The 72,089-nt window shown below is 45.8% G+C and overlaps 1 protein-coding gene across 1 annotated transcript; it reads left to right on the top strand.

The window, feature by feature from the left end:
• The first annotated feature begins 36,319 nt into the window (after positions 1-36,319).
• On the top strand, positions 36,320-55,942 carry LOC138796939 (major centromere autoantigen B-like). The gene is made up of 16 exons (XM_069976686.1): positions 36,320-36,334; positions 36,432-36,549; positions 49,614-49,635; positions 49,808-49,826; positions 50,004-50,042; positions 50,475-50,513; positions 51,260-51,289; positions 52,090-52,125; positions 52,847-52,885; positions 53,727-53,777; positions 53,985-54,032; positions 54,393-54,434; positions 54,597-54,647; positions 54,981-55,013; positions 55,303-55,350; positions 55,541-55,942. Exons 2-15 carry the CDS (start codon positions 36,475-36,477, stop codon positions 55,346-55,348), a joined length of 570 nt encoding a protein of 189 aa, XP_069832787.1. The 5' UTR covers positions 36,320-36,334; positions 36,432-36,474; the 3' UTR covers positions 55,349-55,350; positions 55,541-55,942.
• Positions 55,943-72,089: the final 16,147 nt, after the last annotated feature.

Raw genomic sequence — 72,089 nt, 5'->3', positions numbered from 1 at the left:
GAACGAGAGATTCGCATCATGGATGTGCAGCCGACAAATCTGCGGCAACTGTGTGATGCCATCATGTCAATATGGACCAAAATCTCTGAGGAATGCATCCAGCACCTTGTTGTATCTATGCCACGAAGAATTGAGGCAGTTCTGAAGGCAAAAGGGGGTCCAACCCGTTACTAGCATGGTGTACCTAATAAAGTGGCCGGTGAGTGTATATATATATATATATATATATATATATATATATATATATATATATAGCACTTTTGGCTACTGCTGATCCTGCCTGCCCTCCATGTTGGCTACTGCTGCTCCTGCCTGGCCTCCATGTTGGCTACTGCTGATCCTGCCTAGCCTCCATGTTGGCTACTGCTGCTCCTGCCTGGCCTCCCTGTTGATTACTGCTGCTCAAATGACTATTGCTGGACCTCCACTGGCCTCCAATGACTACTGCTGCTCCTTCACTACATTTGTGACCTTTTTCCTGCATAGACCCTGTAATGGTGAATTTCCTGCATAGACCCTGTAATGGTGAATATTAGTCTAAATAGATATCGAAAAGATAATGATGTTACTGACATGTAGAGCCCTAAATTCAACCAAATACACTACCCCCGTATCATATAGATGCTCTAAACTATGAAATCCGAAGAAATCCGAAATTCGGTCGGACCGAACTTTTGAAAAGTTCGCTCATCTCTAGTGGTGATGTATGGCACAGCATGGAAGCATTGTATATAAAACTGATGAGGACCCTTCTTGTAAAGACAAAATGTATAATGTTAATTGGTGACTCTTTTGAAACACTGAATGTAGCAGCTTAGACCTCAATGAGTCTGAAATCCTGTAGTGTCAATTAAACCAGATACAGGTTATAATTATTACTATTGAGTTTGTGTTTGTAGTAATTTATTATAACACATAACTTTATGTGAATTCCTTTGTGTGGGTGTGCTTTTTTTTATTTATATTATTTGTGTAATAGATTTTAAGGTTAAACAAAGTATCATCAATGACTTATGAAATAAACAAGGAAGTGTCAAAAGCACCATCTTGTGGTCACATCACTAAACAGAGAGCATGCATGGTATAGAGTGGGTACAATATTATTGTAAGCAATTCTCACTGAACTCTGTTACATCCAGTGTTTCATTCTGTACATGTTAGGGCCGATTACTCTAAACGATTATCGTCCGTACTTGGCCGATTACCGTCTGTATCGGCCAATAATCGTTTGGTGTAATGGGTCATGTTAAAAGGGAATGCACAATGTCGGCTGATCGTTGTCTATCAACATGTTGAATAAGAATGATCACAACAGAGATGGCTCTTCTGTCTGCTGATTGGTTGGAGTCCAAGGGGTTAAACACTCACTAATCAAACACTGATTCTAAGGAAAAGCAACCAATGGTTTGTTCATGTCCTCTACTGGTATAAAAACACTGTCTCCATAGGTCTTTATTAAACTAGTACAAGCAAAAGAAGCAGCACACAGCAATGTCTGGTGCCAGCAGGCAAGATCAATGCTCGATTATTATATAGCAGCAAATCCCACGGCACTCCGAAGATTCAGGTGAATAAACGTGAATTTATTGTGGTTACATATCACAGCATTCCATGTGTGCGACGTTTCGACAGCTTCTCACCGCTTGAGAATGACGGCGAGAAGCTGTCGAAACGTCGCCCACATGGAATGCTGTGATATGTAACCACAATAAATTCATCTTTATTAAACTAGAGATGAGCCAAACCCAGATTCATATTGAACTTTGCAAAAAATTAGCTTCGCTACCAAACCGAACTTTCTGCAAAGTTCAAAGTGGTTCGGCAAGATAGCGCCACTCATGTAAAAAAATTAATAAACATATTTTTATCTGTCAACGGTCCCCTGGTGTTTCGGGGTGGCTCTCTGGTCCCGTCCCAGCATCTTCTGTGGTGAAGGCCTGCTCAGCCAATCTCAGGCTGACTAGGATGGGACAGCATCACTACCTGAAATTGACTGAGTGGGCTGTCACTCTTGTCTCTGGGGTGACAGCCCGCTCGCCAATCGCAGGCCATGGTGCTCTTCCATCCTAATCAGCCTGTGATTGGTTGAGCGGGGTGTCACTGCTGAGACAAGAGTGAAAGCCCACTCAACCAAACACAGGCTGATTAGGAGGGAACAACACTGCAGCCGTGATTGGCTAAGGGAGCTGTCACTATTGAGAGAACAGTGACAGCCTGCTCAGCCAATCACAGGCTGATTAGCACAGGATAGCACTGCAGCTTGTGAGTGGCTAAGCAGGCTGTCACTCTTGTCTCAGAAGTAACAGCCTGCTCAGCCAATTACAGGCTGTGCTGCTGCCTCATCCTACTCAGCCTGTGACTGGCTGAGCGGACCTTCATTGTAGAAAAAGGACCCTGAGGGAGCGCGGACATGTTAGTATAAGGAGGGGCATTCAGAAACCGCATTAAGGCTATGTTCACACTACGTATATGTCCGGCCGTAGTTCGTACGCGGCCGGACATGTGCAGCTGAAACTATGGCCGTGTGAAAAATAGACATGCGGGCGAATTGCGAACATACGCCCGTAGTACAATTATGCTTCCCTAGCTTGTTTCGAAGCGGTCTGAAGCAGGTCATTTACTTGAGAATCTTCGCCCAGCCGAGTAAACCACACAGAACCTTTTTAATATAAAAATCAAGTTTGATTTTGCTGAAAAAAGTATTCCGTACGAGGCTGCATTGAAATCCACGGCCGTGAGTTGGAACAGTTCCGGCCGCAAACAATGGTCTTGTTCCTTTTTCACGGCGCCGTATACGATCCGGCCATAGACTCATACGTAGTGTGCGTTGTGCGGCCGGACAGCGTATACTTTCAAGCGTACGCATCAACCTCAAAACTACGGGCGTATATTTGCGGTTCGCACTACGGCCGGACATATACGTAGTGTGAACATAGCCTTAAAAAGCTAAAAACCTAAAAACCTGCGGTCTTTTAGCTGCAATAATGTAGTTCATTAGTCCAGTTCATCCCGAACTTGCTGATCCAAACTTTTAAATAGTTCGCTCTTCTCTAATTAAAACGTTTGCCTTATTTCCCTTCTGCAACCTTCTTGTTTTCACATACTGTGCTAAGAGAAGCTATGCTCATGGGTCTTTTTCCAGGCCTAAACTCTCCTATCCTAAAGAAAACTAATTTATGACCAGATCAAAGATCAACTTTGCTGTGATCAAAAATCAGCCTAGGGCTATGCTCCTACTCAGAAACATATCGAACAAAGGGGACTGTCTTGTTATGTATAGATGACCTCTAATAATGATCATGATCTTTATTAATGGCCGTCCAACAAAATAGCTGTCTTTGCCTGATATGTTCCCAAGTGGGAACAGAGCCTTGAAGCTCCTTCAGGAAAGATAAGGGCAACATGTAAATCTGTTAAGACAACTTTTCTGAAAGACTTCATTCTGATTAAAAGAAAGCTAGAACTATGGGGGGGAATTATCAACGTAAAAAGTTCAAATTTTGGGTGTAAAACGGGCAAATGCAAATTAATTTATTTGCAAAAGCCTGTTTTGCAAATAAAATTTTCGCATCAGCCCAGTTTACACCACTTGCGCCAGGGGGGCGGGTAAGGGGTGGGGAGGGGGCAGAGCAAGGGGCACAGACCTCTAGGTCCGCTGAATTTATGATTCGTGCGCCTGTGTGCAGTGTGCCTCTACATAAATCTGCATACTGTCGGAGCTGCGGGAAAACTTTTAAGCCCGGCGCAAAAACACCAGACTTAATAAATGTCCCCCTATGTGTGGCTTATAGGCTTATAGAAACTATGGGAGAGATTTATCAAACTGGTGTAAAGTAGAATTGCCTTAGTTGCCCCTAGCAACCAATGAGATTTCAGTTTTCATTCCTCACAGATTCTTTAAAAAATGAAAGGAGCAATCTGATTGGTTGCCGGGGGCAACTAAGACAATTATACTTTACACACTTTACACCAGTTCGATAAATCTCCCCCTATGTCATGTTTGCAGAGACCCTGATAAGTCACACCTCTCAAGGCAAGTATGAAGGGGTGTAGAGAGCATTTTTATCCCATAAATATTTTTAGAAAATTAAAAACCCAATTTTATTTTTACAGATATTCCAATGCAGAATGCAATATGCTGTGCCTAGCTTCTGCTATTGAATATTGAAGTCGCACTCATAAAAATAAATTGATGTATAAAAGTAGTATTACATTGTAAAAATTTATATATATATATATATATATATATATATATATATATTTATTTGTATTACTATAATGGCATTGAACTGCAGCATGTTTTCCCCACCTCCACCAGGATTGTATAGCAAAAAAGAGGGTTTTTATATACTGTATATAATTTGCATTCTTTTATACTTTTTTTAATTGGCCCCTTTAGGAATTTAAACATACATTATTGATCACTGGTATAATTCAGTATGTTGCAATAATTCTGTACTGCAGTATATTTTTCCTAATGGGCTTCCATATGTAGTATACTTTGAGACCTTTGTTAGGTCAAGGGGGAAGGGGGTGAAAAGGTTTAGCGACAGCAATATAGTAGATCAAATAGTCTGCTCTGAATATGTTATTATCAGGTCTGTATTTGGAGTTCATGCTGACCTATAGTAGGTACTTTGAAATCTGATACTGCAGCCCTTAGGGGAGGTCACATGATCACTAGAGGTTGCAGTGCAGAGGAAGAGGCCATACATACAGGAGAAAAGGTATGTGTTAGTGTTCCCACATTATCTTAAAAATGCAATGTGGGAGCCTTTCAGCACTTCTCTGCGGTGTTAGCTAGCGTATGTGCTTGCGGACTGTAGGTGGGACCTAGATTTACAAGCAGTAGTTACACTACACCGATGACTATTTTTTTTTTTGTTTGCTTGCTTTTTATAAAATGGTCAATGAGGGTTGTGGGGGTGTTTCCATTTTGCTAAAAATAAAAATAGTGGCAAATACTGCCCTAGTGGTTATACAGTAGGCAACTGTGCATGAACCACTAGATCAAGAGTGACCCTATCGACTGGTTATAGTTTGAACGCTACAAGACACAAGTGCAAACATAACAGAATAAGACAGCAGTACTGGATAGTTAAGAACCAATGTAGGGTGCATTCCCCACCAGGCAATAGTTTGGATGATTGCACATGTGGCAATACGAAATTTTTCTTGTTTGCATATTTGTATTTGAAAAATGGGAAAGGGGGTGATTAGAATTTTTTTATTATGGGGGATGTGTATGCAGCAGGCCAGAGTGTAGCAACCCATGTTGGGGAGCACCACACTGGTCGTTGTCATGGTAAGCCAGGAGTGGGGCCACTGGCTAGACACCACCACACCATTCAGAGTTATAGTTGCTGCCGTAGTATAGAGAAGGCAGTCTTGCACAGCTGCAGGGGTGGGTGAGAGAGACAACAAAGGCCGAGATAAAGTCAACCAAAAATAGTTTACTGTAATGCTTTAAATGACAAAGCCTCGTGTTCAAGGCGGCAATCACTCCTTTGAGAGGTAGTACACTGGCAGTGTTCTCACATGCTTTAGGCAGGGATACAGAGTCCACAAACACTGATAACTTGACAATTTTCAGGAAACAATTACTGCTTGTAATACTGGAGTACACTTGTAAAAGAGTAACTGCTTGAAATATACTTGAGACAATACTGCAGTTGAGTTGAGATACACTTGAGAATATAGCACTTGAGTTGAATATACGCAAAATAATTCTGTACTGCAGTATTTTTTTCCTAATGGGCTTCCGTATGTGGTATACCTTGAGACCTTTGTTAGGTCAAGGAGGGAAGGGGGTGAAAAGGTTTAGCGACAGCAATATAGTAGATCAAATAGAGAGAATATAGCAGTTGAGTTGAATGTACGGAGAAATACATAGGTAGTATAGGTCGAGATAGATTTAGCTTTAGTTTAAATAGACATAAGTTGTATAGCAGCTGGGACACTGACGGCTATGGATAAGGGGCCTTTTTAAGGCACAGTGGTTCAGCTGGGGCTGTTAGAAAAAAGTCCTGAATCCACCTATGCTACCATGTAGGCGCTGAACGACACACGATTAGGGAGTTCAGGTCCACCTAGTGGCAGAGCTAGTTATCCGGGAGATCCTCAAGGGACAAGTTAGAAACTTGTAGTAGATGACTCGGCCTTTGCCTTTAGTTTAGCTACTGACACGTTTGGTATCTCAGTTACTTGTAGAATCCTTCAGAGGTAGCAGAAGTACAGAATACAGCCCCCCAGCGTGAACAGGTTAGTCCCGTCCCTTATCGCAGTTCCTCACACGGTGCTCTAGCCAGACAAGGCAAGGATCTAGTAATCAGAAGAAATAACAGAAGTGATCCAATCGCTAATCTTGCCATATCAAAATGTCCCATCTACACAAATATGATAATAAAGAAATCTAGAGATCATGGCGCAAAAATTGCATCCAATACAGCCCCATAGGTGAAAAAGAAAAACTGTTATGAGTCACAATAGACCAATTTTATTTATAACTAGATGTGCATCTCCAGGGGAAAATACATAGTGCTTCAAAAAATCACCTTTTGGTGCCATCTTTGGTGCTGTACATTTCCTTTTAAGAGCAACATATCTACTGTCCCTTTAAGAGCAACTTTGATACCATCCTTTTCAGAGTGATTTTGATGCCACACATTTAACTCCTTAAGGACCGGGCCAATTTTGATTTTTGTGTTTTCGTTTTTTCCTCCTTGTGCTTAAAAAGCCATAGCACTTGCATTTTTACACCTAGAAACCCACAAGCCCTTATGTTTTGCGCCACTAATTGTACTTTGCAATGACAGGCAGAATCTTTTCATAAAGTACACTGGAAAACCAGAAAAAAAATAAACGTATGGTGAAACTGAAAAAAAACCCACACATTTTGTTTATTTGGGGGGTATTTGTTTTTACGCCATTTGCCCTGGGGTAAAACTGACTTGTTATGTTGGATTCCTCAAGTCGTTACAATTACAACGATATATAACATGTATAACTTTAATATTATGTGATAGCCTGTAAAAAATTCAAACCATTGTTAACAAATATACGTTCCTTAAAATTGCTCCATTCTCAGGCTTATAGCACTTTTATCCATTGGTCTATGGGGCTGTGTCAGATGACATTTTTTGCGCCATGATGTGTTCTTTCTATCGGTACCTTGATTGCGCATATGCCCCTTTTTGATCGCTTTTTATTACAATTTTTCTGGATTTGATGCGACCAAAAATGCGATTTTGCACTTTGGGATTTTTTTTGCGCTGACGCCATTTACCGTGCGAGATCAGGAATGTGATTAATTAATAGTATGGGCGATTACGCACGCGGCGATATTAAATATGTTTATTTATTAATTTATTTGTTTACATTTATTTATTACATGGGAAAAGGGGGGTGATTCAGACTTTTATTAGGGGAGGGGGCTTTTGATTGAAAACATCACTTATTTTTTTTTACTTTTACACTTGTACTAGAAGCCCCCCTGGACTTCTAGTATAAGTGCACTGATCTCTCATTGAGATCTATGCTGAATAGATATGCAGCATAGATCAATGAGATTGGCACTCGTTTGCTTTCGGCTGCTGCAGCTGAAAGCATCTGAGTCCTGAGCCAGGATCAGCGCCATCTTGGCGGAGACCCCGGCCGGCACCAGTCACGTCCCGGGGGGAGCAATCTCCGCCACTGGACACCACAGGGAAGTGCTGCATCCGGTAATCAAATGCAGCTGTCAACTTTGACAGCTGCATCTGATTACTTAATCCGATTACTTGGTCCGATCGCCGTGCCCCCTAATAGCCGCGGCCCGCGGTCGTTAAGGGGTTAAGAGCAATTTTAGTGTTAGCCCTTTAAGAATGAATTTGGTGCCGTCAGTTTAAGAGCTACCTTGGGGCTGGCCCTTTAAGAACGAAATTGGTGCCATCCCTTTAGAAGTGACTTTGGTACTAGTCCTTTACGAGTGATTTTGGTACTGGCCCTTTAACAGTGACTTTGATACAGACTTCTTAACAGGGACATCCACAAACGCCTTATGCAGTGACATTTTTTTGAGCCGACCACTCTATTTTGCACAAAAATCGGTCTGGTTAAAGAACAAAGTATAGAAAATGCTGAATTAAGTGTCTAATGTAAAGGAACATATACAGAATACATTTACACATACATAATGATGAAAGAGCACACAGTCATGTCTTTTATCATGTGTTTAATGAGACAACATTCATACAGCAAACATTACTGTATTATGGACTTTTTTTTGTACCAGCTCTTTGTTTTTTTGGTATCAGCTCTATTCACCATTCTATTCCATCACTGGTATCAGAATACGTTCACCATTCTATTCCATCACTGGTAACAGGCTCCATACACCACTCTCTTACATCACTGGTATCAGCTCTATATACCATTCTATTCCATCACTGGTATCAGGATCTATACACCATTCTATTACATCAGCAGCCTGGACACTCCTCCCCTCTCTCCTCGTCCTCCCCTCTCTCTCTGTTTGCCTCCCTTTTCTCCCTTTCCTGCCCTTCTTTCTACACCCTCTACCCTTTCTCGTCCTGCTTGTGCACAACCTCCTCCTTCATCATGCCCCATCAGCTCTTCAGGTAGCAATTTTAAAATGTAAGTCCTGCACAAAAAAAACGGTCCTTGGTTGGGGGAAGTCTTCTAAAAGAGAGGCATTGTCCAAGTATAATAGAATAGTTAAAAAATCGGTCACAAAAAAAAATCGTTGGAAGGGGGGTGGTCTTCTCAAAGAAGTAGTCTGCTCGGGAGGTTTCACTGTAATTGTAAAGAAATCTGTATTTATGTCAGTGGGGAAAAATCAAAGAGCTGCCACCTTCTGTTGGCCAATAGGCGACATGTGACTGTGTGGATGTTGTCAGGAACCTGACAGTGAAGGACCTGCGAGTTTCTATTGGCTTCTACATTTCAGGTATTTGCATATGTGCTGTGATTGGCTGGTTAGTGCTGTGTGATATTTGAATTTCTAAACTTTCCACCATTCATTTCTATAGTGCATTTTGGTCTTTAAAATTTTTTTTTTTAAATTCATAAATAATATTTTTAGAGTTCCATCATAAGCCTTTACATGGCCCTATAGATGGAAAAATAAAAGTGCTGTGGCTCCTAGAAGACGAGGAGGAAAAAAGGGGTTAAAATCTCTTCTTTACTGAAAAGTTTTCTGTGTCTTTCAATAAAGTAATTTTATGCATTTTTTATTAGGAATGATTTTATTTTTAGGCGCTGCTAGTGAAGTCTAGATGGTCGGCGTGTGCATATGCTGGTCTCCCATTCAGGAGTTTAGCCATCCTTGCTTAGTAAAGTCATTACATACAGTAGTTTCTTGAGCCTCCACAAGTTTTGGATAATTATCCGTCATTTCTGCCACTTTAATCAGATCTATTTCGGCTTGGTCCTATTTTCCATATTGCTGCTGTATAGTTTGGAATGTACTGTATGCTTTAATAATTTATAGTTATAGAAGAGAGCTATAAAGAGTACATACCCTATGCTATCCCTGACTTCCTAATTATTTAGCAGTTCACTGGTAATCAGCAGAAGCTCCTTCATCCAAGAAGCGTTTTTCTAGTCCCTCGTCTTGCATTAAATAAAGTATCTGTAGTTTGAGCTGTTTTACCCTGAGGCTTCTGATACATTTTCTCTTTCATCCTTATAGTCGGCTGCTGCTATAAAGCTTCTCTTTCAATCATCCTGACAGATTTTGTATTTCATTTCTGGCATTCTAGAGGTTATCCAAGGGTCAGGTCCTCCCATAACCAAAGTGAATTAATGTTAGCAAATGTTTAATTAAAAGAAGTTAAAAACAGGATGCATGATTAAAGTTCTCTTGGCGATAAAGATGCACTTGCAAGCTGAGAACGTTCTTGTAATTACATTACTATGTTAATACCGATGAAGAATATATATCTAGTTTATAAACAGATACAGGAATACGTGGATCTTTTTTTCAAAAAACTATACATGTATGAGGTCTACAGATAAAGCTTAGAGAGACCATTAATATTTGATTGGTAGGGGGTCAAAATCCCAGGACCCCCCCACCAATCGGCAGTATAAGGACCCTGCTGCTATGTGTGAGTCAACAGTACAGCATGTTAACAGGTTTTCTACAACACCATAATCTGCGCTTCTGTGCTCAATAGTTTTCTCTCTTTGTTTCTCCATCTTCAACAGCACTTGACAGGGTTTTCTCTCCTTCCCCATTAAAAGGGTACTCCGGCAAAAAATTTTCTTTCCAATCAGCTAATGTCAGAAAGTTATAAAGAATTGTAATTTACTTCTATTTTAAAATCTCAAGTCTTCCTGTACTTATCAGCTGCTGTATGTCCTGCAGGAAGTGGTGTAATCTTTTTAGTCTGACACAATGCTCTCTGTCCATGTCAGGAACTGACCAGAGCAGTAGCAAATCCCCATACATAACCTCTCCTGCTCTGGACAGTTCCTGACATGGACAGAAGAGGCAGCAGCAGAGAGCACTGTGTCAGACTGGAAAAATACATGACTTCCTGCAGGGCATACAGAAGCTGATAAGTACTGGAACACATAAGAATTTAAAATAAAAGGAATTTACAGCTATATAAATTTTTGACACCAGTTGATCTGAAAGAAAAGAAAATTCATTGGAGTAACCCTTTAATCCTCGCCCTCACCCTAGAGTCCCTCTTTCACCAGATCAGACAGAACCCTGACATTACAAGAGCTTGCATGGGCAATCAAGTTGCCACCTACACTGCTGCTCCTCCTTACTAACTGTACTGTTTCCCTTCCCAACTCCTTAGCAGAGCTCTAAGTTTGCTGCCCTCACTAACTAAACATTTAAAGGTGAACTCCGGCCAAATTCCAGCCAAAAATCCTGTGTGGGAAAGGGGTGAGGGGAACATAATAAACAAATCTAATGCCTCTTCCTACGTTCTTCTTAGGCCCCCTTCACACGTCCGGAAAAACCGCCCGGATTTCCGATCAGGAAATCCGGACGGATTTCCGGACGCATAGACGTTCATTGGACACGGACACCCTTCCGGAATTTTCCGGAGGGCTGTCCGTTCCGGAAAATAGGACCGGATTTTTTAGAACCGGTCCTATTTTCGTCCGGAAATCCGGCCCGGACGCCTCCATAGGAGTCTATGGGAGCGCCCGGGCCCCGGACGCTTTCCTGATGCACATCAGGAAAGCGTCCGGAGTTCCACTCACCTTCCGCCTCTGCTCCTGCTGCCTCTTCGCTGCCTCTTCATCCGCAGGTACCCCCGGCAGCCACTCGCGGCACCCCCGCACCCCCCCGCGGCACCCCCCCGCGGCCACTCGCGGCACCCCCGCACCCCCCCGCGGCCACTCGCGGCACCCCCGCACCCCCCCGCAGCCACTCGCGGCACCCCCGCACCCCCCCCGCGGCCACTCGCGGCACCCCCGCACCCCCCAGCGGCCACTCGCGGCACCCCCCCGCGGCCACTCGCGGCACCCCCGCACCCCCCCCGCGGCCAGGAGACCAGGACAGGTGAGATTAAAACTCCCATCATGCCCTGCTGACAGGCCATGATGGGAGTTGTACTTCTGCAGCCTGTGGCCATCCAGGTTGCAGAAGTACAACTCCCACCATGCCCCTGCTGACAGGCCATGATGGGAGTTGTAGTTCTGCAGCCTGTGGCCATCCAGGTTGCAGAAGTACAACTCCCACCATGCCCCTGCTGACAGGCCATGATGGGAGTTGTACTTCTGCAGCCTGTGGCCATCCAGGTAGCAGAAGTACAACTCCCACCATGCCCCTGCTGACAGGCCATGATGGGAGTTGTACTTCTGCAGCCTGTGGCCATCCAGGTTGCAGAAGTACAACTCCCACCATGCCCCTGCTGACAGGCCATGATGGGAGTTGTAGTTCTGCAGCCTGTGGCCATCCAGGTAGCAGAAGTACAACTCCCACCATGCCTTGCTGACAGGTCATGATGGGAGTTGTACTTCTGCAACCTGGATGGCCACAGGCTGCAGAGGTACAACTCCCATCATGTACTGCAACCTGGGTGACCACAGACTGCAGAAGTACAACTTCCATCATGACCTGTCAGCCAAGCATGATGGGAGTTGTAATTCTGCAAGCTATGACCATCCAGTTTGCAGAAATACATGTCCTATTTTTTTCTCATCAGGAAATCCTGAAGGTTTTTCCTGATGGTTTCCTGATGGTAAAAACGGATTACTGTCAGGAAATCCTGATACTATCCTGATGACATTTAAGGCCTCCTGATCAGGATTTCCTGACAGTAAAAACTGACACGGACGTGTGAATGGGGCCTTATTCTTCCTCATTCTTGTCTCCCTTCGATTGTTCCTCCTCAGCCAGGGCCGGGACAAAAAATAGGCAGGGGTAGGCGATGGCCTAGGGCACCAAACGTCAGGGGGCGCCATCTGGATGGGTAATTAATTTATTTACCCCTCCATCCTACCCCCCGCTCGCCCCCCTGCCTGTCTGCCGGCCCGCCCTGCACTGTAACTATTACCACCCAGCAGCAGGAATAGAGTGTCCAGGAGGTGTAAAGGACCTTTGATGACATCATGCCCATGTGACCAGTGTGGGAGGAGCTATCTTCCTCTGCTAGGCTCTATGAGGCAGCTGGTTTCTTGGGCTGTTTATAAGCAGTGAGTGCAGTGTATAAGATCAGCAGGAGGTAAGCCACATTGAGGGCACTGGTCAGCAGGGTGAGGGGTGTGTGTGTGCATAGATATGAGATGTTCTGCAGGGGTGTGTGGGGGCATAGATATGAGATGTTCTGCAGGGGTGTGTGTGTGCATAGATATGAGATGTTCTGCAGGGGTGTGTGGGGGCATAGATATGAGATGTTCTGCAGGGGTGTGTGGGTGCATAGATATGAGATGTTCTGCAGGGGTGTGTGGGGGCATAGATATGAGGTGTTCTGCAGGGGTGTGTGTGGGGGCATAGATATGAGATGTTCTGCAGGGGTGTGTGGGGGCATAGATATGAGGTGTTCTGCAGGGGGGGGTGTGTGTGCATAGATATGAGATGTTCTGCAGGCGTGTGTGGGTGCATAAATATGAGATGCTCTGCAGGGGTGTGTGGGTGCATAGATATGAGATGTTTTGCAGGGGTGTGTGGGTGCATAGATATGAGATGTTCTGCAGGGGTGTGTGGGGGCATAGATATGAGGTGTTCTGCAGGGGTGTGTGGGGGCATAGATATGAGATGTTCTGCAGGGGTGTGTGGGGGCATAGATATGAGATGTTCTGCAGGGGTGTGTGGGTGCATAGATATGAGATGTTCTGCAGGGGTGTGTGGGTGCATAGATATGAGATGTTTTGCAGGGGTGTGTGGGTGCATAGATATGAGATGTTCTGCAGGGGTGTGTGGGGGCATAGATATGAGGTGTTCTGCAGGGGTGTGTGGGGGCATAGATATGAGATGTTCTGCAGGGGTGTGTGGGGGCATAGATATGAGATGTTCTGCAGGGGTGTGTGGGTGCATAGATATGAGATGTTCTGCAGGGGTGTGTGGGGGCATAGATATGAGGTGTTCTGCAGGGGTGTGTGTGGGGGCATAGATATGAGATGTTCTGCAGGGGTGTGTGGGGGCATAGATATGAGGTGTTCTGCAGGGGTGTGTGTGTGTGCATAGATATGAGATGTTCTGCAGGCGTGTGTGGGTGCATAAATATGAGATGCTCTGCAGGGGTGTGTGGGTGCATAGATATGAGATGTTTTGCAGGGGTGTGTGGGTGCATAGATATGAGATGTTCTGCAGGGGTGTGTGGGGGCATAGATATGAGGTGTTCTGCAGGGGTGTGTGTGTGTGGGTGCATAGATATGAGATGTTCTTCAGGGGTGTGTGGGTACATAAATATGAGATTTTCTGCAGGGGTGTGTGGGTGCATAAATATGAGATGGTCTGCAGGGGTGTGTGGGTGCATAGATATGAGATGTTCTTCAGGGGTGTGTGGGTGCATAAATATGAGATGTTCTGCAGGGGTGTGTGGGTGCATAGATATGAGATGTTCTGCAGGGGTGTGTGGGTGCATAGATATGAGATGTTCTGCAGGGGTGTGTGGGTGCATAAATATGAGATGTTCTGCAGGGGTGTGTGGGAGCATAGATATGAGATGTTCTGCAGGGGTGTGTGGGTGCATAGATATGAGATGTTCTGCAGGGGTGTGTGGGTGCATAAATATGAGATGTTCTGCAGGGGTGTGTGGGAGCATAGATATGAGATGTTCTTCAGGGGTGTGTGTGTGTGTGTGTGTGCATAGATATGAGATGTTCTTCAGGGGTGTGTGTGTGTGTGTGTGTGTGTGTGCATAGATATGAGATGTTCTGCAGAGGTGTGTGGGGGCATAGATATGAGATGTTCTGCAGGGGTGTGTGGGTGCATAGATATGAGATGTTCTGCAGGGGTGTGTGGGGGCATAGATATGAGGTGTTCTGCAGGGGTGTGTGTGGGGGCATAGATATGAGATGTTCTGCAGGGGTGTGTGGGGGCATAGATATGAGGTGTTCTGCAGGGGTGTGTGTGTGTGTGTGCATAGATATGAGATGTTCTGCAGGCATGTGTGAGTGCATAAATATGAGATGCTCTGCAGGGGTGTGTGGGTGCATAGATATGAGATGTTCTGCAGGGGTGTGTGGGTGCATAGATATGAGATGTTCTGCAGGGGTGTGTGCATAGATATGAGATGTTCTTCAGGGGTGTGTGTGTGTGTGCATAGATATGAGATGTTCTTCAGGGGTGTGTGGGTGCATAAATATGAGATGTTCTGCAGGGGTGTGTGGGAGCATAGATATGAGATGTTCTGCAGGAGTGTGTGGGTGCATAGATATGAGATGTTCTGCAGGGGTGTGTGGGTGCATAAATATGAGATGTTCTGCAGGGGTGTGTGGGAGCATAGATATGAGATGTTCTGCAGGGGTGTGTGCATAGATATGAGATATTCTTCAGGGGTGTGTGTGTGTGTGCATAGATATGAGATGTTCTTCAGGGGTGTGTGGGTGCATAAATATGAGATGTTCTGCAGGGGTGTGTGGGTGCATAGATATGAGATGATCTGCAGGGGTGTGTGTGTGTGCATAGATATGAGATGTTCTTCAGGGGTGTGTGGGTACATAAATATGAGATTTTCTGCAGGGGTGTGTGGGTGCATAAATATAAGATGTTCTGCAGGGGTGTGTGGGTGCATAGATATGAGATGTTCTGCAGGGGTGTGTGGGTGCATAGATATGAGATGTTCTGCAGGGGTGTAGGGGTGCATAGATATGAGATGTTCTGCAGGGGTGTGTGGGTGCATAGATATGAGATGTTCTGCAGGGGTGTGTGGGTGCATAGATATGAGATGTTCTGCAGGGGTGTGTGGGTGCATAAATATGAAATGTTCTGCAGGGGTGTGTGGGTGCATAGATATTAGATGTTCTGCAGGGGTGTGTGGGTGCATAGATATGAAATGTTCTGCAGGGGTGTGTGGGTATATAAATATGAGATGTTCTGCAGGGGTGTGTGGGTGCATAAATATGAGATGGTCTGCAGGGGTGTGTGGGTGCATAAATATGAGATGTTCTGCAGGGGTGTGTGGGTGCATAGATATGAGATGATCTGCAGGGGTGTGTGTGTGTGCATAGATATGAGATGTTCTTCAGGGGTGTGTGGGTACATAAATATGAGATTTTCTGCAGGGGTGTGTGGGTGCATAAATATGAGATGTTCTGCAGGGGTGTGTGGGTGCATAGATATGAGATGTTCTGCAGGGGTGTGTGGGTGCATAGATATGAGATGTTCTGCAGGGGTGTAGGGGTGCATAGATATGAGATGTTCTGCAGGGGTGTGTGGGTGCATAGATATGAGATGTTCTGCAGGGGTGTGTGGGTGCATAGATATGAGATGTTCTGCAGGGGTGTGTGGGTGCATAAATATGAAATGTTCTGCAGGGGTGTGTGGGTGCATAGATATTAGATGTTCTGCAGGGGTGTGTGGGTGCATAGATATGAAATGTTCTGCAGGGGTGTGTGGGTATATAAATATGAGATGTTCTGCAGGGGTGTGTGGGTGCATAAATATGAGATGGTCTGCAGGGGTGTGTGGGTGCATAAATATGAGATGTTCTGCAGGGGTGTGTGGGTGCATAGATATGAGATGATCTGCAGGGGTGTGTGGGTGCATAGATATGAGATGTTCTGCAGGGGTGTGTGGGTGCATAAATATGAAATGTTCTGCAGGGGTGTGTGGGTGCATAGATATGAGATGTTTTGCAGGGGTGTGTGGGTGCATAAATATAAGATGTTCTGCAGGGGTGTGTGGGTGCATAAATATGAGATTTTCTGCAGGGGTGTGTGGGTGCATAAATATGAGATGGTCTGCAGGGGTGTGTGGGTGCATAAATATGAGATGTTCTGCAGGGGTGTGTGGGTGCATAGATATGAGATGATCTGCAGGGGTGTGTGGGTGCATAGATATGAGATGTTCTGCAGGGCTGTGTGGGTGCGAGATAGGAGTTGTTCTGCAGGTCAGGGGTGTGTGGGTGCATAGATATGAGATGTTCTGCAGGTCAAGGGTGTGTAGTTGCATAGATATGAGATGTTCTGCAGGTCAGGGGTGTGTGTGTGCATAGATATGAGATGTTCTGCAGGGTAAGGGGTGTGTGTGCACTGTTATGCGATGCTCTGCAGGGTCAGGGGTGTGTGGGTGCACAGTTATGCGATGGTTTGCAGGGTCAGGGGTGTGTTGGTGCTCTGTTATGTGATAATCTGCAGGGTCAGGGTGTATGGGTGCATAGATATGAGATGTTCTGCATGGCAGGGGTGTGTAAGTGCATAGATATGCGATGTTCTGCAGTTCAGGGGTGTGTGGGTGCACTGTTATGCAATGTTCTGCAGGGTCAGGGGTGTGTGGGTGCGATGTTATGTGATGTTCTGCAGGGTCAGGGGTGTGTGAGTGCGATGTTATGTAATGTTCTGCAGGGTCAGGGGTGTGTGAGTGCACTGTTATGCGATGGGGAGAGCGGCCTCTTGTGACTGCAGGTAACTCTGCCACAAGAATGCTGTGAAGAGAAGACGCATGGCCCAGGTGAGTATAAGTGGTTTTTTTTGTTTGTTTGTTTTGGAGAATTACTGCTATATGGGAAGGGTTAGGGAGCACACAGGGGATCTATATACTAATGGGGGCAGCACACAGATGGGTCTATGTATAACTGGGGGCAGCACACAGGGGGTCTATTAATATATATATATATATATATATATATATATAACTGGGGGAGCACACAGGGGGTCTATATACTTCTTGGAGAGCACACAGGGGATCTATATACTACTGGGGGCAGCACACAGAGGGGTCTATGTATAACTGGGGGCAGCACACAGGGGGTCTATATATATATATATATAACTGGGGGAGCACACAGGGGGTCTATATACTTCTGGGAGAGCACACAGGGGATCTATATACTTCTGGGGAGCACACAGGGGATCTATATGCTTTTGGGGAGCACACAGGGGGTCTATATACTTCTGCGGGAGCATACAGGAGATCTTTATACTTATGGGGGAGCACTCGGGGGGTCTATATACTACTGGGGGCAGCACACAGCAGTTTATACTATATTGAGGCTGCACAGAGGGGCTTTACTACAATACTGGGGCACAGGGACACCTTAAAACTATAGGGGCACAGAGGAGTGTAACTACTATATAGGGGTACAGAGGGGGGTAACTACTGTATGTGTTGGAGCCTAAAATGTTTCTCTGACAGATACTAAAGAGAAGATTCACAGCTAGGAGACGACTTCAAGGTGGCCCAGGCTGGATGGAGAGAAAAAGAAAATGTGACAGATCAGAGAAGACGCCCCATGTGAGTCGCTGAATGTAACTGCACAGTTATAGGGTTGTAGTGATAGGGGTCATGGTGCGGCGGTATTATGTAATGGTATCATTTGTGATATCTTCCTGTTTTGTTCAGTGCAGTTTTCATGCAATATGTAATCACTGTTAGTGATGTCACGATACCAGAATTTTGAGTTCGATACCGATACTAACTTTTTTATTTCGATACTCAATACCAGTTCGATACTTAGTAAAGTATAAAAAAACAAAACAAAATACAGTGGTAGAAATATAATACCCCTTCATTATTACAGTGATACCAATTTTTGGACTATTTTTATTTTATTGTGTTAAAAATAAAGTTAGTGATATCTGTCTAAGACAGCTCTGCAGCATCAGCTATCACTAAGACAGCTCTGCTACATCAGCTATCACTAAGACAGCTCTGCTGCATCAGCTATCACTAAGACAGCTCTGCTACATCAGCTATCACTAAGACAGCTCTGCTACATCAGCTATCACTAAGACAGCTCTGCTACATCAGCTATCACTAAGACAGCTCTGCTACATCAGCTATCACTAAGACAGCTCTGCTGCATCAGCTATCACTAAGACAGCTCTGCTGCATCAGCTATCAGTAAGACACCTCTGCTACATCAGCTATCACTAAGACAGCTCTGCTGCATCAGCTATCACTAAGACAGCTCTGCTGCATCAGCTATCACTAAGACAGCTCTGCTGCATCAGCTATCACTAAGACAGCTCTGCTGCATCAGATATCACTAAGACAGCTCTGCTGAATCAGATATCACTAAGACAGCTCTGCTGCATCAGCTATCACTAAGACAGCTCTGCTGCATCAGCTATCACTAAGACAGCTCTGCTGCATCAGCTATCAGTAAGACAGCTCTGCTGCATCAGCTATCACTAAGACACCTCTGCTGCATCAGCTATCAGTAAGACAGCTCTGCTGCATCAGCTATCACTAAGACAGCTCTGCTGCATCAGCTATCACTAAGACAGCTCTGCTGCATCAGCTATCACTAAGACAGCTCTGCTGCATCAGCTATCACTAAGACAGCTCTGCTGAATCAGATATCACTAAGACAGCTCTGCTGAATCAGATATCACTAAGACAGCTCTGCTGCATCAGATATCACTAAGACAGCTCTGCTGCATCAGATACCTTGACTGCCCACACAGCTGCTATCTGCACCAATCACCAAGATTGCAGAGGAAGAGGAGGTTACACAGGATCCCACACACACTATAGCCAGAGCAAGGCTGACCCCCCCCCCCCCCCTCCCCCCAGTCACCCCCTACATCACTGATGTCTGCTCCTCACAGCCCCGTCCTCTCCCCCACCTGCCAGCCGGCTGGATCCTCACATGTGCTGCACATCCACCCGCCTCCTCCGTCCTCCTCTCCGGGACCTCCCGCTCTCAGTCTTCTCTCCCCAGCCGCCCAGACCTCTGTGCAGCTCCGGCTCCGCTGCATAAATCATTTCCCTGATAACAGAGTCTGGCCGAACCGGACTCTATCAGAGAGACACCGGCATCGGGGGTCTGCTACACACAGTAGCCGACCCCTGCTGCATACGGAGTGGTTAGATGCCGCTGTCAGTGTGACAGCCGCATCTACACAGTAAGTGCCAGCTATTTGAAAAAGGCGCCGCCCGGAGCGGAGGGAGAGCCGCGCAGCGGAGGTGACCGCAGGGGACAGGGGGAGGCATACAGAGAACACTCTACACTGTACTTTATGTTAAGCTGCACTATTATGCAGCGTAACATGAAGTATCAATACCAGGGAATCCTGGTATTGAATCGTTTTTTTGCCCGAAATATCGATAGTAGTATCGATATTTCGGTGCATCGTGCATTCCTAATCACTGTACGGTGGACAGTGGACTGTAATAGTGTTATAAGATATTTACTGTATGTATTGGGGCTCTTAATACAGTGTGGGGGCACATTCAGGGCATTATACTGTGCGGGGAGCACCAATTCTAATGGGGGGGGGGGGGCGCCAGTTGCCTTCTCTGCCTAGGGCACCAAAACTCCTTGTCCCGGCCCTGTGCTTCACATTGCTTCTTTTTAGCCTATAAAAACACATGTGGCCAGATGTTAGCTTAGAACCAATGGAAGTTCATGATTTCCCTTGCACTTATGGCGTTATCTTGTGTCGTTCTTCTCTCCTCTCTGGCGTTTTTGTGGCTCTGTGGCTGTTTTACTATAATGCAGCAGGCTGACGGTTTGGAGTTTTTCCAGCAAACTGCTGCGTTTTTCTCCCATAGATTTTAATAGAAGTCTTCAGCTCCACTAAAAAGCCATAGCTTATGCGTATGGGGGAGATTTATTAAACATGGTATAAAGTGAAACTGGCTCAGTTGCCCCTAGCAACCAATCAGATTCCACCTTTCATTCCTCACAGACTCTGGAAAATAAAAGGTGGAATCTGATTGGTTGCCAGGGGCAACTGAGCCAGTTTCTCTTCACACCATGTTTGATAATTCTCCTCCAAGGTGTTTTTTAGTTGCGCTTTTCAGGAAGAAACGCGCCACTGTCTGCTCCCCAGGGGGTAAACCTAACCCCATGTGGACCAGATTGTGGTCATGGGGGGTGACATTTTGGTCCACAGGGGGTTAAATTATCCTCTGGTCTTTTTCTGATCAGCGGCTGCAGCAGGAGCAGTACATTGGCTGATGCTGGGGCGCCATTTATGAAGAGGCAAAGTCTGGCACAATTGGATCTCAGTGTGCCAGGCTCTGTTGAAGATCGAAGACGTTAGTGATGAGTATCAATAGGGCCCCCTTTTTCCCCCAGCACCGTACTCATCCCAGCAAGGAAGGAGGGCAACTACTCTTGTGACCCCCATGGGGTTAATGGAGATGCCATGCATTCTCACTTTACCCCCTTGGGGCCACATTGTTCAGTCTGGCACACAAGAGATTAAAGGACAAGTGCCATGAAAAACTTTTTCCCAGTAATTGAAGCACATTACAAAGTTATATAACTGTGTAATATGCTTCAATCACCTATCTGCCTCCCTTCCCTGTCTTTTCCCCCTCCACCCCCCACCAGGAAGTGTCCTGACTCACACAGACCTGATTACTGTTGTCACCTCACCAGGCAGCTCCTTCTTGTGAGGATGAGTCATCAGCAGGAGGGCTGCTCTAGGTCCTGTTACACCAGCCTCCCCCTCCCCCTCCTTGTCAGGTGACTCTGCTTGCTCAGCTTATCTTCTCTAGTGACATGACTCCTTCACTGAGTCCACGGCAGCAGGAGAGAGGGTATGAGGGGAGGGGGAGCTGCCTATGTGCTGGAGTCAATCGGAGGGAAGATAAGCAAGTGAGATGTGACAAGTGATGGCTTGCAGTTGTTCAGCCAATGGGAGCTGAACAAGCCTGTCACCTGACAGTGACGACAGTAATCAGGTCTGTGTGAGTCAGGACACTTCCTGGTGGGGGGTGGAGGGGGGAAAAGACAGGGAAGGGAGGCAGATAGGTAATTGAAGCACATTACAAAGTTATATAACTTTGTAATGTGCTTCAATTACTGGGAAAAAGTTTTTCATGGCACTTGTCCTTTAACCCCTTAACCCCTTAAGGACAGAGCCTGAAATGGCCTTAAGGACCGGAGCAAATTTTATGAATTTGACCAGTGTCACTTTATTCATTAATAACTTCGGGATGCTTTTACCTATCCGGCTGATTCTGAGATTGTTTTCTCGTGACATATTGTACTTCACATTTCTTGTAAATTGGAGTCGATACTTATAACGAATCTTTATGAAAAAACCCAAAATAGCGTGAAAAATTGTGAAAAAATGCATTTTTCCAACTTTAAAACTTTTCTGCTTATACAGAAAATGGTTATACCACATAAATTATATATTAAATAGCATTAGCAACATGTCTACTTTATGTTGGCGGCATTTATTAAACTATATTTCATTTTTTTTAGACAATAGGAAGCTTAAAACATTAGCAGCAAATTTCCAAATTTTCAGTAAAATTTCAAAATCAGATATTTTTAGGGAACTGTTCAGGTTTAAAGTGTATTTGAGGGGACTGTGTGTTAGAAAGCCTCACGAAGCACCCCATTTCAGAAACTGCACCCCCTAAACTCTGCAAAAGCACATCCAGAAAGTTTTTTAAACCCTTTAGGGGAGTCACAGAAATAAAAGCTAAGTGTGTAAGAAATTTGAAAATTTTAATTTTCTGTGCAGAGATTTTATTGTAATCCAATATTTTTCATAATTATAAACCTATTACCAGAGAAATGCACCCCAATATTGATTGCCCCATTTCTGCAGTTTATAGAAATACCCCATATGTGGCCCTATTGCGCTATTTGACGCAACCACAAGCCTCAGATATAAGGGAGCGCCTAGTGAATTTCAATGGCTCCGTTATTTTTGGTCATTTTTGACTGTACCACTTCAGGTTGGCAGAGGCTCTGGGGTGCCAAAACCTAAAAAAACACCCCTAAAGGGACACCATTTAGAAAACTACACCCCTCAAGGAATGTAACAAGGGGTGCGGTGAGCATCTGGACCCCACAGGTGCTTCACAGATTTTCCAAACAATATGGCTTGAAAAAAGACTAAAGTATTTTTTACACTAAAATGTTGTTCTAGCCTTCAATTTTTCATTTTCACAAAGGGATAAAAGGAAAAAAAAAACACAAAACATGTAGCGCAGTTTCTCCCGAGTACGGAAATACCCCATATGTGGACATAAAGTGCCAAGCGGGCGCAGGACGAGCCTCCAAAGGGAAGGAGCGCCAATTGGCTTTTGGAAGCTGGATTTCACTGGAATGGATTTCAAGGGCCATGTCGCATTTACAGAGCCCTCGTGCTGCCAAGACACTGGAAACCCCCCACAAGTGACCCCATTCTGGAAACTACACCCCTCAAGGAATCTAACAAGGGGTGCAGTGAGCATATGGACCCCACTGGTGACGGGCACAAATGTGGAAAAATGTGACGTGAAAGTGAAAATTTTCATTTTTTCACTTTCATGGCACAAATGTGCCCGTCATCCAGGGGTCCATATCCTCACTGCACCCCTTGTTAGATTCCTTGAGGGGTGTAGTTTCCAGAATGGGGTCACTTGTGGGGGGTTTACAGTGTTTTGGCAGCACAAGGGCTCTGTAAATGCGACATGGCGTTCATCATCCATTCTAGCCAAATCCAACCTCTAAAATCCAAATGGCGCTCCTTCCCTTCGGAGGCTTGCCCTGCACCCACATGGCGCTTTATGTCCACATGTGGGGTATTTACGGACTCGGGGGAAATTGCTCTACACATTTTGTGTGTTTTTTTCTCTTTTAACCCCTTGTGAAAATGATAAATTCAAGGCTAGACCAACATTATAGTGTAAAAAATTTAATATTTCATTTTCACGCCACATTGTTCCACATTTGTGCCCGTCACCAGTGGGGTCCATATGCTGACTACACCCCTTGTTACATTCCTTGAGGGGTGTAGTTTCCATAATAGGGTCACTTGTGGGGGGTTTAACTGTCTTGGCAACACAGGGGCCTTTTGAATGCAACATGGCCCCTCGAAATCCATTCCATCCAAATCCAGCCTTCAAAACCAAATGGCGCACCTTCCCTTTGGAGGCTTACCCTGCACCCGCATGGCGCTTTATGTCCACATGTGGGGTATTTCCGTACTCAGGGGAAATTGCTCTACACATTGTGTTTTTTTTTATCTTTTAACCCCTTGTGAAAATGAAAAAATCAAGACAAGATCAATGATTTAGAGTAAAAATTTTAAAAAAATTACACTAAATGTTGGTCTAGCCTTGATTTTTTTCCATTTCCACAAGGGGTTAAAAAGAAAATGAACACAAAACGTGTAGGGTAGTTTCCCCTGAGTACGAAAATACCCCACATGTGGACATAATTTGCCATATGGGCACAGGGCAAGTCACCAAAAGGACAGAGCGCCATTTAGAGGCTGGAATGGGGGATGGAGGCCATGTCGCAATTACAAAGCTCCTGTGCTGCCAGAACAGTAGAAACCCCCAACAAGTGACCCCATTCTGGAAACTACACCCCATAAGGAATCTAACAAGGGGTGCAGTGAGCATATGGACCCCACTAGTGATGGGCACATGTGTAGGACATGTGCCGTGAAAATAAAAAATACCATTTTTTTCATTTTCACGTCCCAAATGTGGCCGTCACCAGGGGGCCATATACCCGCTGCCCCACTTGTTAGATTCCTTATGGGGTGTAGTTTCCAGAATGGGGTCACTTGTGGGGGGTTTCTACTGTCCTGGCCGCACAGAGGCTTTGTAATTGCATCATGGTATCCTCTAATGGGAATGGCGGCCATACCTATTTAGCTGGGGAAAAGGGACAATTCTAATTTATTTGGGGGTATTAGGCCAATTATTAGTTTATAAGGTTGGAAATGACAGGTGTCCATCAAATTCAACCTGTGTTGATCCAGAGGAAGGCAAAAACCCCTCGTGAGGCAGACGACAGTAGCCTCATCACAGGGGAAAAATTCCTTCCCGACTCCATAATGGCGATCAGAATAATCCCTGGATGAATGTGACCCCTGAAATAGGAATAAGGGACAGAATTTAGATAATGTAGAACCCCAATGACGTGTGGTGCGCCTTGGAGCGATCCAGTATGCAGAGGCCGGGATGATCAGGACAGGTGTCACACTGGAAAATGGTGTCCTTCCTGATCCCCCTGTTACTCCACACTCTGCACTTCTTCTGGGGTCTCCTGTTCTCCAGTGTGGGGGACGTCACCTGGAAAATGTTGTCCTGGTGCGATACGGGGTCCTTCATATCCAGAAGTGCTGGGTCCGCTCCATGGCTGCTAAATATTAGGGCTCTATTACTACTTCTGATATGTTCGGATCGTGCCGCAAGCTACAGTAGCTCGGGCAGCGAGGGACCGGAAGAGGGGGTGCTGGTATAAAGGTTATCCCCGTACAGGTGGTGACCTTTATCCAGCAGTGGGATGATCAGTTCCCGGACGATCTTCCCACTTGTTCCGAGGATGGGGGGGGGGGCATCTGGGGCTGGATTCGAGTGTCCCTTCCTTCATACACTCTAAGGGTACGTGCACACTGCGGAATCGCGAAGGATAACCCTTTGTGCATTCCGCAGTTGGCACCCGCCGGCGGACTGATGCAGGCGCACGTCTCCGTCCGTGTCGTAGACTCCATTCTATGCACGGGCGGATTCCGCTCTGCGTCCAACGTGTTGATGGAATGACGGATAATGGAATCCGCCTGTGCATAGGATAGAGTCTATGACACAGGCGGAGACGCGCCCCTGCATCAGTCCGCCGGCGGGTGCCAGCTGCGGAATGCACAAAGGGTTATCCTTCGCCATTCCGCAGTGTGCACGTACCCTAAATCTGTAAGTGTACCCTGAGGTACTCTCACAGAGTTTGTAGAATTTCACGCCATACCGTCATCTCTTATTGGGACGGTACTGGCGGAAAAGACGTGTCTGGGGGGCAGCGTACGCTACGCTACTCCCAGACACGTCACTGGATGATGAGGAGGATGAGGATGAATGGAGGAAAGAAGGATCCCCCCAATTCATCCTCACTGGCTGTTTCGGTGTCGGAGGCAATAATAATGTATGCGTCCGACACCGAAAACACCCTGGGGGCCATCTTTATATGGGGATTGGTATATGGGGTATGTAGTGGTGTAGTGTAAAACTTTATTCAATGTAGTGTGGTGTAATGTAGTGTTTTTTTACGTGTTTTTTACAGTAAGTATACAAAAAAAACCTACGCCAAAAATGGTGTTGCTGATGAATGCCGCACTTATGTTCGGCACTTATCAGCAGACCGTGGCAGTAGGATATAAAAAAAAAACACCCTACGCCAAAAAGGAGGAGTTGCTGATTAGCAGCGCACTTTCGTGCGATGCTGATCAACACTCAGCGGCGATAGGGTGCGGAAAATAGAAAAAAAAAAAATTTTTTTTTTACTACATTCTGAACATCCCTGTAGTGGCTGATACGTGTATTACACTTATCAGCCGCTAGGGGGCAGCAGAGCGCAAGATCCGAAAATAGACGACGCTGGAGCCGGAAAAATACGAAAATAGACGACGCTGGAGCCGGAAAGAGACGATCGGGACTCACGGAAGAAGCCGAAGTCCCGACAAGAGGAAGTGGACGCCGGGAACCCGGAAGACGCGATCAGGACCCCGGGACAGGTGAGTAATGTACAAATACCTGCTCCGGACCCCTCAGCTACCTAGCTGAGGGGTCCGGAGCAGGTATTTATTACTTGTGGGGACTTTGATCGCCGTGAACGGCCGGCCGGCTGGCCGGCCGTTCACGGCGATCGGGACGGTGGTACCGTGACCACCATTACTTTTTACAGTAATGGCGGTCGGTGCCGTCCTCGGACAGCACCGACCGCCATTTTTTTCCGGGTCATCGGGCCACCGATGGCCCGGAAAGGTTCCGATCGCCGCTATGGGCTTATCAGCCAATAGCGGCGATCGTCGGCATGGGGGGGGTTAACAACCCTCCATGCCGACAGGGAGAGATGGCCTGCTATGTATTATAGCAGGCTATCTCCCCCGATCGGGACCCGGCCGGCCGCGGCGCCCGTTTAAAGGGATGACGTACCGGCACGTCATGGGTCCTTAAGTGACAGTGATCCATGACGTGCCGGTACGTCATGGGTCCTTAAGAGGTTAACCCTTTAAGGACATGGCCCATTTTCGTTTTTACGTTTTCGGTTTTTCCTCCTTGTGTTTAAAAGGTCATAGCACTTGCATTTTTCCACCTAGAAACCCACATGACCCCTTATTTTTTGCGTCACTAATTGTACTTTGCAATTACAGGCTGAATTTTTGCATAAAGTACACTGCGAAACCAGAAAAAAAATTCGAAGTGTGGTGAAATTGAAAAAATAAACGCATTTCTTTTATTTGGGGAAATGTGTTTTTACGCCATTCACCCTGGGGTAAAACTGACTTGTTATGCATGTTCCTCAAGTCGTTACGATTAAAACGATATATAACATGTATAACTTATATTGTATCTGATGGCCTGTAAAAAATTCAAACCGTTGTTAACCAATATACGTTCCTTAAAATCGCTCCATTCCCAGGCTTATAGCGCTTTATCCTTTGGTCTATGGGGCTGTGTGAGGTGTCATTTTTGCGCCATGATTTGATCTTTCTATCGGTACCTTGATTGCGCATATACGACTTTTTGATCGCTTTTTATGAAATTTTTTCTGGATTTGATGCGACCAAAAATGCGCAATTTTGCACTTTGGGATTTTTTTGCGCTGACGCCGTTTACCGTACGAGATCAGGAATGTGATTAATTAATAGTTCGGGCGATTACGCATGCGGCAATAGCAAACATGTTTATTATTTATTTATTTGTTTACTTTTATTTAAAACCTGGGAAAAGGGGGGTGATTCAGACTTTTATTAGGGGAGGGGGCTTTTTACTATTAACAACACTTTTTTTTTTTTTTTTACACATATACTAGAAGCCCCCCTAGGGGACTTCTAGTATATACACTTGGATCTCTCATTGAGATCTCTGCAGCATAGATATGCTGCAGAGATCCATGAGATCGGCACTCGTTTGCTTTCGGCTGCTGCAGCCGGAAGTAAACGAGTGCCGAGCCGAGGACGGCGCCATCTTGGACGCGTCCCCGGCCGGCATCAGTAACGGAGATCGCTCCTCCGGGACAAGGTCCCGGAGGAGCGATCTCCCCCCACTAGACACCAGGGAAACGTTGCCTCCGGTAATCGGAGGCAGCTGTCAACTTTGACAGCTGCCTCCGATTAGCTAATTAGCGGGCACGGCGATCAGACCGTGCCCGCTAATAGCGGCGGTCCCGGGCTACACGCGGCACCCGGGATCGCGGCACTTCAAAGCGGGGCCGCCGCGCGGCCCCGCTTTGAAGTGCAAGTGAGGACATAGGACGTACCGGTACGTCCTATGTCCTTAAGAGGTTAAAGAGAACCAATCATGGCCGAAATTCAAAAATTTTTTTTTTTGCTAATTAGCTGTACATTTAAATTTTATTAATATTTGCAAATACACTTAATTATTTTTTTAACTGTATTTTTTAGATATACACACTTTACTTTCCTGTCTCGCGCCGGCTCTTTTGAAAAGAGCCGGCGCGAGACAGGAAGCTCCCGTCATGCAGAGTGGCAGCAATGCCGGGGGCGCCGCCATATTGATGACGTCACTGTGCGTTCCACCGCTGGAACGCAAGTGACTAAATTAAGATGGCGGCGCCCGGCAGCGGACAAAAGGATTGGGTAAAGTATAAGATACAGACTGCAAAGGCAGTCTGTATCTTCATAAATAGACAAAATGAAGATACAGACTGCCTTTGCAGTCTGTATCTTATACTTTACCTCATCCTCTTGTTCCGTACAGCAAGGCCGGCCGCCGCCATCTTGAATACGTCACTTGCGTTCCAGCGGTGGAACGCAAAGTGACGTCATCAAGATGGCGACACCGGCCTTGCTCCACCGGAACAAGTGGATTAGGTAAAGTATAAGATACAGCCTGCAAATGCAGTCTGTATCTTCATAAATAGACTTCATAAAGATACAGACTGCATTTGCAGTCTGTATCTTATACTTTACCTACTTTACCTACTCCAGCGTGACGTCATCAAGATGGCGGCGCCCCGGCATTACTACACCGAAGAAGAGGATTAGGTAAAGAATAAGATACAGACTGCAAAGGCAGTCTGTATCTTCAGGAATAGACTTAGGGAGAGAGGACCTTTAATAATAGGGACAGTGATTTTTAGGTGATAGGTTCTCTTTAAGGTCAAAGCCTATTTTCGTTTTTGCGCTTTTGCTTATTCCATTTTAAGTTTAAAAGTCCATAGCGCTTGCATTTTTTCACCTAGAGACGTATATGAGCGCTTATTTTTTGCGAAACCAATTGTACTTTGCAATGACCGGCATTATTTTTCCATAACATATGCTGCGAAACCGGAAAAAAATCATTTGCGCTGTCAAATTGAAAAAAAAAACGAATTTGTTTTGATTTCAGGGAGTTTTGCATTTACGCCGTCCGTCCTATGGTAAAACTGACTTGTTATGCATGTTCCTCAAGTCGTTACGATTACTATGATATGTAACATGTATAACTTATATTGTATCGGATGGCCTGTAAAAAATTCAAACCATTGTTAACAAATATCCTTTGGTCTATGGGGCTGTGTGAGGTGTCAGTTTTTGCGCCATGATGTGTTCTTTCTATCGGTACCTTGATTGCGCATATACGACTTTTTGATAGTTATTACATTTTTTCTGGATTTGATGCGACCAAAAATGCGCAATTTTGCACTTTGGAATTTTTTTGCGCTGACGCCGTTTACCGTGCGAGATCAGGAATGTGATTAATTAATAGTTCGGGCGGTTACGCGCGCGGCGATACTAAATATATTTATTTATTTATTAATTTATATTTATAAAATGGGAAAAGGGGGGTGATTTGGACTTTTATTAGGGGAGGGGATTTTTTATTAATAAAAACACTTTTTTACTTTTTTTTTTACATAAACTAGAAGCCCCCCTGGGGGACTTGTAGTAGACAGCACTGATCTCTCATAGAGATCAATGCTGTGTATATACACAGCAAAGATCGATCAGATCGGTCATAGATTGCTATGGCCTGCTGCAGGCCATAGCAATCTATTGCCGAGCCGGGATCAGAGTCATTCCGACGCTGAGGCCCGGCACGGGCAGAAGAACGGATCTCCCCCCCCGCGATCGCATCGCGGGGGGGAGATCCTACCCACTAGACACCAGGGATAGTGTGCATAAAGCACTTCAATGCAGCTGTCAGGTTTGACAGCTGCATTGAAGTGCTTAATTAGCCGACACGGCAACGGGACCCGCGCTGGCTAACAGAGGCACTGCCCGGCTGCACATGTCAGCCGGGATCAGCGCCGTTCAGAGCGGGGTCCCGGCGGGACCCCGCTCTGAACACTACCCGCGGCGCCATGACGTATCAGATACGTCATGGGTCGCTAAGGGGTTAAGCATGGATGTCATGCATCCAGGATGCCCCAGGGCCGTATTAACAGCTGCTGCTGCCCTAGGCACTAAACTTGCAAACGTCCCATCACAGGATTGGTAGATTGGTAGGTAATAGCTCCAGGTGTCACATTTGACACTGCCACACCAGACCTGATCAATACCACCATACTGTGACTGGATAACACTACCATACTGTGACTGGATAACACCATCATACCAGTCTCCCTCTTTCTTTCCCCTGCTCTCTGGTGCTGCCCTAGGCAGCGGACCATGGGTGCCTAGTGGTAAATAAGGGCCTGACCAATACCTGTCACAATGATGGGTGTTCTACTACTGGCATTTATTTTGTGTGTTTTTTCCTTTTGTTTTTCAGATATCGGTATCCAGTGGATTACGTCAGATTTAATGGAATATGTTGATGACCAGTGTTTTTTTTTTTGTTTTTTGTTTTTTTATAAAATGGTCAACAAGGGGTATGGGGTGTTCTTTTTTAAATAAAATACTTTTCTCTATTGTGTTGTGTTTTTTTATTCTTTACTTTAAGACTTTGTATTGGAAGCTGTCTGATAGTCCTGTAGAGTTGAAATTGGCGTCCCTGGACTGGGCGGTAGCAGGCTGGGGAGGGCCAAAAAAATTACCCCCTCTGCGTACTGCAGCACCCCCTGTAACACTCCCTCTCCGGCGCATGAGGCGCAGGTTGGGCCGATGCAAATAAAGTATTCGCAAATAGACCATTTGTGAAAATTTTTACGCCGATCGGGCCCATCTGCTCCTATAAAAGGCATTTAGCCTTTTAATAGATGCCCCCCTTTGTCTCTATTATGTGGAGCAATAATTACCCTTATTCGGCCAACTGTACTTTGCTGGGAGGGTTAATCACAGTGAGGTCTCCAGCAACTTGGCGTCAGATTAACCCTCCCTGCATTACAGAGAGCAGTGACAGCCAGGAACACGAGCCTTCCTTAGGATGGAGATCAGAGCAGAGACATGTGAACAGCTCAGACCAAACTTTTTGTGTCTTCAGCAGAAAGCAGCAGCTCAGAACTAAGGGAAGGTGACTAAAATGCAGCAGCAGGGGATTGGGGCAGGTGAGAATGACTTTTCTATTTTTAAAGGGAATGCTGATCCACTGCATTTTAAGGTATTCAAATTTTAAGGTATTTCTCAGAAAACAACTTTAGGCTATGTTCACATACAGTAAGAGACTGGCCGTTCCGCGACCCCGGTCTCTGGCCGGATCATCTCTGCCGGTACTTAAGTACCGGCCGTATGATCTGTCCGGCCGCAGAGCTCTGATGCGGGCGCATCAGCGCGCGCCCGCATCAGAGCTTCCTATAGCGCACAGTGAAGCAAGCGGCCTGAGCCGCTCACTTCACTGTGTGCACTGACCTGTCAGTTTTTTCGCCGTATGGGATCCCGGCTGGAGTGTATACGATGTGTATACGCTCCGGCCGGGATCCCATTGCACATAAGGCTATGTTACTACTAACGGCAAGACTGGTGATTCTCCGGAGCTGGATTATTGCCACCCGCCATTAATATCCCACTGGGGAAACCTAGATAAAAAGGTACAGGGGTACGAAAGGATTTCCTTTTTAAGTAAAAAAAAACCAACAACAAAAAACCTCTGTTTATCCTTGGAGCAAATGGACAGATGACACAGAAATGAAACATTATCTACCACTTCAGGATTAGAAGGGTGTGTTGATTTTTTCAATTAATTAATATATATTTTTTACCTCTCTATCCTTTAGGGTTATTGTTTGTCAGTAAATGTTTATTTTTATGAGATTGTATAATATGTATATTGGATTTTTGTAAAAATTAATCATACAAAACTATTTAATAAAAAAAAAATATAAAAAATAAAAATATCTGACACAGACGAGTGGCCATTTTTATATTCAAAATGTGGGAAAGGATTTATTTATAAATCAGATCTTCTCATACAGGGGAGAGACCATTGTCATTTGCAGAATGTGGAAATGTTATACTGAGAAATCAGACATCAGAGAATTTCCATAGGGAAGAAATAATTTTCATGTTCAGAACGTTAGAGATGTTTTTGGTTGCCTTCACACCGAGGTTTTTTGTGGTATTTTTTTATGCCCTACCCCCCCCCCCCCCCCATACACACACACACAAAGAAAAACTGCTGCATAGCGTTCTTTCTGTGTTTTTACCTTGCAATGTGAAAGTCTCGGTGCGACATTGGGCGTTTTTCGGGTCGTCGTCTTTGTCAAAATGATGACCCGAATGCACCCGCTCCAGAAAGGAAGGAATTAAGTGACCCGGAGAAGGGGGGACCGGGGGTTAACTTAACCTCCAGTCTTCTCCCCATCTTTTTGTAATCAGCGGCTGAGCAGGGACACTGCTTCAGCCGCTGATTGGCTGAGATGACGCCGAACCATCGTCAGCTCAGCCAATAAGCGGCTGTAGCAGTGTCCTAGCTACAGTCACTGATTCACAGGCTTCCTCTTTGAAGAGGCAGAGCCTGGCAAACTTGGATCTCAGTGTGCCAGGCTCTGCTGAAGATGTCGGAGTGAGTATCAATAGGGCCCCCCTTCTCCCCCTAGCACTGTACTCATCTCAGCAGGAAAGGGGGAAATTAACCTCTTCCTTGCTGGCATGGGCACATTGTGACATCAGTGTGGCCCCAATGAGGTTAATTAAGGTTGCTATGCATCCTGATTTAACACCCTGGGGGCCACATTGTTCAGTCTAGCACACAAAGGATTAAGTATGGATGTCATGCATGCATACTTAACCCCTTGTGAGCCAGACTGTAAGCAGCATCTGCTAAGATGCTGCCTACTGTGAGGTGTAGAATACCTGTTACAAAGATGGGTGTTCTACCCCTGGCCTTTTTTGGTGTGTTTTTCCCTTTTGTTTTTCAGATATTGGTATCCTGTGGAATACGTCTATGACCAGCGTTGTTTTTTTATTTAACAAAATGGTCAACGAGGGGTGTGGGTGTGTTCTTTTTAAATAAAATAATATTCACTATTGTGTTGCGTTTTATTTTTCTTTACTTTAAGACTTCTTAGTGGAAGCTGTCTGCTAGACAGAAACCATTACTAAGTCGGGGCCTAGTCTAAGTCGGTATAAAATGGCACACACTAACCCCCCGATATTACTCCATTGTCCATTGCCACCAGGGGTACTGGGAAGAGTTGGGTACCTAAGTCCTGTAGCGCCGAATTTAGCGCTTCTGGACTGGGTGAGCAGGCTGGTATTATTAGGCAGGGGAGGGCCAAAACAAATGGCCCTTCCCAGCCTGGTACTACTAGGCTGCTGCTGTTAGGTTTTTAAACCTGGCAAGTTATGGAAATAAGGGGAACCCTATGTTTTTTTTCCCCATAAATAAATAATTAGATTAAAACAAAATGTTTATTTTATTTAAAAAAAGAACACCCCCACTCCCCTCCTTGACCATTCTATTTCAATATAAAACAACACTGGTAAACTACGCAGTCCAATGAATCCGACGTAATCCACAGGATACCGATGTCTGAAAAACAAAAAGGAAAAAAAAAACTAAAAAAGGCCAGGAGCAGAACACCCATCATTGTGTGTTCTGCAGGTTTTCTGCATCTTACAGTATGGCACACAAGGGGTAAGTATGGACGCATAACATCCATACTTAATCCCTTGTGTGCCAGACCAAACAATGTGGCCCCCAGGGGGTTAAGTGAGGATGCATGGCATCCTCAATTAACCCCATGGGGGCCACATTGATGTTACAATGTACCCATCCCAGCAAGAAAGGCATTAATTGCTTCCCATCCTTGCTGGGATGGGTATAGTGCTGGTGGAGCAGGGGGCCCTATTGATACTCATCCTGACATCTTGTATCTCAGTGTGCCGGACTCTGCTGAAGACAGAAGTGTGCCAGGCTCTGCTTCTTCAAATATGGAGCCGCTATTGCAGCCGCTGATTGGCTAAGCTGACGATGTTCCAGCGTCATCTTAGTGGCTAAAGCAGTGTCCCTGCTCAAATGCTCATGAGAAGGCGACAGGGAGAAGACCGGACCGTAAGGTAAGCTCCTCCCTTTCCCAAAACGGAGCACAGTCTGACCCACAGAGGGTTTAGTTAACCCCCTGGTGACCAGACAGTGGCGATTTTTTTTTTCTCCCTGAAAAGCGCCACTAAAAACCACCATACGCATAGCCTGTGGCATTTTTTAATGGAGCTGAGGCCTTCCATTGAAGTCTATGGGAGAAAAATGCGGCAGTTTCCCGAAAAAAATGCCAAACCCTCAGCTTGCTGCGTTTTTGTAAAACTGCCACAAAACTGCAAAAACGCCAGAGAGGGAAGGGAAAAAAAAATCACATGTGCAAGGGAAACCAATAACTTCCATTGATTCCCAGCTAATATCTGACTATTTCCCCCCAAAAAAACGCCATGGCAGAGAGGCAGTGTGAAGGAAGCCTTACTCGGAAAATACATCTTGTTCAACAGTAAATAATAATAAAACAGTTTTCATGCCTGAAATGGAGAAAATCTTTAGTATGTGAGAAATCATGTTTTCAGCAGTCAGACCTTGTTAGACATCAAAGAATTAACACAGGAAAGAAGACAATTTCATGTTTAGAATGTGGCAAATATTTTAGAAATCATCAGAGAATTCACACAGGGAAGTAGCCATTATTTCCTTTATTTTACTAACATTTTGTACAAGAAGGAAGTACGACTATTACAGTCCACGTAAATCTTATAAGAAAAAAGGAACTGTGTGGCACAATCTCTAAAGGTTTAAGAAAATACTGGAACATCAGTATAGGAATACAACTACAGACTATAGTTTGGGATGCCGGGAAAGCTTCCTTAAGAATAGAATAGACAAAAAAAAGGGGGGAAATTTAGGCAGAAGGAAAGAGATGCAGAGGGTCAGGTATTAAAGAAGGAAGAAAAGTACCCCCAAGTGATAAGATGTACTAAACGAGACCCCCAAGGACTAAGATCACATTGCAGCCATAGGCTCTGTCAGCATATCCTTCCTAGGTCAGATCCCACAATAACAATGGGACTCACCTGTATGTCTTCGTTATTATGCCCCCTTCTCAAGTAGTAGTGCCCCCTGCAGCCATTAGTAATGCCCCTTCCCCAGTAATAGTGCCCCCTGTAGACATTAGTAATGCCCCTTTCCCAGTAATATGGACCCCTGCAGCCATTAGTAATGCCCCTTTCCCAGTAATAGTGTCCCCTGTAGCAATTAGTAATGCCCCTTCCCCAGTAATATGGACCCCTGTAGCCAGATATAATGCCCCCATCCCCAGTAGTAATGTCGCCAGTAGTCAGCAATAATGACCCTGTCATAAAAGTAATAACATAATAAACGTAATACGTAAACGTAATAAAACTCTCTTGCAGCCAGTAACAATGCTCCATAACCAATTATGATGACCCATAATAACATCCCCTATTGTCAATAATAATGCCCCTGCAGCTAGATATGCCGCCTGCGGCCAGATACAGTGGTCCCTGTAGAAGGATATGCCCCATATAACCAAAAGCAGTGCCTCCCTTGCTAACAGAAAGTTAAACTTACTTCCCCACCAATCCATTGTGCCTCCTGTAGCCAGATACAATACTCCATGCAATTACATATGCCCCCTGTAATGAGGTTCCACAGCCAGATGTACCTTTGTATTGAGATATGATGCATCTTGTATACAGTTACATGTAGACACAGATGCCCCCTGTAGCCAGATAAAATTTCCTAAGTAGCTAGATATGAACCCTGCAGCCACATACAATAACCCTATAACCAGATACATTACCCCTTGCTACTAGATATGCTACCTGGATCAAATTCCATGTCTGCTGTAGCCAGATACAGTGTGCCCCTGTAGTCAGATAGAATCCCCCTATAACTAGTTAGAATGACCCTTACAACTAGATATGTCCCCTGTAACAATTGAAGAGTGTAGGGGACTGGACTTCTCAATACACATATTTGTCATAATGGCCGCCTATGGCAAACTGTGCACAATAGTCAAGATAACGTAAGAGTCAACATAAACACTAAACCCCAGGTGGGAAAGTAGTGGCAGATATATATAATAATAATCACTTATTACCCTTATATAAAACTATTAATAAAATAGTAATTATATAGGGGAAAATATTCTTATAGGAGGGGGCTGAAACCTTTTGCTAAATATTTGTTTGTTTGAGCAACATATCAAGTATCAGTATAAACCATATTAAAATTCTGCAGATAGCAGAATAGACCAAGATCTTATTTATCCAAACAAAAATAGAAATTCCTGCCAATGGCCAATTGTTCATTATGTATGTAATGTTTATATCAGTGATATTGCATACAGTTAGTACAAGTGTTTGTATCAAGATGTTTAAATAAAGTTTATTTAAAAAACAAAACAAAAGAAATATGACATCACAATACAACAGCTACTGGACCCTTCAGAGCTTTGTTAGGAGTTGGATCGTAAGTACGCACATCCATTGGCTCCTGGTATTTTTTGTTATTTTCTATTTTTCAATCAGTTTTCTCCATGTAATCTTTAATTTTTTCACACACATAGGCGATTTCTGCGAGAGATTGGCGACAGAAGGCGATTTGGAGAGATGGACGAAGAGCCGAAGATGAACATGGACCAGTCCGTAGAGGAACAGGACGTTCCAGTTGTCTTCGAGCAACATGTGAGTAAGAATTCCCCATCCAGTACAGGGTTAGGGAAGGAAAGGGACAGAATAGAATGTCACTAGTTAAATAAAATGTCATTTTTTGCAGAGAATATTATCCAGGTAATCACCAGGGTGGGTTAATATGTACAGGACACAACACATAGGAGGGTATAGCAGATAGGATACACTGTGGGATGTTTGTATAGAGATGGGATTGTGTACATAGTGGGGTGTCCTGTGCAGGAGTATCTGTACCTATAGATACTCCTCCCTGATCACATGATCACATAGGTGCCCCCCCCCCCCCCCCATAGGAGACAGTGGTGATGGGAGGAGATGTGTAGATTGGGAAGCTATAAATACCTTACACCCTGTTACTTATTCCCCATGTTCAGCCATTTCCCAACTGCCATTTTGCCATGTTCCCTAGAGGGGGCGGGGCTTAGTTGGCCATGATAACTGCTGGGTGGTGGCTGTGGTCTATGGCCGGGCTCATGCACTGTGTGTGTTATGTGATCTCCAGCTCCTCTGCGGACATAGGAAGGAATATACTCCTATAAGGTAGAGAGGGAAATCACATAGCACACACAAGCCATGGGCCCCGCCTAAGACTTTATTCAGATGTGCAGTAATATGGGCCAATGCTATCACTGGATCAGGATCTACTGTGTGATCTGTCATGCTAAATAAATAAAATTATTATAATATATGTGGTACAAGAGCTGTAGTTATGCAAACAGGAAAGCTCCAAGCTGTAAAACTACAACTCCCATAACAACATGATCATGGGAGTTGTAGTTCTTCATGTTGGAGCTCTCATGTTTGCATAACTACAAGCCCCATTCTCACGTTGTGGTGACAGTACAAGATGGGAATTGTAGTTCTGCAACCTGGAGCTTTCTAAGTTACCTAACTACAACTCCCATCATGTAATGTCACCAGGACATAATGGTAGTTGTAGCAACAGCTGGGGAGCCACAGTAGATGGAAAGTGACATAGGGGGTGACAGGGAAGCCTGGAGTGAAATCCTCCCGACACATTACAGAGACGCTGAGATGCTGGTAAGCAAGAGGGGTGCTGCACATTGTCCCTCTATGGGCTCTACAGGCAGAGGAGGAAGCCTGGAGTGGAATCCCCCGTCTTACAGCGCCACGGAGATGCTGAGGCCCTGAGGATGACCGGGGCCGCCACTCCTCTTGCACAGTGAAATCCCACACATTAAAGAGGGGGGGGGAGTTGCAGTACACGGTCCTGGCTATACGAGTAGATGGGGAAGCCTGTAGTGGAGTCTTCCTTCAGAACACAGCCCTGCCGCCACGGCATCGGTGCTTAGTCTACGACTCTACGGGCAGACGGGGAAGCCTGTAGTGGAATTCTCCCCCAACCGCAACATCTCCTCCATGCTGTTATGTGGGAGGATTCCACTACAGGCTTCCCCGTCTGCCCATGGAGCCGGGACAATGTTATGCAGCACAGTGGCCGACAGACAGAGCAGCCCGGCCATCCTCCATAGTGGCCGACAGACACAGCAGCCTGGCCATCCTCCATAGTGGCCAACAGACACAGCAGCCCGGCCATCCTCCATAGTGGCTGACAGACACAGCAGCCCGGCCATCCTCCATAGTGGCTGACAGACACAGCAGCCCGGCCATCCTCCATAGTGGCTAACAGACACAGCAGCCCGGCCATCCTCCATAGTGGCTGACAGACACAGCAGCCCGGCCATCCTCCATAGGGGCCAACAGACCCAGCAGCCTGGCCATCCTCCATAGCGGCTGACAGACACAGCAGCCCGGCCATCCTCCATAGCGGCCGACAGACACAGCGCTGTGAGCAGGGGCGTAGCTAGGATTCATGGGGCCCCATAGCAAAAAACTGTATGGGGCCCCATGAATCCTGTACGCCCCACCCCCACCCCCTGCAAACACAGACAATGACGCACATATACACACACAGAGGCACCATTAATGTATATACAGATACGCCACTGACATACACACATATATACGCTGCAATGTAATTACACTAGTGCTGATGTATACACCATGAATAGACTGTACACAGGGAAATCATCTCAGTGTAATAAGAAATACTCAACCAGAAATAAAAGAAAATGCAGCAGATATTAGTGGTCGGGTCTTTTATTAGAGCCCAGCATTAATAGAAGCTGCTGCAGAACATCTTTGGGAGCAAACCTGTCAATGACTTGAGTGACACTACTGACATACACACACACATATAGCCACAGATACATACACATACTGACATATACATATACCCACAGATACATATATATACACACTCTGACATATACATATACCAACAGATACATATATACACACACTGACACACATACACAGCACTTACAGCTCCCAGGCTTCCCCTCTCCTCCTCCTGTAGTCGGCTGATCTTCACATAGAAGTATTGAGGACCTTTGGGTCATGTGACCCAAAGGTCCTTCATCCCTCTCCTGTGCCGTCTGGCAGGTCCTGCTCCTCTGTTCAGCCCGCTCACCCGGCACTACAGTGAGGGGACTGAACATTGCAGTGGGGGTCCCTCTTCCTCTCTGGACCCCTGGGGGAGCGGGGTACCTACCATGAAGGCAGGGCAGGCTTCCTCGGGCCCCCTTCCTGCAGGGGCCCCATAGCAGTCGCCGTCCCTGCCTTTATAGTAGCTACGCCACTGGCTGTGAGTGGTGAGGAAATGAAGATGTCGGTGAAACAGGAATTAGATAAGTTTTTGAATGAATCGATGCAGGTGTATGGGGGCTGCAAAGGGGGGGGGGTTTAAAAATAATCTAATAAAAAAAACACAACAGGGCGAAGTAATAGCACATCCTACAGATGTAAGAATAAATGTTATTTTTTGCATGATTACTGAGTTCTCCTTTATATAAATAAAAATAAATGTTATGTATATTTATAAAGTAGACTGTACTTGTTAGGTGTAACATACATTTACTGTCAGATAGCTGCTATACTGTAAGACTAGACTGACACATGTGCTGTGCGGACACAACATTACACACAACATAAATCCTGTTATAACCACAAAGGAGGGACACAGACTGTAAAACATTGTTTGAGTGGGTTCACACGCACCGGATCGCAGCAGGTTTTCACTGTACTGAAATCCCCCCTAAACCCCCCCTCCCAACCCACTGCTACTCGGTGAATACTTTACCCGTTCGCAATTTGGCTTGTTTCTGTGGCTTCCGGCTCCCTGACATCCCGCTCAGCCAATCAGTGCTCTGTCCCGCCGCAGCCACTTATTGGCTAAGGAGGATGTCAGGGAGCCGTGAGCCACAGAAGCAGGACGGACTGCGGATAGGTAAAGTATTCACTGGGTAGCGGTGGGTTGAGGGGGACGGAACATACTGCCAGGAGAATGACATACAAAATGACAGTACCGTGAAATCTGCTGCGATCTGGTACGTGTGAACCTACCCTTAAAGGTATCATGTATATGCTAAAGTATAGAACGATCTTACCAAATGAATATTGCTTGTAGATCAATGGTAGTCTGCTCATCCCAAATGTGCAGGGTAGGAGGATGTAGATAGTAGTGAGCACCTTTGTCCCTAATAGGCCCTATGTCAGGTGAACCAAACTACCCCTGCTCGCTCAGAGACCCCTTGGGGTATAAATGGCCTAATAAGGGCGACCACTGCCCTGTCCAATTCCTCTCCAATGCCATATTAATACCCTACCATTTACTCCCAACTGGTTCCATCCACCAGGAATGGTAGTAGCACTAGGGCCTGGGGTAGTAGTAGCTGTAGGGCTGGCAGTAGTGGTAGCTGTAGGGCTGGCAGTAGTGGTAGCTGTAGGGCTGGGGGTAGTAGTAGCTGTAGGGCTGGGGGTAGTAGTAGCAGTAGGACTGGGATAAATAGCAGCAGTAGGGCTGGGGGAATTAGTAGCTGTATGGCTTGGGGTAGTGGCAGCAGTAGGGCTGGGGGTAGTGGTAGCTGAAGGAGTGGGGTAGTAGCTATACAGCTGGGGGTAGTAGTAGCTATAGAGCTGGGGGCAGTAGTAGCTGTAGGGCTGGGTGTCCAATGTGATAGAGACAATGATTGGCACTATTGCCTATAGAGATCAGTCCAATATGTGCAAAATTGAGTTCATAAAAGTACCAGCAGAGTGTTCTCTCCACCCTTACTTCATATATAGAAAAAAGAAGATGTGCAGGGCACTCAACGTAACACTTGACTTTTATTTAATCCATTTCACGGGATAAAGACGGCAGGAACGCCAGCACCATGCGGCAGTGTGACAGCTGTTTCAAGTACGTCAGTATGCTTCTCCAGACGCCTGATGCTAGAATTCCTGACGTCATTATGCCTTGTAATGGATTTTTAACATGGATTAAATAAAAGCTGTAGGGTGCAGGGTAGGAGGATGTGCAGGGTAGGAGGATGTAGATAGTAGTGAGCACCTTTTATGTGCCCTGCACATCTTTTTACAGTGAGTGCCCTCCACATCTTTTTCTATATATGAAGAGCCTGTACTTCTTACTATTTTGGAGAGCTAGGGGTAGTAGTAGCAGCTGTAGGGCTGGGGGTAGTAGTAGCAGTAGGGCTGGATGTAGTAGTAACAGTAGGGCTAGAAGTAGTGATAGCAGTAGGGCTAGAGGTAGTAGTAGCAGTAGGGCTGGGGGTAGTAGTAGCAGTAGGGCTTCGGGTAGTAGTAGCAGTAAGGCTGGGGGTAGTAGTAGCTATAGGGCTCGGGGTAGTACTAGCTGTAGGGCTTGGGGTAGTAGTAGCAGCAGTAAGGCTGTGGGGAGTAGTAGCTGTAGGGCTGGGGGTAGTAGTAGCAGTAGGGCTGGGGGTAGTGGCAGCAGTAGGGCTGGGGGTAGTGGCAACAGTAGGGCTGGGGGTAGTAGTAGCTGTAGGGCTGGGGGTAGTAGTAGCAGTAGGGCTTGGGGTAGTAGTAGCTGTAGGGCTTGGGGTAGTAGTAGCAGCAGTAAGGCTGGGGGGAGTAGTAGCTGTAGGGCTGGGGGTAATAGTAGCAGTAGAGCTGGGGGTAGTGGCAGCAGTAGGGCTGGGGGTACTGGCAGCAGTAGGGCTGGGGGTAGTAGTAGCTGTAAGGCTGGGGGTAGTGGCAGTAGTAGGGCTAAGGATAGTTGTAGCAGAAGGGCTGGAAGAGGTAGTTTTACAGGCAGCTGTGTTGGGGAGGGGCAGGGAGCTGCGCTGAGTCCTTAACTGCTCTCTGGTGGCCTCTGTGTGTCTCTCCTGCTTCTTCCATTGATCTTCTTCAGAGTCCGGCTGCTGCGGGGGATCTTCTGTGTTAAATGCTGCAGCGCTCTCCCGGCTGGGCCGGAGTCTGGTTATGAGTGAGGTTGGCAGCAGGGGGAGGAAAGTGCTGGATACGAGATGCGGGTTAGGTGCTGGCGGTCTAGATCTGTTTTTCGCCAAAATAACATCATGCAGTAATTTTTGTTTTTTAAATACTTTTTGGAAATCAAGCCTAAGGCCATGTTCACACATGGCATGAACAGCAGCCGTTATTTGATGTTTCAAATAACAGCCGATGTCTCAGATATTCACAAGGCCAATACTGTAGTATCGGCCAGGTCACCATCTATTCATTTTAATACGAATGCGGGCACATTTGGGTGTGCCAATAGTCCTTTACATTGTAATAACAGGCTATCTTGTGCAGCCGCTGTTCACTGAATAGCAGCCGCACAAAATAGACCCGTCAATTATTTTTTGCAGATGCAGAGAACCACAGCCATAGTGTATACACAACGGCAGTGATTCCATACAGTGTAATGTAATTGTACACGGTCAATAATACACATAGAAGCAACATAGTAGCTGCAAACAATGTATGATAGCAAATCCAACATCAACCAATAAACAAGCAGGTGTGAACGGGATGGGATGCACGCCAGTATAGATAGGTACAGGAGCTATTAACCCTGTTAAGCCCTGAGCATGGTGCACCAATCTACCCCTGCTCGCTCAGCAGGGCCGGACTGGGACTGAAAATCGGCCCTGCCATTTCAAAGCACACAGGCCCACTTACCGTACGGGGTCGTCTACCAGACAACATTATAGGCTCTTAGCTCCAGCACCATCATCACCTCTATACAAACTCCCCATCTATATTGTTCCACGCTGTTACAGTGCCCACTTTATGCTCCTTGTAGTATTTAGAGCCAGGTTCCCTCTATGTCCTCATATAATAGAAAGGCCCCTGTGACCCTCATATAGAAAACATCAAATAAAAAGGGATCAGAAAACCTTCTCTACCCCATAATGGTATTGATAGGAACTATACTAGAGCACATAAATACATGAAATATACAAAAATATACAAATACAGACATATACACCCCACACAGCTCTGTACACAGACATATACAACATATACACCGCACACAGCTCTGTACACAGCAATATACACTGCACACAGCTCTGTACACAGCAATATACACCGCACACAGCTCTGTACACAGCAATATACACTGCACACAGCTCTGTACACAGATATATACACTGCACACAGCTCTGTACACAGCAATATACACTGCACACAGCTCTGTACACAGTAATATACACTGCACACAGCTCTGTACACAGCAATATACACTGCACACAGCTCTGTACACAGATATATACACTGCACACAGCTCTGTACACAGTAATATACACTGCACACAGCTCTGTACACAGATATATACATTGCACACAGCAATATACACTGCACACAGCTCTGTACACAGCAATATACACTGCACACAGCTCTGTACACAGCAATATACACTGCACACAGCTCTGTACACAGCAATATACACTGCACACAGCTCTGTACACAGCAATATACACTGCACACAGCTCTGTACACAGCAATATACACTGCACACAGCTCTGTACACAGCAATATACACTGCACACAGCTCTGTACACAGCAATATACACTGCACACAGCTCTGTACACAGCAATATACACTGCACACAGCTCTGTACACAGATATATACACTGCACACAGCTCTGTACACAGATATATACAACATATACACCGCACACAGCTCTGTACACAGCCACAAACAACATATATCACGCCTACACGGCTGCCACAAGGTTTCTTCTGTCTGCGCAATTGTGCCACTTCCAGTTAATGTTTTATTGGGCATAATAGTGGGTGTAGTAGTGGTCTGGGGAATAATGGTGGGTGTAGTAGTGGTCTGGGGAATAATGGTGGGTGTAGTAGTGGTCTGGGGGCATAATTGTGGGTGTAGTAGTGGTCTAAGGAGCATAATGATGGATGTAGTAGTGGTCTAAGAAGTATAATGGTGGGTGTAGTAGTAATCTGGGGGCATAATGGTGGGTGTAGTAGTGGTCTGGGGGCATAATGATGGATGTAGTAGTGGTCTGGGGGCATAATGATGAATGTAGTAGTGGTCTGGGGGCATAATGATGGGTGTAGTAGTGGTCTGGGGGCATAATGGTGGGTAAAGTAGTGGTCTGGGGGCATAATGGTAGATGTAGTAGTGGTCTAAGGAGCATAATGATGAATGTAGTAGTGGTCTGGGGGCATAATGGTGGGTGTAGTAGTGGTCTGGGGGCATAATGGTAGATGTAGTAGTGGTCTAAGGAGCATAATGATGAAAGTAGTAGTGGTCTGGGGGCATAATGGTGGGTGAAGTAGTGGTCTGGGGGCATAATGGTAGATGTAGTAGTGGTCTAAGGAGCATAATGATGAAAGTAGTAGTGGTCTGGGGGCATAATGGTGGGTGTAGCAGTGGTCTGGGGAATAATGGTGGGTGTAGCAGTGGTCTGGGGACATAATGGTGGGTGTAGTAGTGGTCTGGGGGCATAATGGTGGGTGTAGTAGTGGTCTGGGGGCATAATAGTGGGGTGTAGCAGTGGTCTAGGGAATAATGGTGGGTGTAGTAGTGGTCTGGGGGCATAATGGTGGGTGTAGCAGTGGTCTGGGGAATAATGGTGGGTGTAGTAGTGGTCTGTGCCTCAATTACTCACACACTCTTCTGCTGCTGATGATGATGATGGTTCCTCCTCTGTCCCGACTACTACTGCTGCTGCTGACAGGGAGGAGGAGAGTCACACACAGGCGCTGCCCCCGGCTCCCGGTCTTCAGTGAGGGAGATCATGTGACCTCTGCAGGGGAGGTCATGTGAACTCTGCAGGACCCAGAACTAACATATGGGCAGCAGGGGGCGGGGCTTCCCGAGGCAGGAAGAAGAGGAGGCCGCACTGCACTGTGAGTAAGAATGCAGCCTGTAACCTCCTGATGCTGCAGGGCCGTGTGATTGGCTGGGCAGCATCAGGAGATTACAGGAGTTGGGGGAGGAAGTAGCCGGGTATGGAGGGCTCCGGACCGGCCCACGAAGGGGGCGGCCCCTCTGGAATTTGCCAGAACTGCCCCATGGCCAGTCCGGGCCTGTCGCTCAGGGAACCATCAGAGTAGACGCCCTTATAATGGCGGCTCCTGCCCCGTGCTATCCCTACTCCCAGACCCTACGCTCACCCTTATGCTGCTCCGTATGCAGCGTTTCATCTACAAAACACTCGTCAGGGGAGGATGATAGATCCTGGGTATAGCACTGCATCGGGGTCCAGTACAGTGTATGTCCATCCTCAATAAACCTGGCACATCACAGCAGTGGCTGGAGGGCGCTAATAGCCTGATCTGTGGCCTAATGAGTGACACGACTAGATCAGGCTATTAGCTTCCACTGCTGTGATGTGCCACGTTTATTTATTATCACGCCTGACTGAGTGATGCATGATGATACTGTAGTCTATCTGTATATAGTTTTTGTGGTTTGGCTTTGCTGTGGAGGTGAGCACACACGCTGTTCTTGATTAGTGTTTTTATCTATATTTAATAAAAGTTATATATTACCAATAATACTATGTTTTCTCCTGGTATAGTATAAAGTCAGGTCAACCTATTTGTCTGTATATATGTGGAGATTAGGGAAATAAATGACTGAGCACATATCTGCCTGTGTCTGCAGCTCTGTACCTGGTATGGACCTGACAGATTCTCTGGAAAGCTGAGCTGTGATTGGTTGCTGTGGGCAGCTGACACCAGTTTCAGTGTAAGGGGTGTTAACGGCGGGGTGTTAACGGGGCGGGCTGCAGACATACTCACAGCGGGATATCCATCCCACTGGAAGTTTGTCTGCCCATAGACTGTGCAGGGCAGGGATCTGCAGCGGATCTCGATGCGAATTTGCAGCCAGAAATCTGCTGCGGATCCGCCCAGTGTGTTTGTACCCTTAAGCTATGTTTACAAAATGTATTTTTTATGACAAGAATGTCTGTTGTTGGCGATTAAAACAACGGACGTTCTTATCATAAAAAATGCACTGCATTGAACTCTATTCACACACTATATTAAAAAATGGCCGTTGTTAGCTACAGCTGCACAAATAATTGACTTGTCAATTATTTGCGGACACTAGTGCACGAACAATGGCCGTTGTTCACAGTGTGCACACAATGTATGGCCATTCTGACAGTCATACATTGCACAGAGTTCCACAGCTTGATAAATCTGGGTCATAGCTGTCCCCATCCATTAACAGTGCCACTATTGTCCTCAGTTTTTCTGTGGTACTGCAGCACATTTTCTAGTGACGTGAATAAAACGGAGTTGTAATACCACATAAAACCTGAGGATAAGCATAGCGCTGTTCTTGAAAAAAATCAGTATTTTTCTAATTCTGGATAAACCACATAACCCCCTACATCTTGTGCTGACAACTGGATAAAAGCTTACACTGATTTGTTGGATCATTGTCCGCATTTTTCACCCACCATTTTGATGGCCTCCATATTGGATCAAGGGAAAATTTTTCCAGTGTAAAGGTGGTCACGTAGCATATAAAAAAAGGCATACCAAGGCAAACATATCAAAGGTATGATTCGGGAACCAAGGTATTACTGCATGTCTGGAACATGGCCGCCATCTTAAAGCGTAACTGTCATTTCAGGGTCATTTTTCTGAAAACATTAAATATCAACAGTAAAAGCGATTTTAAGAAACTCTGTAATAGGTTTTATGTACTAAAAGAGTTTCCTTCTGTACTGAAAAAGCAATCTCCCAGCCTCCCCCCTCACATCAGAAGCAGCAGGATTTCTGTCTCCATTATGTGGCCATGGAGAGGGGAGGGGCTGTTAGGAGTGACTGAGCACGGAGCAGTCCTGCAAAGCACAACACCCTGCAATCTTTTCTCAGTAAGTTCATAGATAAGCACTGACCTTTCTGACACCTGAATTTAGCGTTTTAGGTGCCCAGAGAGTCTACAAACAGCTGACCTTCATGTCACCTCTTCCTGCTCCCTCATCTCCCTCGGCCCCTCCCCCCTTCATAGGCTTACAATGGAGAGAGCAGAGCCCGTCTTCACTGGCTTCTCTGTAATGAAGACGTGTTTGCCTGATAATGCACAGATAAGAAGTCAGGGGGGATGCTGGGAGATTGCTTCTTGAGTACAGAAAGAGGCTTTTTTGGCTGATGAAACCTATTACAGAGTTTCTTAAAATCGCTTATACTACTAATTTCTGCAATAAAAAAAAACATGACAGTTATGCTTTAAAAGCCACAATCAAAATGGTCATGTAGTACATGATAGGCTAGAATTGTCTCAGAAATCGATTGCCACAACCATATCTGCAATATCTTTGGTTTGAAAGGTATCAACACAGAAGGGGGACTTTATCAAGGCTGTGGCCGGGGCCTGCCGTATCCCCCCCGCTCACCCAATATGCAAGTCGGGGAGGAGGTGTGGATGGGCATGGTCGCAGCCAATGATTTTTTTTTTTATATTCAAAGCTTTTATTGAATAACAAAAATGGGTACAAGACAGTGCCAAAATAAAGAACATATGGAGCATGCATATGCAGTGGTTATACTAGGCAGAGCTTCCATTTGTATCCGGATCATAATAACACTGGGCGATATCCAACCAGTAAAAAGCATAGGAAGCAAGACAATGAAAAGTAACACAAAAATGCTCTCAGTGACTGCATAACATGAGTTGCCTACTGAATTCTCACCCAGACTAATAAAAGCAAATTTAAAGAGTCACTGTCTTTTTTTTTTTTTTTTTTGCAGAAATCAATAGTCCAGGCGATTTTAAGAAACTTTGTAATTGGGTTTATTAGCCAAATATGCCATTATCTGCATTAAAAAAGCCTTTTCCCATGTCCCCCCCCCCTCCCTCTTATTTTCCATCCACTGCAAAAAATCTGGAAATTGTGACTTGTTGCATCGGACTTACCCAGTCTGGTCTATAGAGAGGGGAGGGGGGAGGAGGGAGGAGGCAGTTAGCCGGCAGCAGAAAGCAGATAACAGAGGATTACAGGCACGGAGCTGGGTGACAGCTGTAATCAGAGCTCAGAGAGGTCAGTGGTGACTGTCAGAGGAGATAAAGGGCGATGTATTTGTAGATTAACTCTTTGTTGTCCTGTTTTGGTCTTTTATTTAGCTCTCTCCATAGGAGAACAATGAAGACAGGGGGGGAGAGTTTCAAACTGCTTTTTCATGATAAAAATGCATTTTTCGGCTAATAAACCTAATTACGAAGTTTCTTAAAATCGCCTGGACTATTGATTTCTGCAAAAAAAAAATTCACGACAGCGATACTTTAAACAATACAACCAAGAGATAACATAAGTAATAGAAAGGGGGATAAGAAACGCAGCCAATGATTTTAGATCAGGACCAAAAGACACGATCATCATCGATCAACATTGTCATCGCCTGATCATTTTCTTTATTACAAGGAGAAATAGTCTAAATCGTTGTGCCCCGCAGCGGAGGCATAGAGAGATGCAAGAGCGGGCGGCATTTGAACTTGGCACGCTGCCTATGCTTCTTCCTGCTGCTCCTCCAGCCCCTGGACCCGTCCCCAGGCCGCCGCCTACACTCCTGGAGTCCCCACCGACCACTGCTAGCTGGTTCGGACACCTCTTGCCACCACAATGCTCTTCTCCACCAGTCTCCCCGACCTCTTGATACCCAGACCGCCCACCACCCTTCTTGAGCCCCATCCCCGCTCTCTGGTCCGGCAGCCGTCTGGTGGAGCATACACTGGCCACAGCTTCTCCCTGACAGCGCTAACCTCCACTGGCCTTCCTGACCTCCTTGGACCTCTCACCAAGCCCTTGGTGTCCTCCTCCAATGCCTGCTGCGGTGCCAAAATCAAGTAGCGGCGCCAAGTTTAAACAGCTGTCGCTATTGCCTCTCTCTCTGCCTCTTTTGCCGGGAACACCCGCTTGGGGCGGGGATTCCCCTCAGGGTGGGCCACAGCAAAGAGAGAGAGGCAGTAGAGCTGGCTAATTGGTGACACTACTTGAATTTGGCATCGCAGTGGGCATTGGAGGAGGACGGCAGAGGCCTGGTGACAGGTCCCAGGAGGTCGGGAAGGCCGGTGGAGGTGAGCACTGTAGGGGAGAAGCAGCAGTCGCGGCCGCTGTATGCTACGCCAGACCAACGCCGGATGGGGCTCAAGAAGGGTGGCGGGCAGCCTGGGGACGGGTACTGGGAGGTCAGGGAGACTGGCAAAGGAGAGCTCAGTGGGGTGGAGAGGCAGCTGCAATCAGCTGATGACAATGATCATGGACTGATTGTTTCTTTTGGTCCTAACCTAAAAACATTGGCTGGCGGCCGCTCCATTACTATGAGTAATAACAATGCACGGTCGATGGCTGATGAATGTGTATGAAAATAATAAAGTATATACTTACCTCTGCACACTCGCCCGTGCTTCTGCCTGTGATATTTTCTTGGCCTCTGCCTGCTGTCCGCAGAAGCCAGGAAGACACTGGGGAGCAGGCAGAAGCATCGAGGAGTGTGCAGAGGTATGTATATGCTTTATTATTGTAGACTTTTAGGCCATGTTCACACATTGTATGAACAATGGCCGTTGTTGCATTGAAAACAGCATTGAAGTCAATGTAGAACGGCAGGAAATAATTGAGATATAAATTCTTTCTATGGCCATAGCAAACAACAAGCAAATAGCTCAGATGTACACGGACGTTTCATGCTCGGCAATAAACCAATGTCCTCTGCTTACTCTCTCTATTTCCTATTTCAGGCTGCACAGGATGATGTCGAGGGTGAGTTTTGCCTCTCTATAACGTCACCTCCATAGATTTCATGTCTAACATCTCATCACATATATGACATCAGTCCCCTACCCCATTGCTGTGAACCATTGTGAAAGTTACATCATGAGGTCAAAAGACATATTTAAATCTAACGCTTTTCTATTTTTTTTTTCTCCTTTAGATGGAGGATCGTATTCCAGGTTAGTAAATCTTTACTGAAAATGTAAATTATATGACCCTATAATTCCTCTCCTATAGACTCTGATCGTCGCGAAGATGTCGCTATATAAACTGTCTTCTTATTGAAGTTCTCCAGAAAACTGATGTATCTAATGTGTGTTAGGTTTTAACTATCTTCTCTATTCTGTCCCTAACAGCAGCGATGAAGACGTCGAGGAGGATATGGAGGATTCGGAGTAAGTATCTCATAGTAAAATATAATAATATAATAGTTATATCAGTCACAAAGATATGTTTGCAGGGAGGTCTCATCTCAAACAACAAGCCTACAAAAATTACCGTTCAGAGTTTGTTTTTAAAGGGATAGTTGAGCAAATAAGAAAAAATCTTTCAAATGAGCTAGTGCCACAAAGTGCCAGAATTTTGTATTTTACTTCCATTAAAAAAAAAAAAACTCCAGCACTTATCAGCTGCTGTATGCCCTGCAGAAAGTGGTGTATTCTTTCCAGTCTGACACAGTGCTCTCTGCTGCCACCTTTGTCTGGGACAGGAACTGCCCAGAGCAGCAGAAAATCCCCATAGACAACCTCTCCTGCTTTTCAGACTAATGTTTCAGAAAACTGATGTGTGTTAGGGTCTCACTATCTTCTCTATTCTATCACTTACAGGAGCGATGAAGACATCTGTCAAGATATTGAGGATTTGGAGTAAGTATCTCATAGTAAAATATATTATAATAATATAATAGTTATATCACTCACAAAGACATGTTTGCAGGGGGGCTCGTCTTAAACAACAAGCCTACGAAAATTACATTTTATTTTTTTAAGGGGTTGTTCAGCAAAAAAAAACAAAAAAACTCTCTTTCATATAAACTGGTGCCAGAAAGTGCCAGAGATTTGTAACTGACTTCTGTTTAACAATCTCAACTCTTCCAGTAGTTATCAGCTGCTGTATGTCCTGCAGTAAGTGGTATGTTTTTTCCAGTCTGACACCGTGCTCTCTGATGCCACCTCTGTCAGTGACAGGAACTGGCCAGAGCAGTAGCAAATCCCCATAGAAAACCTCTCCTGCTCTCCAGACTGGAAATAATACATCACTCCATGCAGGACATACAGCAGCTAATAAGAACTGGAAGACTTGAGATTTTTAATGAAAGTAAATTACAAATCTCTGGCATTTTCTGGCACCAGTTCATTTGAAAGGAAAAAAATTTTTTTTGCTGAATTACCCCTTTAATTCTATATTATTTGCTTTTTTCAACAAAATTTTTGTAAATGTAAAACTAAAAATGTAAAACTTGTGTGACCCTATAATTCCTCCCCTATAGACTCCGATCATGGCGAGGATGTCTCTATATAAACTTTCTTCTTATTGATGAAGTTCTACCAGAAAACTGATGTCTCTAATGTGTGTTAGGTTTTCACTATCTTCTCTATTCTATCCCTAACAGCAGCGATGAAGAAATCGAGGAGGATTCGGAGTAAGTATCTTATAGTAAAATATATTCTAATAATATATTAGTTATATCACTTACAAAGACATGTTTGCAGGTAGGTCTTAAAGGGAACCAATCAGCCCAATTGGGCTGATATGGTTCCCTGGAGCTCTGTATACAGCACCTAAACAGCCTGGGCGGGTACCGGCCGCGGCTGCAGCAGAAGCTGTATATCAGAGAAAAAGAGGTTTTACTACTAGAGCGCGCAGCAGGCAGAGAAGGGGAGGTAGACATCTGGGTGCCCATATCTAATAACAACAAGCCTACAAAAATTAGTGTTTGTAGTTTTATGGGGGAGTTTTTAAGGAATAGTTAACCAAAAAATTTTTTTCAAATCAACTGGTGCCACAAAGTGCCAGAGATTTGTAACTTACTTCTATTAAAAAATCTCAACTCTTTAAGTAGGTATCAGCTGCTATATGTTCTGCAGAAAGGGGTGTATTCTTTCCTGTCTGGCACAGTGCTCTCTGATGCCACCTCTGCCTGGGATGGGAACTGTCCAGAGAAGCAGCAAATCCCCATAGAAAACCTCACCAGCTCTACAGAATGGAAAGAATACACCACTTCCTACAGGACATACAGCAGCTGATAACTACTGGAAGGGTTGAGATTTTTGATTGGAAGTAAATTACAAATTTCTGGCACCAGCTGATTTGAAAGAAAAATTGTTTGCTGAACTCCCTCTTTAATTTTACTTGTCTTCTTATTGATAAAGTTCTGCCAGAAAACTGATGTCTCTAATGTGTGTTAGGTTTTCACTCTCTTCTCCATTCTATTCCTAACAGGGATGAAAAAATCAGGGAGGAATTTGAGAACTGGGTGTAAGTATATCATAGTAAAATATGTTACAGTATTATAGATACATCAGTCACAAAGACATGTTTGTGGGGGGTCTAAAACCAACAAGCCTATGCTCCATGCTCGTAGGTGCTTCTGCCTGCTCCTTGGTATCTTCCTTGCAGCAGCAGCCAGGAAGATACCAGGGAGTGTGGACCGGTATGTATATTTGGCTGCATGGACATCGCCAAAGATATACACAGACCTTGGTGCACGATTATTGAGGCGAGTTTTAGGCTCAGTAAATGAGTGACGATCTAGCAGGTCGGCGCTCATTTATAATGCTGATCGGTCCGTGTAACATGGCCCTTTGTCAGCTAAGCCCCTCTATCATTATGACTGATGCCTTTAAGACACTTACTCAGGTACACAGAAGGGATGCTTTCCAACATCACCTTGAATATGTTAAAAAAATGTCCATTGGTTTAATATAAGAAAAGTAAGAAGACTTTTTTTTCAAGGTGCACTCACATATTGTAGGTTAAACATTGTTTAACCAAGATTTTACGTAAATCTTTCAAATATTCCAACCCAAATGCCCAGTGCAAAGAGTGCATTTATAGTCAGATCATCTGGTTTAATAAATCTGGGCAGTGGATTTCCAATTTACCAGTTTCTATAAAACCTCCCCCAATATGCAGCACTTGAAGGATTGACTAATATTTCCTTTATAAAATATGCAATTTTTTTTTTATCATGAAATAGGTGGAAGATGAAGATCATCGATGCCCCATGGATGTTCAGGTAATAACACTACATCAAAAAATAGCAATGATATAAAATAAATCATTATTATCATGTTTTTGTTTTTTTTACTAGCTTCACCCCATATGTGGCCTAGAATGCACCGGAAAAAAAACTAAAACATCAGCTTTTCACACTAAAATATTTTAGCACCCCAAGTCCTCTGCAAATTGATATGAGGCCTACATAATATCCTTAATAAAAGGGGGACCCCTAAATCCACTAGGTGCTCCTTGGTGTCTAAGGCTTATATGTGAGACATGCGGATCTGTAGGGCCGCTATTAACAGATTTCTCAAACTTCAGAATCAGGGAATTAATATGGAGTTGCAGTTCTCTGCCAACACCGGCTGCTATGTGACAGACAGAAAGAAAAAGACAATTAAAATAGAAAATGAGAAAAAAAAAATGAAAATTTTAAATTCTAACTTAAAGATTGATTATTAAATTTTTGCCAGCATAAGGTAACTATCTAGTAAATTATAAATAATAATTAATTTATCAGGCAAGTAGAGAATTTCAATTAAAATCCTATATGTCCAAGAAACTTTAGAACTTTTATTTAGAAAAAAAAATTTCTACTCTTGATGTGTAATGGAACACAATGTCAGAATCACTTAGAGTCATAAAAAAGTTACTGCCATAAAAAGTTATTCATGTCAAATTTGAAAAATAGGGCAACGGTATTAAGGAGACAACTGGCAGTGACGACAAGGGGTTAATAAATATCAGTGATAGAATTCATGTTCTTATTGAGACGTCACAATAAATAACATTTTCTGAAAGTTTCAAATGGGACAAAGTAACAATCATCCTAACCAAACATATGTTCTCTGTTACAGGAAGGGCCGGTTTCCGCTACGGACTTGGCACCCTAACCTGCAGACCATCATGTAAGTATAAAGAAGAGATAAAATCATCTACATTATATGAGTTGACAGTATGAGTCCATGGAGATCAGAGTTCCCCATCCAATACTCTGTGTAGTCACATATCCCCAAAAACTATGGGGCAGATTTACTAATGTGCGCCCTTCGGCATACACCGGTCTTAATAGATATATATGTATAAATATAAGCTGGTTTATCTTCTATATTCAGTGAAGTTGATGAAGACGTGGACGAGGACGAGGCGACGGACATCCCCAGGTGAGGGCTCAAAGCTTATAGTAATGTGAATACATGTTTATTTTTTCACCATGCAGGTTAGAAAGAGGAGCTGCGGGAGGACAGGATAGGGGGCCCTCTAGTTAGACATAGCATCATATTTTTCCATTTGTATTAACAGCATTTATTTACATTCCAAACTGCTGACACTGTGAGATAGCCATTTCATACTTTAGTTGGCCGTACCATATATATACAGTACATATATAGTACCACTGTGGTCAATACATAGTACAATGTACAATCCATTACCTTTGCAGTCACTTTCTTTACAATAAACTGTATAATCTGTAATAGAATAATATATTTATATATATGAGATGGTTTACATTCTATACACAGAGAAGAAGAGGAGGACGAGGCAACCACCAAGGAGATCCCGAGGTAATGAAACAAAGCTTATAGTATTGTGAATACATGTTTTTTAGCCCGTAGCGACATATATAGTAATCCATTACCTTTGCAATCACTTTCTTTACAATAAATTATATAATATGTAATATAATAATACATTTATACATGAGATGTCTTACATTCTATACACAGAGAAGTAGAGGAAGAAGATGAGGACAAGGCGACGACGGAGGAGATCCCCAGGTAATGAAACAAAACTGATAACATTGTGAATATAAGAAACTGTTATTTACCATCCTGTATAGAGAGAGGACAGGGGGCGCTCTATTTGAAAGTGGGATCTAATTTCTATTGTGGGTAATGGTGAATATTATATTACTGCAGGAGAGAATAGAGCTGGTAATAAATGCTGGAAGGATAGAACTAGACCTGACTATATAATACATGTAGCTGCAGGAGCTGGGCTATAAGAATACATTTCCTTTATATTGTTTCTATATAATGTGCTCAGCAATTCTGGTTTCCTTACACTAACCATTGATTTTCCTCCATTTCTTGGTCATTTCTTCTTGGCAGAAGCAGCAGCAGAAGGAGATCCATCTTATCCAGGTAAATATATGGGATGATACACTTACATGATAACACACCTCTATAGCTGCACTGTATATCCTCATGTCATCACTATATATTATATTATCAGTCACATATAATAACCACGAAAGGCCTCATGTACATAATACAGACATACAAGTTACATGGTGCCGCCTCTATCTCACCCACTGGGATAGCACTGAGTCCCTTCTCTCCATTATAATGTCTATTCCCCATCACTGCTGTGTCCCAAGAAGACGGGTCTGATCTCAGGAAAGTCATGCAGGTTTTTATCTTTCCCTTATAGACTGCGGGCGCTGTTCTGCTGCTGCTGCGCCACCAAGGAGGAGTAAAGGTGAGTAACCAAAATCTCATTACACCTCAGATCACTTTTATCCTGACTGTATTTTCATATGGAGCCTATATATATATATATATATATATATATATATATATATATATATATATATGTAACCTGTGATGATTAAAAATGTTCATCATGTTTTTATTCTGTTAACACATTGCTTGTTATATATCCTATCTAGGTAACACCGCGCCGCCAGTGTGAGGAGAAGACACCCGACCATCTGGAGCTGTCTGGAGGAGGAGGCGTCCGGAACATCAAGGGGTAAATGAGGCGCCAATAAGAACAGGAGGAAACATTTACCTCACATGGGGGAAGGAGGAGCCCCCATTTTCCATCAGAAATAGGAGGAATACACTCTGTTAACACCTAGAGGGTCTGGAGGAGGTGCCCTTAAAGGGGTTATCCAGGTATCTAAAAAGGCATTTCCACCCTTTCCAGCATCTCACTTCTGGTTTGGTCTCCTCTCACACCAGCACCTTCTTACCTGGCAAAACGGAGGCGGCCTGAGACAGTGGGCCAGGTACTTTGCTGTGACTGTCACATGTGGGTGAAACCAGTGGCGGTCAATGTACAAACAATGTTGCCGATGTCATCACAGCATTGTGTGTACACTGACCACTGCTGGCGGTGACTTTCACCCACATGTGATGATCACACCATAGTACCTGATCTACTGTCTCAGACCTTTGCCAGGTCAGAAGATGTTGGAATGAGATGAGTTCGAACTGGAAGTGAGATGCTGGTGATGATGGAAAGGAGATGTCTTTTCAGCTCCCTAGATGACCCTTTTTAACATCAAGAGGCAAATTAGGGGCCAATAACATCAAGGGGGATTTATTTGCCTCATATGGGGGAAGGAGGAGCCCCAATTACCATCAGAAATAGGAGTAATACACTCTGTTAACACCTAGAGGGTCTGGAGGAGGTGCCCTTAAAGGGGTTATCCAGGTAACTAAAAAGGCATTTCCTCCCTAGCCGCCATCTCACTTCTGGTTTGGTCTCCTCTCACACCAGCACCTTCCAACCTGACAAAACGGAGGCGGCCTGAGACAGTGGGCCAGGTACTTTGTTGTGACTGTCCCATGCGGGTGAAACCAGTGGCGGTCAATGTACAAACAATGTTGCCAATGTCATCACAGCATTGTGCGTACATTGTCCACTGCTGGCGGTGAGTTTCACCCACATGTGGTGATCACACCATAGCACCTGATCTACTGTCTCAGACCTTTGTTAGGTCAGAAGTTGTTGGGATGAGATGTGATCGAACTGGAAGTGAGATGCTGGTAATAGTGGAAAGGAAATGTCTTTTCAGCTTCCTAGATAACCCCTTTAATATTTAGAGGCAAATTAGGGCCCATAACATCAGGAGGATTAATTTGCCTCATATGGGGGAAGGAGGAGCCCCCATTACCATCAACAATAGGAGGAATACACTCTCTTAACACCTAGAGGGTCTGGAGGAGGTGCCCTTACAGGGGTTATCCAGGTAACTAAAAAGGCATTTCCTCCCTAGCCGCCATCTCACTTCTGGTTTGGTCTCCTCTCACACCAGCACATTCTTACCTGGCAAAACGGAGGCGGCCTGAGACAGTGGGCCAGGTACTTTGCTGTGATTGTCGCATGCGGGTGAAACCAGTGGCGGTCAATGTACACACAATATTGCTGATGTCATCACAGCATTGTGTGTACACTGACCACTGCTGGCGGTGAGTTTCACCCACATGTGATGATCACACCATAGTACCTGATCTACTGTCTCAGACCTTTGCCAGGTCAGAAGATGTTGGAATGAGATGAGTTCGAACTGGAAGTGAGATGCTGGTGATGATGGAAAGATGTCTTTTCAGCTCCCTAGATGACCCTTTTTAACATCAAGAGGCAAATAAGGGGCCAATAACATCAGGAGGATTAATTTGCCTCATATGGGGGAAGGAGGAGCCCCCATTACCATCAGAAATAGGAGGAATACACTCTGTTAACACCTAGAGAGTCTGGAGGAGGTGCCCTTAAAGCGGTTATCCAGGTAACTAAAAAGGCATTTCCTCCCTAGCCGCCATCTCACTTCTGGTTTGGTCTCCTCTCACACCAGCACATTCTTACCTGGCAAAACGGAGGCGGCCTGAGACAGTGGGCCAGGTACTTTGTTGTGACTGTCCCATGCGGGTGAAACCAGTGGCGGTCAATGTACAAACAATGTTGCCGATGTCATCACAGCATTGTGTGTACACTGACCACTGCTGGCGGTGAGCTTCACCCACATGTGATGATCACACCATAGTACCTGATCTACTGTCTCAGACCTTTGCCAGGTCAGAAGATGTTGGAATGAGATAAGTCCGAACTGGAAGTGAGATGCTGGTAATGGTGGAAAGGAAATGTCTTTTCAGCTTCCCAGATAACCCCTTTTAACATCTATAGGCAAATTAGGGGCCCATAACATCAGGAGGATTTATTTGCCTCATATGTGGGGGGGGAAGCCCCCCTTTAAGATCATTAACTAGAGGAAGAGACTCTCTTAACACGTAGAGAGAGACAAGAGTCTGCAGGAGGCAGCAATAACATCTAGAAGCAAGTCAGGTGAATTTATCATCAAGATTTATTTGTGTCAGATGGGACAAGAGTGATAGAGCTACTCACCCATCTATGCTGTCAGTGGTAGAGTTGGTATTAGCACCTGATCAACCTGAACCAGTGGTGAGGCCCTCTTCTCCAGGTTATGCTGTCCTTATCAGATTCTGAAACTATGTTTAATTAGTGTTACCCTCTAAGCCCAGAGGAGGGGCAACTCTCCAGCCATGGCTCCCTCGAGGTTTCCCCCACAGGGGGTTTTTCCTCGCCTGAGTGCTGGAGGGTGACTCATTGTGAGTCGGGGGTCTTTTTTGGTGTCATATAATTTAAAATAAAATTATGATCATTTGACACCTAATTACAATGTGTCATGTCTTTATTTTGCTGCTTTGGTGTCACTTATTTTGCTTTGGACTTATGTTTATCACATATTGCAAAGTCATAAAACCACACATCTGCCCGCCAAAGAAACACCATCATTTTATTTCATCAGGATCAGGACTTAGAGACCATTCACTTTAATACCCTTGTGGACAATGCCCCATGGAGGAGACTGCTTAGCACACATGATACCTTTATCTGTATGTGTGTATGTACGTTATTTAGTATTAATTCAACTATTAGTTTACACTAATTATAGCAGCCAATGCAGGACTACAGGAAGTCTAACCCTACTTTCCCAGGTGACTGAAAATCCAAAATTGCCTATGTGGCCAGGAGGGATATTTAATAGACAATCTAGTCAAATAGGACATAGATAATGGGTTCCAAGTCTTACGGAGCTATACACACTCTAGATAGATAGATAGATAGATAGATAGATAGATTCACTGAATCTACAATACAGGGAAAGTCGAACTGGAGTGAACTTAAAAGGAGAGTCACATGAAAATAAAAAAGCAAGGCGGGCAGGGGTGTGGGAACCTAATAAACGGTGTATACTTACCAGTTACCGTGCTCTGTCTCACTGACGGCCACCGGCTGTTATTTTCTCCTGGAATCCAAGCAAGTCAAGTACCTGGAACTTCCAGCTGCAGCCTAACGGTTAGGCTGAGTGGTGTTCTACCCCAGTCACTGACTTGCTTGAGGGGAAATTGCACAGCCGGGAACGCGACGTTATAACTGGAAGAGCTGCAAGAGCCCAGCGGCATTAGATGGTCCCAGGGACCCTATGGGTAAGTATAGTTACCCCCACGCCTCTGTTTTTTTTTTTATGTCCTTGGACTTCACCTTTAATGAATGGGTCTGGATGACAACCTTCACTGCTGTCTGCGGGCGGGAGATAGCCCGGGACCTGTCTGCGAGTAGGAAGAGGAAAGGTTCTTTATGTGGACAAGTGTAATGGAAGCAGAGCCAGCGCTGTGGTAGGGCTGCCGGATTCACCGTATAAGAATTGTGGGCTAAAACAGGGCAAAGTCTGTTAATGCAGAAGCTCTGTGTGCCATCACACACAACACAGTGTCAGCGCATCATGTGCGATGGTGCCTGTAGCTGAGAGAGACATTAGTGGATGATATCGGCTGGACTATTAAACCAATAGGCATCGGCTAAATACAAAGTAATATTTCCGGGCAGCGGTGCAGCATGGGTTGTCAGCACCCAGGGCAAAGCAATGTATTGTGCTCCCCAACCTGGGCCTGTGAATATAAGAGAGTAACAATGCAGACAGTGTGAGCATTGAGCGTTTTTGCAAAAAACTGATAAAAAATGGATGAAAACAACGGATGTAATTGTGTGCATTCGGTTTGATCCGTTTTTCATTGACTTCCATTATATATATATAAAATTAAAAAAAAGAATCCGTTTTTTGAACGAACACAAAAATGAGGTTAACGGTCAGTTTTTTTTTTTAAGAATAGAAGTTAAAGGGGTATTCCCCCCCCCAAAATTATTTTTGCATTAATACGGTGCCCATCCATAGCTTTCCATCTTTCCAATATTAAGGTATTATGGATTTTGCATAGTTTTGCTGTTATCTAGATGCATTCATCCCCACCAAATGCATAGAATCTTCAACTCTCAATCCAACCCGACACGCTCCCTGCTCCTTGCCCCCACCCTCGGAGTCGGCATCACATGTCCTCCCTCTCTTCAATGGGCCGGGTTAGCGCTTCTAACCCGTCTCACTGAAGTGAAGAAGGACACAGAGACAGTGACAGCTGTTGCTGCTGTTCACTGTCTCCATCTCTGAAAGCAGCCCCCCCCCCACACACACACACACATCACCTGCTGGACAATGGCGGCATCACCCGTGGCATCCACCCCCCGCACATCACCTGCTGGACGGCGGCGGCATCACCCGTGGCATCCACCCCCTGCACATCACCTGCTGGACGGCGACGGCATCACCCGCGGCATCCACCCCCCGCGCATAACCTGCTGGACGGCGGTGGCATTACCTGCAGCATCCATCCCCCGCACATCACCTGCTGGACGGCGGCGGCATCACCCGTGAAATCCACCCCCTGCACATCACCTGCTGGACGGCGACGGCATCACCCGCGGCATACCACCCCCCGCACATCCCCTGCTGGACGGCAGCGTCATCAGCGGCACTCACCCGCGGCCCGCAGCCCCCCCCCCTTGACTCACTGAATGGCCCGCGGCTATCACCTCCCCCCCCCCCCCCCCACCCCCCCCCGTGAGGTGAGAGAGATGTATTGGGAAGGCAGGGAGCAGGTATATAGGTGAGGGAGATGTATTGGGCAGGAAGCAGGTATATAGTTAAGGGAGATTCATTGGGCAGGAGGCAGGTATATAGGTGAGGAGATGGATTGGGCAGGGAGCAGGTATATAGGTAAGGGAGATGTATTGGGCAGGGAGCAGGCATATAGGTGAGGGAATGGATTGGACAGGGAGCAGGTATATAGGTGAGGAGATGTATTGGGCAGGCAGGGAGCAGGTATATAGGTGAGGAGATGTATTGGGCAGACAGGGAGCAGGTATATAGGTGAGGGAGATGTATTGGGCAGGGAGCAGGTATATAGGTGAGGAGATGGATTGGGCAGGGAGCAGGTATATAGGTGAGGGAGATGGATTGGGCAGGGAGCAGGTATATAGGTGAGGAGATGTATTGGGCAGGGAGCAGGTATATAGGTGAGGAGATGTATTGGGCAGGCAGGAAGCTGGTATATAGGTGAGGAGATGTATTGGGCAGGCAGGGAGCAGGTATATAGGTGAGGAGATGTATTGGGCAGGCAGGGAGCAGGTATATAGGTGAGGGAGATGTATATGGCAGACAGGGAGCAGGTATATAGGTTAGGGGGAGGTATATGGCAGGAAGGGAGCAGGTATATAGGTTAGGAGGAGGTATATGGCAGGCAGGGAGCAGGTATATAGGTTCGGGGGGGGGGTATATGGCAGGCAGGGAGCAGGTATATAGGTTAGGGAGAGGTATATGGCAGGCAGAGAGCAGGTATATAGGTTAGGGGGAGGTATATGACAGGCAGGGAGCAGGTATATAGGTTAGGGGGAGGTATATGGCAGGCAGGGAGCTGCACTGTATCTGCAGACATTACCGTCCTCCCTTACCGTTCTGTTCCGACAGGAAGCAGGAGGTCTGTCAGAGCGGGAGGGGGGAGGGGAGAGAAAAGTGGCGAGGAGGGGGGATTCCTTAAGGAGGACCGTCATTTAAGGTGGACCAGGTACGGGGAACTATCGGCCCTGGTCCCCCCCCCCCCTTCAGCTCAGCCATAAGGAGATAGCAGGACTTACATAGACGCTGTCTTCCATCCAGACGGATCGGGGGGGGGGGGGGGGGGGGAGACGCTGTCACTCCTGCTGCTGGATGTGTGTGCAGGGCAGGAGAAAGTTATCAGAGCAGCCGGGGCGCATCCGGAAGCCCCTGTTGCTCTGCTAACAGCTCAGCTACAGAACTGCAGCTTAAAAGAGCCTGAGTCTGAGGGGCCCCCAGCTACCCAGGGCCCCTGTGCAGTGGAACTGGCTGCACAAGCGATAGGTCCGCCACTGGGTGTGTGTGTGTGCAGTGAACTACCCGCTCAGCCAGTCAGTGACTACAGCTGTGTCCCGCCTCACTCACTGATTGGCTGAGTGGGCATTTCTGAGTAGGGCCGTGACATCACAGGTTCGGGAGCCCGGACTTCTTTATTATAATCCCATCATGTATGTGAGAAAGGGTTTTTCTGGTATTAATAAATAAGGGGCTTAGATTGATAGAACATAACATATATTAATGAGGAACATTTAAAAAATTAATATGAAAATTCAATTATAACATTTTGAAAGATTTTTTTTAAAGCTGGAGTTTGAGACGGTACATTTAACAACAATGGACGTAAATGTACGCCATGAAAGTCATGGCCCAGATGGCACGCGGCATACATTTACATCATGGTCTGCAGGGGTTCTATGAAGCGAGCTCAGCAGCTGGGTCCTCACTGTTAATATTCGGCCGCCGTGAACCTGCGCTGCCCGCCATTAACCCTTACAATGCCACAATCACAGCATTTAAATGTCAGTGACAGATCCTACGGTCCTGGAAAGCAGGAGGAGGTTCCAACAGCACCAGATAGACCCAAGTCTTACGCGTAGGGGATGCACGCTGGTACGGCTATAATGCCAGTAGTAGCCGGTAAACAGAGTTCAAAAAAAGCAAAGTCCGGCAACATCCACACAGGTTCAGTAATCTTCACAAATTTATTGAAGCATCTAGGCAAGATACAATGTTTTGACTCCCTGTGGAGTCTTTGTCAAGTAAACAAAACCAGTGACACGGTGCTAGTATATATATCTGTGCAGACATAATACAATCACCAATCAAACACTAGGGGGGGAGGGGAAAGGGGCCCAGTGTCATGAGAGTAAAAAGCAAAACACGGTAAACCTATGTAGGCAGGGCCGATTTAACCTGGGTGCATATGGTGCACGTGCATCGGGCCAGGGCCGGGACAAAGAGTAGGCAGGGGTAGGCGATGGCCTAGGGCACCAAACGTCAGGGGGCGCCATTTGGATGGGTAATTAATTTATTTACCCCTCCTTCCTGCCCCCCGCTCGCCCCCTGCCTGTCTGCCCGCCCTGCACTGTAACTGTTACACCCAGCAGCAGGAATAGAGTGTCCAGGAGGTGTAAAGGACCTTTGATGACATCATGCCCATGTGACCAGTGTGGGAGGAGCTATCTTCCTCTGCTAGGCTCTATGAGGCAGCTGGTTTCTTGGGCTGTTTATAAGCAGTGAGTGCAGTGTATAAGATCAGCAGGAGGTAAGCCACATTGAGGGCACTGGTCAGCAGGGTGAGGGGGGGGGGGTGCATAGATATGAGATGGCCTGCAGGGGTGTGTGGGGGCATAGATATGAGATGTTCTGCAGGGGTGTGTGGGGGCATAGATATGAGATGGCCTGCAGGGGTGTGTGGGGGCATAGATATGAGATGTTCTGCAGGGGTGTGTGGGGGCATAGATATGAGATGTTCTGCAGGGGTGTGTGGGGGCATAGATATGAGATGTTCTGCAGGGGTGTGTGGGTGCATAAATATGAGGTGTTCTGCAGGTGTGTGTGTGTGTGTGCATAGATATGAGATGTTCTGCAGGCGTGTGTGGGGGCATAGATATGAGATGTTCTGCAGGGGTGTGTGGGGGCATAGATATGAGATGGCCTGCAGGGGTGTGTGGGGGCATAGATATGAGATGTTCTGCAGGGGTGTGTGGGGGCATAGATATGAGATTTTCTGCAGGGGTGTGTGGGTGCATAAATATGAGATGTTCTGCAGGGGTGTGTGGGGGCATAGATATGAGGTGTTCTGCAGGGGTGTGTGTGTGTGTGTATGTATAAATATGAGATGTTCTGCAGGGGGGGGGGGGTGCATAGATATGAGATGTTCTGCAGGGGTGTGAGGGTGCATAAATATGAGATGTTCTGAAGGGGTGTGTGGGTACATAAATATGAGATTTTCTGCAGGGGTGTGTGGGTGCATAGATATGAGATGTTCTACAGGGATGTGTGTGTGCATAGATATTAGATGTTCTGCAGGGGTGTATGGGAGCATAGATATGAGATGTTCTGCAGGGGTGTGTGGGAGCATAGATATGAGATGTTCTGCAGGGGTGTGTGGGAGCATAGATATGAGATGTTTTGCAGGGGTGTGTGGGTGCATAGATATGAGATGATCTGCAGGGGTGTGTGGGTGCATAGATATGAGATGATCTGCAGGGGTGTGTGTGTGCATAGATATGAGATGTTCTTCAGGGGTGTGTGGGTGCATAAATATGAGATTTTCTGCAGGGGTGTGTGGGTGCATAGATATGAGATGTTCTACAGGGATGTGTGTGTGCATAGATATTAGATGTTCTGCAGGGGTGTGTGGGAGCATAGATATGAGATGTTCTGCAGGGGTGTGTGGGAGCATAGATATGAGATGTTCTGCAGGGGTGTGTGGGAGCATAGATATGAGATGTTTTGCAGGGGTGTGTGGGTGCATAGATATGAGATGATCTGCAGGGGTGTGTGTGTGTGCATAGATATGAGATGTTCTTCAGGGGTGTGTGGGTACATAAATATGAGATTTTCTGCAGGGGTGTGTGGGTGCATAAATATGAGATGTTCTGCAGGGGTGTGTGGATGCATAGATATGAGATGTTCTGCAGGGGTGTGTGGGTGCATACATATGATATGTTCTGCAGGGGTGTGTGGGTGCATAGATATGAGATGTTCTGCAGGGGTGTGTGAGTACATAAATATGAGATTTTCTGCAGGGGTGTGTGGGTGCATAAATATGAGATGTTCTGCAGGGGTGTGTGGATGCATAGATATGAGATGTTCTGCAGGGGTGTGTGGGTGCATAAATATGAGATGTTCTGCAGGGGTGTGTGGGTGCATAGATATGAGATGTTCTGTGGGGGTGCATAGATATGAGATGTTCTGCAGGGGTGTGTGGGTGCATAGATATGAGATGTTCTGCAGGGATGTGGGGGTGCATAAATATGAAATGTTCTGCAGGGGTGTGTGGGTGCATAGATATGAGATGTTCTGCAGGGGTGTGTGGGTGCATAAATATGAAATGTTCTGCAGGGGTGTGTGGGTGCATAAATATGAGATGGTCTGCAGGGGTGTGTGGGTGCATAGATATGAGATGATCTGCAGGGGTGTGTGGGTGCATAGATATGAGATGTTCTGCAGGGGTGTGTGGGTGCGAGATAGGAGTTGTTCTGCAGGTCAGGGGTGTGTGGGTGCATAGATATGAGATGTTCTGCAGGTCAAGGGTGTGTAGTTGCATAGATATGAGATGTTCTGCAGGTCAGGGGTGTGTGTGCATAGATATGAGATGTTCTGCGATGGGGAGAGCGGCCTCTTGTGGGGGCAGCACACAGAGGGGTCTATGTATAACTGGGGGCAGCACACAGGGGGTCTATATATATATATATATATATATATATATATATATAACTGGGGGAGCGCACAGGGGGTCTATATACTACTGGGGGCAGCACACAGAGGGGTCTATGTATAACTGGGGGCAGCACACAGGGGGTCTATATATATATATATATATAACTGGGGGACCACACAGGGGGTCTATATACTTCTGGGAGAGCACACAGGGGATCTATATACTTCTGGGGAGCACACAGGGGATCAATATGCTTCTGGGGAGCACACGGGGTCTATATACTTCTGGGGGAGCACACAGGAGATCTTTATACTTATGGGGGAGCACTCGGTGGGCTCTATATACTACTGGGGGCAGCACACAGCAGTTTATACTATATTGAGGCTGCACAGAGGGGCTTTACTACAATACTGGGGCACAGGGACACCTTAAAACTATAGGGGCACAGAGGAGTGTAACTACTATATAGGGGTACAGAGGGTGGTAACTACTGTATGTGTTGGAGCCTAAAATGTTTCTCTGACGGATACTGAAGAGAAGATTCACAGCTAGGAGACAACTTCAAGGTGGCCCAGGCTGGATGGAGAGAAAAAGAAAATGTGACAGATCGGAGAAGACGCCCCATGTGAGTCGCTGGATGTAACTGCACAGTTATAGGGTTGTAGTGATAGGGGTCATGATGTGGCGGTATTATGTAATGGTATCATTGGTGATATCTTCCTGTTTTGTTCAGTGCAGTTTTCATGCAATATGTAATCACTGTACGGTGGAAATAGTGTTATAAGATATTAACTGTATGTATTGGGGCTCTTAATACAGTGTGGGGGCACATTCAGGGCATTATACTGTGCGGGGAGCACCAATTCTAATGGGGGGGGGGGGCGCCAGTTGCCTTCTCTGCCTAGGGCACCAAAACTCCTTGTCCCGGCCCTGTCCTCAGCTATAACTTATCTGGGTGTTGATTCCTCATACTTCCCTCCTCTATCATGCTAATTTTCATCCTCTTCTGCTGAATATTGCTGAGGATTTGGAGAGATGGCATAAGGATACTTTCATGTAGTTTGGCAGTTAATCTTTGAACGGGTCGTCTGAGACTTCTTAAGAAACTAGCATTGCCTTGACTTTTGTTGGTGTTGTATTTTTGATAAACTCATTTTTTAATTTTCAGTGCTATGTTCCTAGGCTGTGCCACATGACTGCCCATGATTTACTTATTTCCTGTGATGTCACATTCATCAGGTTGGTGATTCATCAAATCATACTCAGCAAATCATTGACTAAGATGGGACAGCACCACATCCGATGATTGGCTGAGTAGGCTGCCAGTCGCTAGAGAAGTCAGTGGGGACTCTGGAGACGCTGCAACAAAACAATGGGGGAGCACAGAGAGGTAAGCATAAAGGGGAACAATTACAAAGCTTGTGCCCGAGGCGTACGCCAGGGAGAAGTGCAGATTTGCCTATTCTCCCTGGCGTACGCCTCCTGTATGCTCCGCTCGCTTGATGGGCGGGCTGGGGGAGCTTGGGGGGGCGTAATGAGGCAGGGTGGAGGCGTGGCCTCCTCGCGCGCCTCATCTATCATGATTTGCTGCTAGAAGCAGGTGTAGATTTAGTACGCCGGGCGCAGATTCGGGTGCCCGGCCGGACGGATTCACTAAGAGGCGTCTGCGGTGTGCCACTGCTCCCTCCTCAACGGGTGCTGCTGTGTCACCCTGCCCTGAACCACTGCCTCTGCCAACTGCATTGCTTGGAACCCCACGCCCTCGACCCTTACCCCTGGGGTTCACCATTTTATGGACACTGCACAGTATGGAACCTAGATATGCCTTGAGTAAGAAATACAGAAATCAGAAAATATACTAGTGGTCCCACTGGTTTTTGGGGGCTGTGGGATACAATCTGGTGGTACATAAACAGATCCACGATCTAGGTCACTTACTAGACCTCGAAAACGAAATATTTCTGCCTTGGCCTGAGACCCAGGTAAAATACGACCTGCCCTCAGATCAACTTAGAAATTACACCCGCATACGAAAATTCATTCTGAACCGTGTTTCCTCTATTGCATCTGCCGAAAAACATGGGCAATTCCATAACCTTAGTATTTCCCTACCTACACCCTTACCCCTATCACAACTCTGCCACCTCCTTTGCTCGGTTTCCATTGACAAGTCTTCTCCTCCTTTTCTGAAGAAATGGTCCTCTGTCCTGACTTCAGACAATTTAGAAAATAAACTGCTTAAGGGTACAAACACACACATCGTATTCGCAGCGAGTTTCTCGCTGCGTATATGCAGTGAAACTCGCTGCGAATCCTGTGCCTGTGTATTCAATGGCATACAAAATCGCAGCAGGGATGTACATCCCTGCTGCTAGTTTGTCTGCAGCCCGCCCCATTAACCCCCCAGGCCGCCGAACATTATACATTACCGGCTCCCCGTTCCTGCTTGCTTCAGGAAGCAAGCAGGAGCCGGGATCAGGTAATGTATGCCCGGCCCCCTGCAGCCCCGGTCGCCCCCGGCCGCACATCGTCCGCAGCCCCAGGCCGCCCAGATGGCCCCCCGCAGCCCCGATCAGCCGGCCGCCCCGATGCCCCCCCCGCAGCCCCGATCAGCCGGCCACCCGCAGTCCCGGCCGCTCCGAACGCTAAGTGGCGCAGGGGCGGGGCTAAGTGGCGCTAATGCCGCGAGGCCCTGCCCACTTAACACAATCTGCAGTTGATAAAAGATGACTTTTTACTTGAACAAGCACCATGACGTATGATATAAAATAAGGTATGAAAACCGCTAAATTTACCCTTTACACCTGTGTAGAGATGTCAGAATGCAAAAAGGAGGTGACAGTGTCACTTTAAGTGTTTGTTAAACCATTGGCTACAGCCTAGCCTACCGACCATATCGGAATTGACCTCTATTTTAAAGGAAACCTTACACTGGGAGATGCTGGACACTATACGCAATAAGGAGGCCATTACAGCTTCCTTCTTTAAGAAATGGAAACTATTCCTAATCCATGGTTACTCACAGGTAGAAAGACGTCCTATCATGTCTCACTTTACCTCAACCACCTGGTATTATAAGATAGATCCTAGATCCATTCTTGTAGGCTTTGCTTTGTACTCTATATTCTTATAATAAATAGCACCATATATCATCTATCTACATTCTATGTATAAGTGGAGTAGGATTTAGTTATTATCGGCCTTGTTTTATTAGCTATGTATATTCGTAAACTTATACTGCTACTGATATTTCTCTTCTATACCAATGTTATGTAACCCCTGCTACAGAGGAAGATTGTACTGTGAGCTATGGGCAGGGATTCACAGCTTCAGACACTGGTTCTAAGGGGAGTTGGACTACATATCCCATGGACACTAGAGCCTGTCTGTTCCCTCAGCCTCAGCCTATGGGAGATGGAGCAGGGGGGAAAGGGGCTGGGCTGAGCAGGGACTTGTGGGGGAAGGCTGGAGAAGGGGGAGAGCCTGGAGCCATCTTGGAAGAAGCAGCATGGTCTAAAGAGACTGTGGCATACCCCCTGCAAAGAGTAAATTCTACTTACAGGCAGACAAGAGAAAGGGGCTGCTGCAACCAAGAGACTACATCCTGCAGTGAGAATAGAGACAGAGAGATCAGCAGCTGTATCATCTGCACAGAGCATCCAGGTCCTGCTGACAGGAGGATTCTACCTGTGACCCCACAGCCAGCACAGACTCCTGCAATCATCACCCCTGCTGGAGTGATAGTCAAGACAGTAAGTGCACCACCACATCCACGTGCAACAAGTTCCTGAGTAACTGGGCCCCAACAAAAGACTAATCTTATAGCTGGCCAGCAGACTGTATCAGTGAGTCATAGGGGCAGATAGGAGTGTGCTTTTGGTCTTTCACCAGAGACTGTGTGGGGTGTTAGTAGTTGGGATACACTACTGTATATTATTTTATTACTACTGTTTCCCTACTAGGGTTTTCCCTTATGCTGATTTGTCATCTGTTCCCTACCTGGTTATTACCTTACCCAGACAGTTATCTCCCTGTGGTCTCCCTTTCCCCTAATAAATCTGTTATCCTGTTACTCCTTCTCTGGAGTGAGTGTGTACTGAAGCTGGGCAGGGGTTTTCCCAAATCAATCCCTGGCAATAACATTAACAATTTACTGCATACCCGAAGAGCTGCAATCAAGATTTGGGTGGAGGCACTGCGCTATAGTGAGGTGAGAGCTACATTACCACACACCCTGCCTACAGAGGTCGGCCCAAAGGGGTGTTACATTGGAGGCACTGCTGAGATCGATAGAAACAGTCGCCATGGGAACATTCACAGAAGAAGGTGTGTTTAAGTGGTGTGAAGAGACTAGCACTGCTGAAGAATATAGTTTTGCAGTGTATGGTGAACTCCTGGAGTGTTCAGACAATGACATACTGCAGAATGTGAACTGGCTTCATGGGGTTATTCACCCCAAAGTGGTTGACCGAAGAAATGATTTTGAGAAGCCATGGTCAGCTGCGCTAATAGCCACAGAGCGGGTGTTGCAGAAAGAATTCTTCCCATCTGCAATATCTGTGTCCGCTGAACGTGGACAGAAGTGGATAATCATATGGCCTCTGTGGCCTGTGGAAACGCAACCTCAAGGTTCAAATAGTCCTGATAGAAGGCCTCATAGACGGTTACCCCCTACCCCCTCTCGTGCCACGTCAGAAGAGACCTCTGCTACTGCTGATATACTTGTGGCAACAATGGAGAAGCTAGTCAGCCAGTTTGCAAAAATGCAGCCAGAGGGGAGCTACCGTCGTTTAAGGACCTTTTCTGGGGTTCTCCCTACCCCAGCAGGAGAAGAAGGATATGACATATGGAGAGATGCCACCTTGCAGTATCTAGAAGAGTGGCAATGTACCGATGCTGTAAAGAAACAGAGAATAGTGGAGAGTCTGAAGGGCCCTGCTATGGAAGTGGTCCAGGCTGCCTGGCGAAGCAAGCCACATGCAACTTCCCAAGACTATATGGCGGCACTTGAGGATGCTTTTGGGTCCCCAGAGGATGGTGTAGACCTGCTATACAAACTCCGTACTACTTACCAAGATCCAGGGGAGAAGATGTCGGACTATCTTTACAGGCTGGATAAGCTGATTCACCGAGTAGTATCCAAAGGAGGGATAGCTCTGCAGAAGTTGACAAGTGCCGCCTTGATCAAGTATTACGCGGAGCTCTGACCCATGACCCTATTGCTCAACGACTGAGGTGCTGTGATAAAGAGAAGATACCTCATTCCTTTCCAAAATTACTTAAGGAAGTGCGACATGAAGAAGCTATTTTGGCCGCCAGAGAGCTGAAACCCACAAGAGTAGCTGCCATTGCTCTAGAATCTAAGTCACCAGGCCGAGAGGAGGAGCTTCTGAAGGTAATTGAGAAGCAAGGAGAGCAGATTTCACAACTCCTAAGTGTCCAGACTGAACAAGTAGAGTGGTTGCGACAGATTGCTGAGGCGGCAACTGAAAGACCCCAGCCGCTCACAAAGAAGATAGGTGATCATCCTCAGAGAAGCAGAGACCCGAAGACTGAGGGATGCTTCAAATGTGGGGATCACAGCCACATTGCTCGCCAATGCCCAAAGAAGTGGGAGTTCAAGGAGCCTGTACCACCTCCCCGTTCAAAGGGTAAAATGTCGGGAAATGGGAAAGGGGGTCAGTAGAGTCCCATACTGGCCCCCTAACACTGAAGGCTCACTCCACAGTCCCATCTACTGGTACTCCGTTGGAACCACTTCCTGAAGGAATGGTGGGACCAGCCCCCCATGTGCCAGCATACATCAATGATCAACCTTGCAATGTATTGTTGGATAGTGGATCTCAAGTCTCCATCATCTTTGAAAACTGGTACAAGAAACACTTATCAAATGTACCCATACAGCCCTTATCTGGACTTGTGGTTTGGGGACTGAGTGAACAAAGCTATCCTTACCGAGGATATGTGTCTGTAGTGCTAAGGTTCCCAAGGGAAGTCGCAGGGGTGGACAAAGAGATACCCATTATAGCCTTAGTCTGCCCGGAGGCCGAAGCTGAATTGAAATCGGTACCAGTAATAGTGGGAACAAATGCAAACATCTTCTGTACCCTAGCCCAGTGGTGCCGAGAAGTTGGGGGAGACAACTATTTACAGACTCTTACCATTCACCCAGCCTGTCTAGCTGCTTATGTGAGAAAGGAAGAAGCAAAGAGAGATGAGCTCCTCCCCGAACATTTTGATCCTTGTTTTGAGGATAGTGATCTGACAGAAAAGGAGTCAATCATAAAGGGAATGGTGGAACGTGGTGCTGCTTTCTCATTAGGAGACTGGGATTTGGGCTTGGCACAAGGAGTAGAGCATTGTATCCGACTGAATGATGAGAAGCCTTTCCGAGAGAGGTCCAGAAGACTAGCCCCCGCAGACATAGAAGATGTCAGACGACACCTAAGAAGCCTGTTAGACAGTGGAGTTATCATTGAATCAAACAGCCCATATGCTTCTCCCATAGTGGTTGCTAGGAAGAAGAATGGAGAAATCCGGCTGTGTGTAGATTACCGGACTCTGAACAAACGCACCGTGCCTGACCAGTATACCGTGCCTAGGATTGATGAAGCCTTGGATTGCTTACAGGGCAGTCAGTGGTTTACTGTGTTGGACCTTCGGAGTGGTTACTACCAGATACCTATGAGTAAAGAGGATCAAGAGAAGACTGCTTTCATTTGCCCCCTTGGGTTCTACCAGCACCAAAGGATGCCTCAAGGAGTTAAGGGTGCCCCTGCTACATTCCAGAGGTGCATGGATAAGGTGATGGGAGAC

The sequence above is a fragment of the Dendropsophus ebraccatus genome, chromosome 7 (assembly GCF_027789765.1).
Source record: "Dendropsophus ebraccatus isolate aDenEbr1 chromosome 7, aDenEbr1.pat, whole genome shotgun sequence".
Lineage (NCBI taxonomy): Eukaryota > Metazoa > Chordata > Amphibia > Anura > Hylidae > Dendropsophus > Dendropsophus ebraccatus.
The sequence above is the reverse complement of the archived record's forward strand: the minus strand, read 5'-3'. Positions and strand labels throughout refer to the sequence as shown.

Excerpts from the sequence above, each read along its gene's own strand:
- LOC138796939 (XM_069976686.1), top strand. The coding sequence starts at position 36,475 with ATGGACGAAGAGCCGAAGATGAACATGGACCAGTCCGTAGAGGAACAG. Across the intron at positions 36,550-49,613 it reads CAGTTGTCTTCGAGCAACAT|GCTGCACAGGATGATGTCGA; the intron begins GTGAGTAAGAAT and ends TTCCTATTTCAG. Across the intron at positions 54,648-54,980 it reads ACGACGGAGGAGATCCCCAG|AAGCAGCAGCAGAAGGAGAT; the intron begins GTAATGAAACAA and ends TCTTCTTGGCAG.